We start from the raw sequence: 72,089 nt of genomic DNA on the forward strand, positions 1-72,089 counted from the left end.
AACCCAGGACCTCAATCCACGTTTCCCACATAAGTGGTAGGAACCCATTACTGAGCCATCACTGTTGTCTCCCAGGGTCTGCAGTAACAGGAACCTCCAGTCTGGAGCCTGGAGCCCAGAGTGCAGAGCCCGGAGCCAGAAGCCAGGAGCCCAGAGCACAGAGCTCAGAGCCCGGAGTCAGGAGTCTGGAGCCAGGAGCCTAGAGCCAAGAACCTGCAGCTATGAACCAGAAGCCCAGAGGCTGGAGCTGGGAGTCTAGAACCAGAGCCAGAACTGAAAGCCTAGAGCCCAGAGCCTGGAGCCAAAGTCAGGAGCCTGGAGCTAGGAAGCCATAGCCAGAAGCCAGGAGCCTGGAGCCCAGAGCCAGGAGCCTGGAGCCCAGAGCCAAGAGCCTAGGGCCCAGAGCCAGGAGCCTAGAACCCAGAACCAGGCATTGAACCCAGGTACTCCAATGTCAGATGGGAACCTCTTAACTATTAGATTAAATACCCAGTTCTGGAGCACTTCAACACAGACCCAAGTAATATCATTGCACATAAAAATGCTTTAGTAATTCTAACATAGATAAAGATATATTTAAAAATAATGCCATTACTAAAGCCCCCCAAAATAAATAATAATTCTTCAGTATTACCCAATATCCTGGTGTGCTCAAAGTCCCATAATGACTCAGAAATAGCATTATGATTCAGTTGAATTAGAATTTAATCATAGTCACACTGGCTTTAGTTAACTGAATGATGAGGTGATCATTTGCTCTGTATGAATTTATATTTTTTTATGATTTTTTGGGTAACTTTTGAGGCCAATGTTGTGGCACAGTGGATTAAGCTTCCAGCTGCAGTGCTGGCATCCTGTATGAGCAATGGTGTGAGTCCTGACTTCTCTACTTCTGATCCAGCTCCCTGCTACTGTACCTGAGAAAGCACTGGAGGGTGGCCCAAGTGCTTGGGCCCCTGCACCCAAGTGAGAGACCTTCGAGAAGCTCCTGGCTCTTGGCCTCCTCCTGCCCCAGTCCCAGCCCTTTGGACCATCTGGGGAGTGAACCGAAGATTGAAGACCTCTGTTCCGCTCTCTCCTTCCGCCTCTGTAACTCTGACATTCAAGTGGAAGTCTTCCTTGTCTTGCCCATGTGGGACATCAGCATCGCAGTGGCACAAGCAGCAGCTTTGCCGACCAAGTCAGGACTCCGGCCCCAAGCATTTTACATTCTAAGTAGGCAGACTGTGTCTTCCCAGAGTTCCTTTTTATGTTTCTCTGCCCTCGAGTTTTCTGTAAGCTATAAAATCCAGAAGGTTCATCAAAATTAGGCTGATTTTTTTCTTCAGGAGATTTCATATATGATGCTAATATCACTAATACTGATGTTAAAATCTGTCACTAAGTTTGAATGTTGTCTGCCTGCTCCAGTATTATAAAGTTCACTATTAACATTTCACCTGATGATTTTAACATGTATTAATAATCATTATTGAGAACGATTAGTTTCTTAGGGATTCCTAGTGGTGATGCATTCATTCTTTTTTTTTTTATTCACTATGATTTTTTTTGAAGATTTATTTATTTTTATTGGAAAAACACATTTATAGAGAGCAGGATAGACAGAGAGAAAAATGTTGTATCTGTTGGTTTGCTCCCCAAATGACTGCAAGGGCTGGAGCTGAGCCAATCTGAAGCCAGGAGCTTCTTCTAGGCTTCTCGCACGGGTACAGGGTCCCAAGGCCTTGGGCCGTCCTCCACTGCTTTCCCAGGCCACAGGCAGGGAGCTGGATGGGAACTAGAGCAGCTGAGACACGGACCAGCGCCCATATGGGATCCCAGTGCTTGGAGGTGGAGGATTAGCCAGTTGAACACACATGCCGGCCCTGCTATGACTCTTCTACACAAAAGAATTCCTTCCTCATATTTGGAAAGAAAAAAAATAAATCCTTGGTTCCTCTCCTTTATTTATATCAGATTAATGAGGCAATTCACTCAGTACTTCTAAGAATATCATTTTGAACTTACGGTGTTTTAAGCGCTTACTGAGTCTATTGCAGTGCTACTTTTCAGGGACTGAAATCACCTCTGATTTCATCAGGAAGCTTCCCTCTGACTTGCTGCCCTGTGTGCCCTTGTGACTTGTCCTATCAGTCGTGGAAGACTGTCTACCCCATGGCTGCAGTAACCGGTTTCCTTGCAGAAGGATGGGCGTGGCTTCTAGACCAACACATTATGCTTCAAAGAGGCAGGGTTAGGGTTAGGATCCTACAAAGGTATGCAGTTGTCTCTTGGAATACTCCCCTCATCCCCTCATCCCTAACAAATCCTAAAATGCCAAATCCCTTATATTTACCGATGCCCTACTCACATCCTCCTACATACGTTAAATCATCTCTCTTGATTATTTATAACATCTGGAACAATGTACAGGCTTTGTAAAGAGCTGTTATAATCTACATTGCTTGGGGAATAATTATAAGAAAAAAAGTCTGTACCTCTTCAGTAAAAATGCAGTTTTCTGGGTCCAGCACAGTACCCTAGCAGCTTAAGTCCTCGCCCTGCTTGCACCGGGATCCCATATGGGCGCTGGTTCTAATCCCAGCAACTCCACTTCCCATCCAGCTCCCTGCTTGTGGCCTGGGAAAGCATTCGAGGATGGCCCAAAGCCTTGGGACCCTGCACGCGTGTGGGAGTTCTGGGATCCTGGCTTCGGATCAGCACAGCACTGGCCATTGTGCTCACTTGGAGAGTGAATCATCAGATGGAAGATCTTCCTCTCTGTCCCTCCTCCTCTTTGTATATCTGACTTTGCAACAAATACAAAATAAATCTTTTTTTAAAAGCCATAATTACAAGAGCGGAATAGATATTTTCCTTCTGCTGGTTCACTCCAAATGGCAACAAAGGTAGGTTCTGTGCCAGGTCAAAACTAGGAGCCTGGAATGTCCTTCCGCGTGGGTGCAGGAGCCCACACGGTTAGGCCATCTGCTGCTGCTTTCCCAGTCACTTTAGCAGACAGCTGCATTGGAAGCGTGGCAGCTGAACCTCAGTATCGTGCCCATATGGATGCCAGTGTTATAGACTGTGGTGTAGCTTGCTGTGTCACGGCACTTCCAGGGAGGTGTAGTTTTCTCTGACACAGAACCCGAGTACATGGAGGGACAACCGTTCAGATATCTCGAAAGAACACATGCATAAAACATCTTCTTGACATCTTTGCTTCTGAATAACCTCTGGCAGTTACCTCCTCTTTTTCCCCTGTATCCCGCCTTGTCCCCTCTGTTGGTACGTCAGTGCTGGCCACCATTTGCCACCCTGTCTCCTAGCACAACTCCATCCCTAGACTAAAAACTGAGCAACTAGAATCGTGATCTGTACTGATTTTGAATCTTCACCACTGCTGAACATAGAATAGGTCATACCTAAAATTTCATATCAAATTGTCACCATTCCCTATGTGTGTCACACTGGGTGGTGACAGGCTTTCCCCACATCAGCTTTTACCCAGGGACTTTTCCTTCAACACCAGGAAAGTATCAGCCCACAAGCAACTGACAGGGATATAATGAAATAAAATCTGCAATTGATTCTGCTCCAAAGAAGCCATGCATTAAAGGAAGCCTCAGGAGTTGTGAGCTGCGTTAGGGCCCTGCTGAGAGCCTTGTAGGAGGGGAGCCAAAGACTGCCAGAAACAGTTAATGACCACACCCTTCCCGCTGCCCATTGAAGCCCTGCCCCCAGGGGCCTCTCAGAGAACCTGGGCACTGGGGGCAACCTTTCCTCAGTTCCCAAATGTTTCAACACTTCGTAAACAAGGTACCAGATTTTTTCACTCCATTTCTGTAAGTAAGATTATTTCCGAAAAACCAGTAAGAGGCCCATGTGGTAAAGTGACCCCAATGAAAACCACCTGCACGCTCAGGACGTTGCTGGACACTGAGCTGCCTTAGCGGCAGGGGGCCCTCAGGAGAGAGAATGAAGAGTAGTGCTGTGGGCATGGATGTATTCTGAATCTTTCTCATGTATTTGTCTCACACAGATCAGCATTCTTGTTTATAAGGTACACAAAGTGATAGCAAGAGTTATACTTGGGCCCAGCGTGCTGGCCTAGCAGCTAAAGTCCTCGCCTTGAATGCTCCAGGATCCCATATGGACACTGGTTCTAATCCTGGCAGCTCCACTTCCCATCCAGCTCTCTGCTTGCGGCCTGGGAAAGCAGTCAAGGACGGCCCAAAACCTTGGAACCCTGCACCTGCATGTGGGAGACCTGAAGGAAGCTCCTGGCTCCTGGCTTTGGATCAGCGCAGCACTGGCTGTTGTGCTCACTTGGGGAGTGAATCATCGGATGGAAGATCTTCCTCTCTGTCTCTCCTCCTCTCTGTATGTCTGACTTTCCAACAAAAATAAATAAATATTAAAATATATATGGGATCCCAGAGCATTCAAGGTGAGGACTTTAACTGTTATGCTATCACACCAGGCCCCTGGTCTTTTGCTATTTTTTTTAAAGATTTATCTATTTTTATTGGAAAGGTAGATCAGATTTATGAAGAGAAGGAGAGACAGGGAATAAGATTTTCCATTCACTGCTTTACTCCCCAAATGGCCACAATGGCCAGAGCTGCTTCCAGGTCTTCCACACAGGTGCAGGGCCCAAGTGTTTTGGGCCATCCTCTACTGCTTTACCAGGTACAAGCAGGGAGCTGGATGAGAAGTAGAGCAGCTAGAACATGAACTGCCACTCATATGGGATCCCGGCACTTGCAAGGTGAGGATTTAGCAATTGAGCCATCGTGCTGGGCCCAGCCTGTTCTATGAGGTTTGATGAGTGGCATCTCTTCACACCTAGAGCCACCTGAAATGTCATAATACCTGCATCAATTTATGGTAGAGCTTAGTATCCACATTTTCACGGCCCCTCCCTTTCTACATTCTGGATAAAAAGGTGCTCCCTTGGAAAGGGAATGTTTAGATTGCCAGATGGTAGGACAACATTACATTGCAGGGCCTTCCAGCTCACACAGACCTAACCTAGCCACTTAGTCACATCCTGTCATTTGGACCAGCCTCTCCAGCACAGAGAAGCCTGGTCCTCCAGACCAGAGTTCCAGAATTAACCCCTGTTTCTAGTTTTTTCACTGCATTTCCAGTCACATGCTTTGTGTATTGTACTATTTGGATGATTTTACCCTTGTAATTATGCACATAAAGTCTTTCTGTTCTAGAAATATTGGACTAGCCCAGTGAGGACGTTTGGGTTCTAAGGATCAAGGAATTATTCCAATTAGCCTCATGAGACAGGGAACTCAAGACTCCTGGAAGACTGGGAGTAGCTCTAAGCTGGGGGCAACGGGATCTGAAGACCCAAATAATAACTTTAAAACTTGTTCACTATTTACATTTTACTTTTGCTTATCTTGGATGCCTTAAGGTAATCCTTCTGAAATTAGATTTTTCTTTCTGTAGCCAGAAGCATCAATGGACTTAGGAAATTTCAAATTCCTTTCTCCATCCAAAGATAAGACCCATTCTCCCCTAGTTTCAAAACCAGAAAACATTCCTATTAAAAGGCTTGATTAATGGGTCCAGGGAGTGACTGTTAGGACCTGGGGGTGGGGCACTGAACAACCCAGAATAACAAATGCTCACTATAGATATTAACCCTTTTGTTACATGTGCAGTCTTTTCCAGCCTAGGTTTCTCCATTTCTCCAATGGGGATCATACATGTCAATGGTAATTAGGTAATTCGTGTAAAATGCCTAGTGTGATTTGTGGCATGTAATATAATGTTGGCTGTTGTCATTTACATCATGAACTGGCCATCTTTTCTTCTTTTGTTAAAGATATATTTTATTTTTATTGGAAAGGCAGATCAGATTTACAGAGAGAAGAACAGACAGAAAGATCTTCCATCCACTGGCTCACTCCCTAAGTGGCCACAATGGCTAGAGCTAAGCCAGTCCAAAGCCAGGAGCCAGGAGCTTCTTCCTGGTCTTCCTTGGGGGTACAGGATCCCAAGGCTCTTGGTCATCCTGCTCTGATTTCTCAGGCCAGCAGCAGGGAGCTGCATGGGAACTGGAGCAGCCGGGACACAAACAGTTGCCCATATGGGAGCCAGGTGCTTGCAAGGTGAGGATTTAGCCATTGAGCCATTGCACTGGGCCTGAGTGGTCATCTGTTTTATTTTTTAAGATTTGTTTATTTATCTGAAAACAGTTATACAGAGGGGGTGGGGCACGCACACACACAAATCTTGCACCTGCTGGTTCACTGCTAAAGTGGTTGCTTTGGACATAGCTATGCTAGTCTGAATTCAGGAAAGATAGAAATTTTCTCTGGGTTTCCCATACAGGTGACAGGGACCCAAACATGTGGGCCATCTTCTGCTGCTCTTTCTAGATGCATGAGCAGGGAGCTGGAACTCAAACTAGTACTTATTGGGGATGCTGGCATAGCAGGCAGTGACTTAACAAACTACACCACAACACCACTGCTCCATTTGGGTCAGTTTGGTCTAAATGGTCATCTTTTAATCTAATTTATAGTATCTCCTATTGAACAGAAGCTTACTTTTTTATATGTGATCAAATCAGAAAACCTGTGTGGCATCTGAATGGTAATTTTCACAGGGAAGCCTTCACCACATGATCATCCCATAAACATCCTCTGGAGAGTAAAGCAGCTGATGAAAGTTCTCCAACTCTCTTTGTAACTCTTTCAAATAAATGCATTTTTTAAGTAAAGAAATTTCCTTCTACTCCTAGGCCATGAGGCATTTTTTAAGACCCCTATATCTCTTGAAGTAATTTCATTTTTCTGCTCCTATTTGTTAATATAATGAATTAGATTAGCACCGGATATAACCATTTATGTCTCCCTGCACTATCAGTTGTAGTATTTGACTTACCAGTGTTTTATTTGGCCTTTCTGCATCTGTAATTTCATTTTTTTTTAAAGATTTATTTCATTTTTATTGGAAAGGCTGATATACAGAGAGGAAAGTCAGAGAGGAAGATCTTCCGTCCGATGATTCACTCCCCAAGTGAGCGCAACGGCTGATGCTATGCCGATCCAAAACCAGGAGCCTCTTCCGCGTCTCCCACGCGGTGCAGGGTCCCAAAGCCTTGGGCCATCCTGGACTGCTTTCCCAGGCCACAAGCAGGGAGCTGGATGGGAAGTAGAGCTGCTGGGATCAGAACTGGTGCCCATATAGGATCCCGGGCATGCAAGGCGAGGCCCTTAACCACTGTGCCATCGCGCTGGGCCCTAATTTCATTTTATTATAACTTGGTTCAATCTTGTAATAAAGGTTATATTAGCCTTGTAAAATAATTGCAATTCTTCCCATATTTTCCCATTGTATGAGTCAATGAATAACACACACACACACACACAAAATGTTTTCTAGAACTTTTGGAAAGATCTGACAGTAGGTATTTATAAAAATCAACCATTGGGAAAATGAAAATTAAAACCACAGTGATGTATTGTTAAACACTAACCTAAATTTTAAAATTAAAAAATAATTTCAGTTCCAAACACTGATCAGATATGCAGATCAGTATTCTTTTTTTTCTTATTTGTTTATTCACATTTTCCATAATATCATTTCTAAACAAATATGGAAATTCCTTAATTCATTGATGAAGTTACAATTACTTTTGTTTATGTCCTTGTGATTTTAACTTTTAAAAAATATTTGAGGGCTCAGTGCAATGGCGTAGTGGTTAAAGTCCTCACCTTGAACGCGTTGGGATCCCATATGGGTGCCGGTTCTAATCCCACTGGCCCTGCTTCCTGTCCAGCTCCATGCTTGTGGCCTGGGAAAGCAGTTGAGGACAGCCCAAAGCTTTGGGACCCTGCACCTGCGTAGGACACCCAGAAGAAGCTCCTGGCTCCTGGCTTCATATTGGCTCAGCTCCAGCTATTGTGGTCATTTGCGGACTGAATCAGAGAACAGAAGAACTTCTTCTCTATCTCTCCTCCTCTCTGTATATCTGACTTTCCAATAAATAAATAAATCTTAAAAAAAAAAGATTTTAAAGTAGGCTGCTCAAGTAATGATTGTTACATATGTATTCTTAATGAATGGATTCAATTAATATAAATGTTAATTTTAGTTACATTAATTATTTATTTGAAATACCAACAGAGGGAGAGTGGGAGAGACAGAGAGGGGTATCTTTGCTTATTCACTCCCTAAATGGCCGCAACAGCCAAGGCTAGATTACACCCAGGCCAGGAGCCAGGAACTCCATCCTGGCCTCACGGTGGCGGCAGGAGCCTGAGTGTTGGGCTTTCACTGCCTTCCCATGCACATCAGCAGGAAGCTGAATTGGAAGCAAAGCAGCCTAGACTCTAAAGGGTTCTCTGAGACGAGATGTGAGCAGCCCATCGTGCCGTGCTGCAACACCAACCCCCAAGCCCATTAATGCCTTTTGCCTCGACATGCAAGTCATTTCTTTATTTGTCCTTGTCTTTGTCCAGTCTGTATTTTTAGCACTTGTGTGAAATTTGCATTCGATGAACTTCATGTACTGTAGAATCCTTTACACCTTTACACTCTAATCGAGTTTAATTTATTTAATTTTTAAATTTAGCCTGTTTAAATTTTTAGTGCTCCTAGAATGGCTGGTGTAATTTTTAATATCTTCATTTTCCAGTTTGATGTTGGTCTTTTAAAAAAGCTTACACCTTTTTAGGAGCAATCTAATAAAGTTGTTTTTATTTTAATAGAATTTAGTATATTTAAAACTTTAATGACCCTGGCTATGGCTGGTCTAATTTTGAATATCGTGTTTTCTTTCCATCTTGCTCCTTGTAGTTTTGTTTTCCTCCTCTTCTACTTTTAGCTATTGATGTAATTGTCTTTATAGCTGTAGTCCTTCGGTCAAGTGGTTCCACTTCATCTCGCCATGCTACCGGCTTAAACTGGTTTACCTTGGTTTTGTAGCTATCCGGAAAAGCACTGTATACCAATCAGTGCTTATAACTTCTCTTGCTGCAAATGATACCCATGGTAGCAACATCTACAAAATCATTTAAAGCTGCTTCATTTTTCTGGTGTCACTGAGATGTAGAATTAAAAACTCAACTCATAATTTTAAAGTTCTCCAAACTGACTTTCTCCTCCTTTGAATTCTCTCGATGCCCACTCATTTGAACTGTACTGTCTTGGTGAAGCTCGCTTCCCACACACTGCCCATGATGTTCCATATTTGGATAATGCTGTTTGAAGTTAAATTCTCTCTCTTTTTTTAAAGATTTATTTATTTTTATTACAAAGTCAGATATACAGAGAGGAGGAGAGACAGAGAGGAAGATATTCTGTCCGGTGATTCACTCCCCAAGTGAGCACAACGGCTGGTGCTGGGCTGATCCAAAGCTAGGAGCCAGGAACCTCCTCCAGGTCTCCCATGCGGGCCCAGAATCCCAAAGCATTGGGCCATCCTCGACTGCTTTCCCAGGCCCCAAGCAGGCAGCTGGATGGGAAATGGAGCTGATGGGATTAGAACTGGCGCCCATATGGGATCCCAGCGTGTTGAAGGTGGGGACTTTAGCTGCTAGGCTACGCCACAGGGCCCTGAAATTCTGTTATTGTCCATCTTATCACCTGGACCACCTCCTGATATGGTCTATAGCAACTCAAATTGAAAAGTAGAAGGTAATTGCAGAAATTCAGTGAACTTATACTAAACTTACTGTGTGTAGGATGGCCAGATGCTTGCCTGGTAGTGGTGTAGGGTTCAGCAGTATAGCTGTGGGGGACAGGGGACTTGTTGTTTCAGCTATCTAAACAATGATCTAATATCAGATGCTGGTTAAATGCTGGGAGGAAATGTTAAGAGAGAGGAGAGAAGCAGTGATGGAGCTGCTGCCACAAATGAGGCAGAGAGGGGCCTGACGAATGTCTAAGAAAGGAGGAGAGCCATGGCAAAGGTGGAGCCTTCTGGCCAGTGGCGTCCTGGTGTGTTCCAGAAGCAACCAGGACTCAAGGGGCAGAAGAGAGTGGTGGGAACGCAAATCAGGGAGGGGTCGAAACCTAGACCAGAGATGACCTTGGAGGGCAAGAGAAGGATTGGGGATTTTTAATGTTTGTTTATTTAAACACAGACTGATTGAATGATCTTCCATTATAGTCAGTCTCCTCTGCCTCCAGCTAGGTCAGGTCGCCCGTGTGGGTGGCAGGGGCCCATGTGTGTGAACCCTCATCTGCTGTCTCCCAGCATACACGAGCAGCCAGCTGCATCGGGAGCAGGGTAACGAGAGCTCTACTTGGCACCCGGCAGTGGCACGCAGGCTTCCTAAGTGTGTGCTCACCTACTGAGACACACGCCCACCGCTTGGGTCTTGGTGTTTAACAAATGCTAGCTAAGGAGTGAAACAGTACCTGGGAGCTTTCTCTGTCTCCCTCTCTACTCTTTGTCTCTGCCTTATAAATAAATAACTATTTAAACAAACTAAAATAGAGATTTTTATAGAGAAAATGTTCATTAAGTTATAATAGGAAGAAAATTATTGTAAACACTTTACTACTTAATCATAAATAAGCTGCAACTGGGTCTATAGTCAAATATTATGCAGTTTTTTTAAACCAAAGTTGCCTTTGAGGTGAGCATTACAGCACAGCAGGTGAAGCCACATTTGGGGTGCCCACATCTTATATCTCAAACTGCTGGTTTGAGTCCCAGGTACTCTGCTTCCAACCCAGTTTCATGCTGACATATCCTGGGAGGCAACGTGCTTTGGGGTTCTGTTGTTCATATGGGAGACCAGGATAGAATTTCTGGCTCCTAGATTGAACCTGGGTCAGGTCCTGGCTGTTGCAAGCACTTGGGGATTGAAGCAGTAGATAGAAAATCTCTCTTTGTCTCTCTCTCTCTCTCTCTCTCTCCATATATATTTCTCTCTGTGTGTGTCTTTTAAGTAGATAAGGATGAATAAACATTAAAGCATAATAAATCGTTTGAACCGTTTTGCCTTTGTTTTTCAAATTTCTGCTAATAATTGAATTCTTCTCTAAATGTACCCTACATTCAGTGTTTCTCCTATTGAGGACATTTAGGTTATTCCCAGGGATTTATGTGTTTTGCCTTTTAAATAACACCCTGGCAGTGCTTATGTGGACATGCAGGTGTAAACCAATGACCGAGAAAGATTTCAAGATAGCTTGAGAGTAGATCCTGATCCTGGGGCCTCATGCATAGCCGCTCCCATCCTGCGCAGTCCCACCAGCTCAGCGAGAGCCCAGCGAGAGCCCTAAGCTTCTCGTTCCTTCACAGTCATTCTCATTATTGCTACTCCCATGACTGCAGATTTGTAATGAAATCTTCACATCTGTCTTCCCTGAAGTTTGCACAAACAAATCCTGAAACTGCTCAGGGACAAACTTACTTGCTCATGGGAAGAGAAATCCCTCTGAGGTGTTTGTCTTACCACAGGAGACAAGAAATAAACAGATTTCACCTAAGAGGGAAAGGACGGCCAAGTATAGCTGCAAAGGAAAACAGGAAAATACAGTTACCCAGAGTCACCCTGGGCCTTGTAGCCCTTCCTCTACTTCCTGGTCGATCTGCTTTGGTTGTTGTTTGTTTTGTAAAGCTGTGACATCTAGGCTTTGTTGCCTTGTGTTGCGCTTTGACAACACAACCAGATACTGAAGGAGCAACAACATTGATTAAACTGTGGTTGCAAGTCATAAAAACAGCTTCTATGGAGAAAGCCTGGATCTGAATCAACTCTCCAGCCTAGAGGTGATAAATTAGGGAGGGTTTAGCGTGAGAACTTGTCTCCTTTTGCACGAGTGTCTCTTATGAGTCTGCAGTAGGGTTTTCATGCTCCCTCAGGCAGAGGGGAAGGGACCTGCTGGAGAGGGCCCTCTGTAAATTAGGGCGTTGGATGAGCTCCGAGTTGTCCAGATCTCCCTGCCTGACTCCATTCCACATCACAGGCCCCCCGCTCTTTCCCGATCAGAGTCCTGATGCTCATTGAGTAATAGCGCTTGACCCTTTACAGATCATGAATGCTAGGACAAGCGCCAGGGCTGCAGAAACTTGGCAGCCTTGGTCTGCAGCTGTTGGAGAGTCAGAGATTTTTCTGGAATTTTGAAATCAACAGAAGCCAAAATTTCCAATGTAGAATGTATAATCTCTTCCTCTTTTATCCCTAGTATTTATTTGTTTTTGGTTTGTTTTCTTTTGTTTTTAGTTGAGCGAGGTTTCCCATTTACTTCCTGCTTCAGATGCCTCAAATTCTGGCAACAGCCTGAGCTCGGCTAAACTGAAACCGAGACCTGAGAACTCAGGCTAAGCCTCCTGTGTTTCAGGAGGCAACCCAGTTACTTGAGCTGTCCTCGCCGCATCCCATGGTCTGCACTGGCAGGAAGCTAGAGTCGGGTGCGAGAACCAGGAATCAAATCTAGGTACTCTGATATGAGTCTGAAAATGAATGCTCACTACTATCTCCATGTATTTATAAAGATTTATTTTATTTTTATTGCAAAGTCAGACATACAGAGAGAAAGAGAAAGAGAAAGAGAAAGAGAAAGGAAGATCTTCCATCTGATGACTCATTCCTCAAGTGCTGTGCCAATCCAAAGCCAGGAAACTTCCTCCAGGTCTCCCACATGGGTGGAGGGCCCCAAGGCTTTGTCCCAAGTCTTTGGGCCGTCCTCCACAGGCAGGGAGCTGGATGGAAAACGGAGCTGCCGGGATTAGAACCGGCACCCATATAGAATGCTGGCGCGTTCAAGACGAGGACTTTAGCCACTAGACCAAGCCGCCGGGCCTGAGAGGGAGATCTTTCATCTGATGGTTCACTCCCCAAGTGAGCGCAACAGCCAGTGCTGGGCCGATCCAAAGCCAGGAGCCAGTAACTTCCTCCAGGTCTCCCACATGGGTGCAGGGTCCCAAAGCATTGGGCCACAAGCAGGGAGCTGGATGGGAAGTGGAGCTGCCGGGATTAGAACCGGCGCCCATATAGGATCTTGGCATGTTCAAGGTGAGGACTTCAGCTGCTAGGCCGCCACACCGCCAGGCCCAATGTGAAACTTGTTAATCAAACCAACTGATACATAAAAATTATAATGCATCATGACCAACTGGGTTCTAATCCTATGAAAGCAAAATTAGATTAACATCCACAAGCCGATTGATGGAGTTAATCCTGTTAAACGACTTGTGAGGGTGGCTATCAATGCAGAAAAAAATTAACAAAATACATCATCCATTCCTAATAAACACTCTAGATAAACTAAGTCTGGCAGGGTACTTCCCCTAGCTGGAAAAGAGCATGCAAACATGCAGCTACCTTCATACTTAATCATAAGGAACTAAGTGTTTTTTCCTTAAGACCAGAAACAAGAAAGGATGCCTTCTTTCATCACTTCTGTTCAACAGTATAGCAGATATTCTAGCCAGGGCAATATGGCTTGCAAAATCAATAAAAGGAAAATTATAGTTAGCATGTTTGGATATGTTTTGGGTATATCCCCTACTGTTGCATATGAGGGAGTTTTGTCTCCTAGTGTTGATATGAGAGGTGAAGTCTCGTGAAGGTTGTTAGATTGGCTGAGGCACGTCCTTGGAAGGCATGGTTGTACCCCAGTCTGGCCCCCCAGCTTCCCGACTTGAAACGGGATCTCTCCTTCATGCACATGCTCCCAGCTCTCCCCCTCTCTGTATATCTGACTTTCCAATAAAAATCAAATAAATCTTAAAAAAAAATCTCAGTAGTTTCTTCAATGGATGATAGGTAAACTGGCACATCCATATAGTAAATAGCACAAATAAACTTCTAAATAACTGTAAAATTTTAAAAATAAAGCCAGATATAAGACTGTGTGATTCTAGTTACATAAACTTCTAATGAATACGACTTTCTCTCTAGTAACCAGAATTCTGGTGGCCCTGTGACGTGACTTGGCGTGTATAGGATAAGGAGTAGTTAGGGGGAGGTAGGAGTGAGGGCTGATGCCAAGGACATAAGGAAGCTTTGTGATCCATAAATTCACCATCATGACTATGTTGACAGTGTTTGAGATACATATATCAAACCTTATCAGATGATACCCTTTGTATGTGTGTAGCTTGTATTTCACTAAAGTTTATTGTTTTGTTTGTTTATTTGTTTTGCGTATAAACTTAGCACTGGAATCTTCTGCAGTTGTATCATGTACTTTAGACCATCATTCCAGCTGAGGGCACAATTTGCAAGGATTGCTTTGTAATCCTAATTGGAGGCTCAGTTGTTAGTCCTATCTCAAGGTCATGTTTATTTCATTATCTTTTTCTTAAGATTTATTTTATTTTTGAGAGGCAGAGTGATAGAGAAAGGGAGAGACAGAAAGAGTTAGTCCATCTGCAGGCTCATTCCCCAAATGACGGCAATGGCAGGGCCGGGCCAGGCTGCAGCTCCACCCTGGTCTCCCCCACATGGGTGGCAATGACCCAAGAACTTGGGCTGCCTTCATGATTGAAGACTCAGGATGAGACCCAGATCCCAAGCTTGGAAGACTTTCTACACTTACATGCTTTTGATGGTTGGGCACTGACTAAAGGTAGCAATAAGCAAGGAAGAGAGATGAATTTGGCAGTGTTTTTATTTTTGAGTTTCTTCAATATAAAATAAGCCCATAATGTCTGCACTGTTGCCAACATCAAAAGGTAATATCACCCCTGCTCCTTTCCACACATAATCAGACTCAATTGCTCTGCTTACATTTTTGCCACCTTCCATGTGCATTTTAACCATGTGTCTCCTATGGAAAAGGATGGGAAACAATGGGACAACCACATATTCTATCACCCAAATTATTTTTCCTCTTCTTTGGCTCCCTTGCCCATTGTCTTTTAGCATTCGTTAACAGGGGAAAAAAAAACTCACAAAATGTAAATCCAGGGAAACAAATTGAGGTTTTAAAGAAGTCAGTGAGGATAAATTTGCACATCCAGAATGGAGTGCAAATGGAAAGAGAATGCAATGTGACTTCAGACGGTAAAAATGAATATCTCTGAGAAGACTGAAGTTTGACTATCAAAGCAAACAAATGCATCCCTTGTAACTAGCAAATCCCAAGCTTAAGGTCATTCCAGTAGAGACAGATTCATGGAGAAGCCATTCACACGATTTCTGCAACAGCTCCATCCAGGGAAGGTGAGTTCTGGGAATCTAGTCATGGCAAACAGGCTTCATGACCCACAGATGACAAGTATACCTACATTGCTGGAAACCCCAAAATTCAGAGCTGCCTCCTGGGGCAAAGGCATAACAACCAAGAAAGCAACATTTACTGAGCAGTCACTATGAGCTGAGCGGTATGCTAAATGCTCCAAATACATTATTTTACTTAACAGAGTATAGAGTGGGATCAGTGAAAAGAATACTTCTGGGTCTTTTCCAAAATAAAGATTGAGATGGATCAATATAGTTTTCCAACCTTGATTCCATAAGGAGAACAACCTGAGGGGCAGGGTGTGATAAAGAGTACCCACCCAGGCGCATGGCACGGTGGCCTAGCAGCTAAAGTCCTCACCTTGGACACTCCAAGATCCCATATGGGTGCTGGTTCTAATCCCAGCAGCCCCACTTCCCATTCAGCTCCCTGCATGTGGCCTGGGAAAGCAGTGGAGGACGGACCAAACCCTTGGGACTCTGCACCTGTGTGGGAGACCCAGAAGAAGTTCCTAGCTTTGGATGGGCTTAGTTCTGGCCTTTGTCACTTGGGGAGTGAGTGAATCAGTGGATGGAAGAATTTCCTTTTTGTTTCTCCACCTCTCTGTATATCTGACTTGCAATAAAAATAAACGAATCTTTAGAAAAAAAAAAAAAAGAGTACCCACCCAACTTCCAAGTCAGCTTCCTGATGATGCACACCCCCAGAAGACACTAAATTGGGTCCCTCCCTGCCTCGTGTGAGAGACCCCTACTGAGTTCTGAGCTTTCGTCTGGCCCAGCCTCTGCTATTGTGGGCATTTCTTTCTGTGTGTCTTGCTTATGCTCTTGATCTTTCTGTGCCTTTCAAACACATATAATTTAAGTAAAACCTTAAAGAGAGAGAGAGAGAGAACCTGGGCCTCAGCATATAATAAACGTGTGTGTGTGTGTGTGTGTGTGTGTGTGTGTGTGTAAGTGTGCGCGTCTGTAGTTGAAGTGTTGTAGACACTTGACAGGCAAATAAGCATCTTGTCATCAGAGAGACACAACCAAGCACCAGGCTGGGCTAGTTTCTGGCCCTCCTACCGCTCCACAAGTTTCAGGTTCTCTGCGAGGTGTAGACTGCTGCCTTTTCCAAACCAAAATCCCTCGTAGGCACAGACATGTAATTACACATCTCAAATGAATCAGTCCAATGGCCTTGCTAGGCTTCAAAGTTGCCAACATAAATAAGGATATCCTTCTCAGGTTTGCAATGAGTAGACAGACACAAACATATGCAGGTAGTTGTGACACAATGAGGTAAGAGAGTAGAGACAGGAAGAAATGGGTTAATAAGGTGGAGCAGCGTCTGCGGAGCACAGTTGGTCCTAGAGGACTGTTGCTTGGCAGTGGGGTGGGGGGACCCGGGAAATGCGCAGGGTTTGGTGTCAGCAGCAGGGACATTTGAAGTGGGGAGCAGCCAACAGGAGGCTGAATGGGATGTCCAAAAACCCACCCTGGGGGCTCTCTGTGCCTGCTCAGAAGCTCTTTTTCTTTCAGAATAGGAGAAACTCCTCAGAAGAGCTCTAGCTGTAGCTTTTATTTTAAAGCGATGACTCTATTGACTGTAGAAAATCCAAGTGAGGGACACACACTGTAGGGCTTGCGGTTGTGTGGGGTGATAAGCAGGTCCCCATGCTGTGACTGGGCCTGGCCTGCTGTCTGTGTTCCCCTGTTCTGCTCCCTAGCTCTCTAAGAAACTTCCCACTCTCACTGCTCCAGCCTCCAGCGATGCAAGCAGGCATATGGTAAACACTCAGAAATACTTTTGAGTAGCCCAATGAATGGAATAATTAATTGATTAATCACTGTGCTGAGTAAATTACAGCTAAATATGTGAGCATTTCTCTCCCCTCCCCCACAACACCCCCACACCCCAGGGAGTGGAGCAGGGAGATGCTGCAATTCTGTTTCAGGTTGTGGTTAAAATTAAAACTTGATGGGTTCTCTGAGGTTGCAGAAAAGGGCTTGTCCTAGGCTTCAGGCAGGCGGGGCTGGAGTCAGCTCCCAGTTATCAGTCGTTTGATGTCTGGGTGATAGATTTGCCTGGGGCTGCTAGGCTCTGGAAAGGCCCTAGATTGACAACACTCCTGGGGGGCAAATGGACGTGGGAGTGTCCCAGCGTTGTCCTAGAGTGGAGGGTGGTGCTTCCCTGATTAAGACTTCTTCAACTTGACCTCAGGGGACCAGGAATCATGCAACACTAGGCTACCACACTGGGCCCTGAATCTCTCTTTAGTAAAAGATGCATTTGGACCTGAGATGATGGCTCAGTAGCTAAATAATCCTCACCTTGCACTCTGGGATCGCATACAGGCTTCAGTTCATGTCCTAGCTGCTCCACTTCCCATCCAGCTCCTTGCTTGTGGCCTGGGAAAACAGTCGAGGACAGCCCAAAGCCTTGGACCCTGTACCCACATTAAAAGCCCAGAGAAAGTGCTTAACCATTTGGGGAGTGAACCAGCTAATGGAAGATCTACCTCTTTTTTCTGTAAATCTGCCTTTCCAATAAAAATAAAGAAATCTTTTTTTTTTAAGAGATGCATTTGTTTATTAAAAAGATACAAATGCAGAGAAGGAGAGAATGGGAAAGAGATTTTTCGTTCATTGTTGCATTGCCCAAGTGACCTCAATGGCCAGGGTTAGTCCAGGCGGAAAACAGGCACCTGGAAAGCCATTTGGGTCTCCTCTGTTGGTGGCAGGGAACTAGGCACCTGGGCCTTCTCTTACTGCCCTTCCAGACTCAAAATCAGGGTGTCGAAACTGAAGTTGGAGCAATTGGGACCCAAACTGGCACCCCTATTGGGTTGTTGGCATTGCAGACAGAAGCTTAACTCACTATGCCAAAATTCAGTGAATCAAATACTTTTAGAACTAAAGCTTTATATATGGAATCACACTATAAATAAATAAATCTTTTAAAATTTCAGTATGTATTATTTATTTTATTATTTTTTGAAAATTTATTTTATTTGAAAGGCAAAGTTATGGGGAAGAGGGAAAGAGAACAAGGGAATGCATTCATCTGCTGGTTTACTCCCCAAATGGCCACAGTGTTTGGGATTGGGCCAGGCAGAAGTCAGGAGTCTAGGGTCTCCCTCATGAGTGGCAGGGGTTCAAGTACTTGGGTCATCTTTTGCCACCTTCCCAGGACATCAATTAGCAGGAAGCTGGAAGGAAAGTGGAACAGCTTGGACTCTAGCCAGCATTTATATAGGATGCCAGTGTCTCGGGTGGCAACTTCACCCACTGTGCCACAACACAACACCAGCCCCGAATGAATATTTTTTTTATAAATAGGAAGATACAGGGCCCAGCGTGCTAGACTAGTGGCTAAATATTCCTTGCCTTGCCCATGCTGGGGTCCCATTAGGCCGCCAGTTAATATCATGGCAGCCCTGCTTCCCATCCAGCTCCCTGCTTGGCAAAGCAGTCGTGGACGGCCCAAAGCCTTGGAACCCTGCACTTGTGTGGGAGACCCAGAAGAAGAGGCTCCCGGCTCCTGGCTTTGGATCAGCATAGCACCAGTCATTGTGGTCACATGGGGAGTGAATCATCAGATAGAAGATCTTCCTCCCTGTCTCTTCTCTGTATATCTGCCTTTCCAATAAAAATAAAATAAATCTTTTTTTTTTTTTTAAAGAAGATACAATACCCTTACTAGATTAACAAAGGGAGTACTCCCCCAAAATTTCAAATAACATGACTATTCCCTTTAGCAGTTAGGGAGCAAACAAGGCCAGATTCACTGTTTGTCTTGCCTTGGTGTTAGAAATTGAATAACTGACTTAGAAATTATTTGAGATGTTAAAGATTTCACCCCACCCTTTCTAGAAGATGACCAGGATCTCTTCCCGGGAACTGGCCCTACCCTTGGCCATATTTCACTCCTAGTTGAGGGTGTGACTTCATGTTTTATGGATAGCATTGGAAAGCGTCTGCATCTGGAACAAATGGTGTTTAAATGCATTCTCCAACTCCCAGCTCATTACTTCTTTGTGAAGGCTCAGGTGAGGGTGTCTGCATTGGGTAAGGCAAGGAGACTCTGCATCATGAGAGTTTGATTCATGACCTTTTATTCCTAAAGTAAAAAAAAAAAAAAAAAAAAAAAACCAGTGAGGGCCTCCCAAGGGAGTGTTCTGTTTATTTGGTCAAGCATCTAGACTTGATCTGGAGTCAAGAGAAGGAAAGTCCCGTCGGGCACTGGCAAGCCGGAAGCCCATACTCTCCAGACTTGTGGCTGCCCTCTCCCGCTCTCACAAAGCAGCAGACTATTTGTTCAGTGGGTTCTTGGCCTCAGGCCCAAGGGCAGAGCTGCCAGAGAGGCTTTTTTCCCAGAAGCCCTTGGAAGGAGCACAATCTAAACTTGTTTCTAGAACAGTCAGACAACAAAACCTCCCTGGCTGCCCAGGTCCCAGCTTATGGCTGTAACGACCTCAATGGATTCACAGAGATGATGAATCTCACTCAATGAAAATGCTAATGCTCTGGAAAGACTGAATGCTATCCAAACCATTCATCAATGCATTCATTCACTCTTGCAGCAGGTAAGTGTTTGTTTTGTGTTGGGCCCAATGGTAGACTAGCAGGACAAAGGTCTACAAAACAAGTGGTTGAAACCTTTGGCCCTGAGTGAGGCTACTTTTCCTCTGGAAGCCCCAGTTTTCTTCTGTATAACTAAAACCTCAAAACAGTTCACAATCGATGTTTGTGAGGGCAGTTCAGCAGATGCATGGAAAAGTGCGATCAAAATGATAATAATGCACATTCTCCAAGACATTGTTAGATATGGTAACTTTTGTTCATTTCTTTGCATACATTGGTTTCTTGGCAACCCAGTATCTCTTCCAAGCCATTTCTCTCCCTAGAGAATGTTCTGTGTCTCAGAGAGTTTTTGCAGGTCATGATGAGTCTTAGCTTTAGAAGGTCCAAAAATGGGGCCCAGCATGATAGCCTATCAGCTAAAGCCCTCAGCTTGCACATGCCAGGATCCCTTATGGATGCTGGTTCTAATCCTGATGGCCCTGCTTCCCATCCGGCTCCCTGCCTGTGACCTGAGAGAGCAATTGAGGATGGCCCAAAACCTTGGGACCCTGCACCCATGTGGGAGACCTGGAAGAGGCTTCTGGCTTGTGGCTTCAGATTGGCTCAGCTCTGGCCATCACGGCCGCTTGGATAATAAATCATTGAATGGAAGCTCTTCCTCTCTGTCTCTCCTCCTCTATGTACATCCGACTTTGAAACAAAAATAAAATAAATATTTAAAAACAAAGGTCCAAAAATGCCTTTATTTTACTCCTAATATTGAATGGGAGATTGAAAATTCCAGATCACAGCTGTTTTTCTCTGCACTTTGGTTGCATTATCCATTATCAGCTTACAGGCCATGTGACTGATGACAGTTCAGTTCTTATCTCTATATGCTGCCTCAGATCTGTCTCCCTTGTAAACTGCCTGTTTTTCTCCGAGTATTTTAGGATCTTACCTTTGCTGTTCATTGTTCTCTCTAGGTGTGGCTTTTTGTTTGTTTAATGTTTTTTGTTTTCAAGATTCAGTGAGTTATTTACTATGAGAAGTGTGTTGGGGGGAAATTCTGTGATCTTCATTCATTCTCTCCTCTTATTCCAATGAACAGGCTTCCAGGGTTTTTCTGTCTTTCCTCCATGACTCTCATCTTTCTTGTGGCAGGGTTCATCTGCTCCTATTTTATGCTGCAGAGAGAACACTTCCAGAAAATCCTCTAGGCCCTACATTTATTCTGCACCATGGGCAGCCTTTCATTCAGCCCATCTACCCAATTTCAAAATGTTGTATTCTTTCATTTCCAAGATCCACACCCCCCACCCCCCCACCCCTGTTTAGTTAATTTATTTAAAATACAGAGTGACAAGGGGAGAAGGAAAGACAGAAAGAGAGACATTTTCCACCTGTTGGTTCATTCAAATGCCCATAGCAGCTAGAGCCAGGAATTCTGCCTGAATTTCCCAAGTGGCTGCCACGTGGTTCACATCCCTGGTCCATCAGCTGCTGCGTCCCTGGTGCGTAAGCAGGAAGCTGAAATCAGAAGCGCAGGAATCAGGCTTCAAACCAGGACAAAATATGGAACATCAGCATCCTAAGTGGGGGCTTAATCCACAGGGCCGCAATGCCACCTTTGAGACTCCTGGCACGATGAGGCCACGTGATTCACAGAGTGATCAAAGGACGGAAGATCTTCCTCTCTGTTTCTCCTCCTCTGTGGATATCTGACTTTCCAATAAAAAATAAATAAATCTTAGGGAAAAAAAAAGAAAGAAGCTGTGGGTTCCTCTTCCCAGTCGGAGGTTCCCCTGACCTCAGCTGGTCCTGCGTGGGGATGGCTTGCCTTTAGCTCAGCACTTCCTTCTGGGCTCCCCAAGGATTTCCGCCTTTACCTGAGCCTGTGATTCGGCCTTCTTCCAATTTTTGGAATCAGCACAGCTTCTTGACTTTCTATTTTTTTATATTTTTGTTACAAAACATCTCCTGTCTTTTATAAAGTGACAACATGGTTCATTTTTGTGTATTTTGCATCATTACTATTGTCAAAGGAAAAAAAATGATAACAACTTAGTGATCATAAAAAGGGCTTTGTCTTTAATTGTGGAGTCAGGCAGCACTTCACCACGTGAAACTTTGTTTCAATGGATGTTGCTTCTTTAGAGGAGAAGGACTGAAGAAAGCAGAAGCGAAGAACAAAAGCCAGATTGGTCATTTTGATTATTTTCCTTATAAGGCAGGGACAAGGAGACAAGACAATAGAAAAATAACTGATTAGCCTCAGGTTACTGCAGGTTATCTTTTTTGTGTGAGAATTAAGACAAAGGGAACTTCATTATCATTCCCGTAAACACTGCCTTGTTTGGGAAATTTAGCTTTTCATCACACTTTCTTGATCTTGAAAGGTCACATAACAACTTAGTTTCAGTGCGGTGACCTGGAACTTCAGCAGGGTTGACTCCATTTTGATTGTCTTGTCTGTAGGGGCCCAGCACAGCAATGTAGGAATGAAAAAGGCGACTTATAATTTATTACTTAGCACTGTCTACATGAATCGCAAAGGAGATTTCAATGTGTCCATTCATACAGAATGGCCAGTGTCCGCTCATACAGAAAGGTCATCTTAGAGGTTTTGTTTTGTTGTTGTTTAAATATTTATTTTTATTGGAAAGTCAGATATACAGAGAGGAGGAGAGACAGAGAGGAAGAGCTTCCATCTGATGATTCACTCCCCAAGTGAGCGCAATGGCCAGAACTGAGCTGATCTGAAGTCAGGAGCCAGAAGCCTCTTCCGGGTCTCCCACACGGATGCAGGGTCCCAAGGCTTTGGGCCCCCCTGGACTGCTTTCCCAGGCCACAAGCAGGGAGCTGGATGGGAAGCAGGGCTGCTGGGATTAGAACCAGCACCCATATGGGATCCCGGCACATTCAAGACGATGGCTTTAGCCACTAGGCCGCCACAGTGGGTCCCATCATATAGTTTTAAGCAGTTGTCTAAAGCTGAGAATTTGTGTTCAGGCAAGTACTTAGAAAGGTTATTCATTTGATGTTAACATTGAACATGAGATGGGCATAAAAGCATACATTCGTGATAAGAGTCTGGTTGAAAGTGAGGAGCTGAATGAAGGTGTGTGGTGAGCGAAGGGAAAGGGAGAAAGGAGTGTACTCAAAGCTCACAGAGAAGGAAAGGCTGGGAAAGCGAGAGTGAGGGGAGGGAACGGATATCAGGTTTCCATGTTGGCCAAAAAGGCAAATGAAAATATAAGAGAAAAAGCAATGACGGGGGAGTTCAGTTTTTGACATACTGACTTTGAGTTACCTCTGGGATACCTCTCTCTATAAATGTTCGCACTTGGAGTAGGGGTCACAGATTGTTGGGCACTCGTTAGTACCCAGCTGGTGGTCAAACTTCTCACTGCAGCCCGGCGCTATAGCGTGGTGGTTAAGGTCCTCGCCTTGCACGTGCCAGGATCCCATATGGACACTGGTTCTAATCCTGGCACTTCCACTTCCCATCCAACTCCCTGCTTGTGGCCTGGGAAAGCAGTCAAGGACAGCCCAAAACCTTGGGACCCTGCACCCATGGGAGACCTGGAGGAAGTTCCTGCCTCCTGACTTCAGACTGGCATAGCACCAGCCATTGCGCTCACTTGGGGAGTGAATCATCAGATGGAAGATCTTCCTCTCTGTCTCTCCTCCTCTTTGTATATATGACTTTGCAATAAAAATAAATAAATCTTTTTTTAAAAAAGTCCTTTTCCTATTTAAAAAAAGAAGAAGAAGAAGAAGAAAGAAAGTGAGGGCAATGAACAAAGGAAAGTTACAAATCTCCAAACTTAAAGAGTGGTTTGGAGGGTGCCCAGTTGAAAGTGGCCCTCAACTGGACAATGACACCCATTGCTTGGCAGTGGTGCCCAGTTGCAAGTGGCTCTCAGCTTGATGATGACATCCATGACATTCATTACTTTGCAACTGCTTGGATTACCTTACTTTGATTTTTCCCTTCAGGGCTCCTACAGCAAACAAAGCAGATGGCTTCCATTTCTTCACTTGCAAAGTCTGTGGTCATCCAATTGCATTCAGGAAACTAGGTGTTGTTAAAAAAAAAATTAATGACTAATTGGTCCCTTTAAGTGGGCACACCTTTCAAATGCTTTCACATGACTTCTAAACACAATTAACTTATCTGCTTATTCTCTCTTTGGTTTAGCACAAATACACCTTGTTTTCCCATATAAAGTAAACTCCCCTAGGGCATAATCTGAATTGTTTTCATCACAGTTTCCCCATTCTCACAGAATAATGCCACTCTGATAATTGATACTCCTTGATTATGTCAGACTCCATTGGTAGAAGAAGTGGTGGGGCAGGGCTCCAAGGGCCTTTCTTGGCTATCCAAATGGCAGGTATTCCAGAAGCTTTGGTGCAAGGGAAGCTTAAGTATGCAGATGAAGAGATGGACAGCAACCCGAGCCACGTTTCTGTTTCAAAGTATCAGGACAAATGTCGTATTACACATTTATGCAGAATTTTTTTTACTTTTCAACAGTATTATATTTGTATGTATAACTATGTGTGTGTTTGCAATACATTCTTATATCTCTCATTGATTCTTTTAAGTCACTGTTCATGAAGTATCTTTAATGTATGAGATGCAGATAAAGGCTAAGGAGAAAACAGGTAAATAAGCTAATTTCCAAAAGACAAAAACTAACAGGAGGGAGCCAACATTGTGGAGCAGCAGGTGAAACCTTCAGCTACAAGAGTGACAGCCCATTTGGGGACCAGTTCAAGACCCAGTTGCTCCACTTCTGATCTAGCTCCTCACTGATGTGCCTGGGAAAGCAGCAGGAGAGGACCCATGCACTTGTAGCCCCACGCCTAAGTCAGAGACCCAGAGGAGGAGCAAGGCTGCTGGATGGATCTGGCTGGGGTTGGGCCTTGGTCACTGTGACCACTCGGGGAGTGGACCAGAAGATGGATGGAAGATCGATCTCTCTCTTTTCTTCCCTCTGTTACTGTTCCTTCCAACTAAGCAAAAAAAAAAAAAAAGACTAATGGAAGAAAGAGCGAGCTCCATCAGCAGCCAGGAGGTGCAGCAGCCCAGAAGGTCACCATGGATTCCAGGGAGAGGGTTCAGTTTTCAGAAAGAGAAGGGACAACACAAAGGACTGCTTCATGGAGGAGGGCCTTTTGCCTTGGTCTTTGAGAGGAACAAACACTTCATGCATAAAATTCATTTATTTGGAAGGCAAAGAGAGACAGAAACGGAGACAGAGAAAAGGAAGGAAAGAGAGAGACAGAGATATCTTCCACCCGCTGATTCACTTACAAATGGCTGCCGAAGCCGGTGTTGGGCTGGGAGTCAGGAACACAGTTTGAGATTCTCACGTGGATGACAAGGACCCAAGTACCTGAACCATTATCTGCTACCTTCCCAGGCACATCAGCAGGGAACTGGGTCAGAGATGGAGTAGCAGGGACTCTAAACAGCACTTTAGTGTGGGACAAAGGCATCCCATACATTGCCTTAATCGTTCCACAACACCTGCCTTGAGGCTGAACTTTTTTTGGACAGAGGAGGAAAATATATCTGAAAGGCAGGAATAAAAAAGCGGGCACCATGCTATAGGATCAGCATAGAAGCACTCAGAGGAGGCAGAAGCAGAGGGAGGGAGTCAATTAGAAAAGGCACCTTGAGAGGAAATGTGACAGTCTACAGAGGTAAATCACCAGGGGCAACCGTGCCCAGCGAGAGCCAGCGGAACAAGCTGGCCTCACTTTCTCTCCTCTCTTGCCAAGGCCTCTTCTCCCCCTTTCGCCAAACAGAACACTGGGGGCAGAAGGCCAGTGCCCCTGTTGATTCCACTCTTGCCGTCAGCTTCCCTAGGCAGAGAACAGGGCCGAGCAGGGTGGTGGCTGGGCAGGGAGCTGAACACGTCAACCATGGGCAGTTCAGCCACACAGGCACCAGTGTTGCCATTGTGCCAGAACAGTCAGTCATGAGGTGATCATTGGGTACGTTACAGAGTGTCATGTTCACCATCTAACAGTGGTGAACACATAAGGCAAAACATACGGAGTAGCCCTATGTAGCCATTTCACAATGTATGCTTATTTTTTAAAAAATCATTGTATCCCATAGGTATAATTTTTATTTTTCAAAGAAATAATTAAAATCTGCTTAAAAAGCAATTTTTTTTTTTTAAAAAGAGTTTTAAAACAATTATACAACTCTTTCAAATATATCTGTGGGAGATGGCCCCTGCATCTTTGCCTGCCTAGCCCATGTGGGAGGACGTAGGCACATGGCCCACCTTGTCCTGAGGGCGGACCCTTGACAGGAGTCTGGGCTAACGCAGACCCCAACATGGCTGTTCACCAGGCATGCAGCAAGAGTGATGGGCTGCACCCCAGTCTCTCTTCTCTGTCTCTAACAAACTGTTCCAGGACTTCCTTGGTAAACAACTCTAGGAAGTCAAATATTGCATTTATCCTGCCTTTCAGCAGGTAACAAGTTTATCCTGAGATATAGTTTCCTGTGCTTCCTGACCTTTAACTTCATTGGAGGGTCCAAAGAGATAGACATACCTACTAGCCAATCACAGTTTTGTTGTTGTGTGGAAGTATTATCAGGACCGCCCTTCTGCCTGCCTACTTTGCCTACCCTGTATAAATAAGCTTGTGACTTCTCTCAAATAAATGGACATCCCTCACCACCAGTTTGTCTCCAGTGTTGCTGCTGCAGGACACTGCCGCCTTACCCTTCGGGGGTCTCAGGGCCGGCTAGACAGAAAACCTCCAAGACATCCCCATATTTCCAGAATTTCAAGGACCTAGTATGAGCCTTTCTAGCTGGTAGGAGTCTAGCAGGCTGTTGGGATGAAAGTTCAGAAGGAACAGAGGCTCTATCTGTCTCCATCCCCCACTAGATAACCACTATACCTTATTACATTTCAAACAGAATCCAGGCACCTTTCATTGTCCCTCAGTCCTGTGAGAGCTGCCCTGTGCCTTCTTCTCTTCCTTCCCATGGAACCTCCATGATTCTGCCTCCACTTGCCCACCACATTCTGTGCACACATCTTCCTTCCTTTTCCCAACCTCTAGTTTTTCCCTTTAACATGGAATGTTTTTCCCCACCTTCACCTCCACTATGACCCAACCCAGTTCTTCACACAACTTTCAGTATTGGCTTAAGTGTCACCTCTTTCAAATGATTTTTTTTTCAACAGTTTTTCCTCCCCCCTCGGCACTTCTTTCATACCTGGGAGTATCCAAGATACACAGTGGGTGACAGAGTAAAGTACTAGAAGGTGGTTGAGCAGGTGCAGGAACACAAGAGAGGATAAGGAAGAGAAAAAGAATGGTGGAAAGATAAAGCATTTAGAGGATGGGCAGCTGGCACAGAAGTGAAGTTCCCGCTCTCGGCACTTGCATCCCATTTTGGAGAGCCTGGTTCAAGATCCATTTCCTCTGCTTCTAATCTGGCTTCCTGCCAATGCACACAGTGAGAGATGGCAGATGATGGTTCAAAAGCATGAGTCCCTGACACCCATATGAGAGATAGAGTTCTGGTCCCCCAAATTTAATCCAGCACCAGCTGTTGCAGTCACTTGGCAAGTGAGTCAGCAGATGTAAGACCATACTTTCTTCCTCTCTCTGTAACTCTGCCTTTAAATAAACAAAATGCATCTTAAAATTAAAACAACCCACAACCAGGCATTCTATTGGGTTAGCAGAAATGTGTATGTGTGTTTTCAAAGATTCATTTTTGATTGGAAAGACAGATTTACAGAGAGAAGGAGAAACAGAAAGATCCTCTATCCACTGTTTCATTCCAAGTAGTAGCAATGGCTGGAGCTGAGCCAATCCAAAGCCAGGAGCCAGCAGCTTCTTCTGGGTCTCCCGCATTGTTTCAGGATCCCAAAACTTTGGGCTGTCCTCTGCTGCTTTCCCAGACCACAAGCAAGGAGCTGGATGGGAAATGGAGCAGCCAGGTCATGAATCGGCACCCATATGAGATGCCGACATGTGGAGGTGGAGGATTAACCAGTTGAGTCGTCTCACCAACCCTGCATTGTAGCAGATGTCCTAAGCATCTACTTGAAAATGCTGCACTAATAAAACAAACAGAAACCCTGCATTAAATACTGCCCTTGCACTAAAGGTTCCATCCACCTAAGCCCGAAGGAGGAATAACAAGAACTCAACAAAGAGCCAATAGTTTATGTTTCACCATTCCAGAATTGTTTGCATCAGTGAAGGAGCCCTGCACATGTCAGGACACCCTTCAAGGCTCCCAGGACACTGGGCTTCCTTCTCTGTAGAAGTGAGAGAGTCTGGGAACAGCAGTTACCTGCACAGACCAAGTGCATCTCCAGCCATTCGCTCTCCTAGCTGCAGATCACTGGCCACTGGAATGGGACACACCCTGACCCTAACATGTGCCTAGGAGAGCCACTTGCATCCTTCCCTTAACAGGACCCTGTAACTGTGAGTCAGTATTGTTCACTGAATGATTTTGTCCAGTTTTGGAGACAGCTGAGAAAGAAAATGAAGAAAACATCTCATGACTATGTAGAATTTGCCTGGATAACCTGGGTCTGTCTCCACAAAGGGGATTGGACTGGGGGCCACAGAAAGTTTGACCCCAGCCCGGAAGTGCCTTGACCTCTTTGGAAATGCTGATCCAGACACATCAAAGAGGTCCTCATTCCTCTGGAGAAACTGTACTCTCTGGTATGAAACATGCATGAACAGATTTAAGGAAAATGGAAAACAATTTCTTCTGATGAGTCCCTCACTGGCAACTTTCTCCTTTACAAGAAAATTACCACATGCCAATGGGATTTCTGTTTTAATGGCGAGACACAGGGAGTCCCCAGTGGACACTAACAGGTGCCCGGGGAGGGAGGCTGTTTTTCCTATCTCAGCGTAGGGTCCCACTAGGCTCTTCATTGGGAAAAGTTCTGCTCATTCGTGGATTCCTATTCTTAATGATAAGTAACTTTTATTTTCCTGTTTCTAACTGTGTGTTGCATTTAGGGGAAAAAATGAAATGTAATATATCCAACAAAGAATATTAAAATCACCATTACTCCATTAAGAAGAGAAAATCGTTAGTTACAATTTGGCATATATCTTTATGATCATTTCTCAGGATACATATTAACAATTGTTTTATTTACAAAAAGGAAAACAGTGGGTTTGCTCCTACATTGGAAAATATTTTTTCCACTTATTTTGCAAACACAATGCCATGCGATGAAAATTATTTCACATATTTTTATATTGACTGTCTGGAGTCCTGGGCTACGAATATGTCCTGCTCCATTTAACCAACCTCCTACTTACACCTTTTACTGACTTTTCCACATCACATCAACTCTAGCACAACGAGTTCCCGAGTAATTCAACCTGTATGTGCACTCTTCCTTGTTTCTTTGGGATAAGGTGTTATGAGCGGCACTTCTGAGTAGGAAGACCCACACACTTTTGGTGCCCAGTGCTTGCTGCTCATCCATCCTTCGGGAGGTCACCACCACAAGCTCCTCAGAGGAGCACCTGTTCTCTGTGACTCCACAGACATGGATTTTTTTTTTTTCTGCTTGAGGGTTCAGAGTAGATGGTCTCATTGAGACATTCAGCATGCCCCAGCTGCTGTTGTGATTTCTCCATTCTGACTTTGCTTCTGCTGTGTCATGACCCTTGCGAGACTGGAGCCTGAGGTGGGTAGGTGCATACAGGCCAACTGAGCTTCCCACATCAGCTGTTTGAACTGGTAACTGCACTTCACTTTCCTTTCTGTAACGTGAGGACAACAGAATCACTGTTAGAATTGAACAAGTTTATGCAAGCAAAGTACCTGGGACCGTGCCTGGCTCAGAGCAAGCACTGCATGAAGTGTGCGTGAAATGGCTCACTCGCAGGGCAGATGCAGATGAGGGGGAAGATGACGCAAGATTGGGGGCGAGGGAGTATACTTTTGTGCCTTCCTCTCAGTTTCGCTGAGACTCTAAAACTGCACTGGAAAAACAAGTTCAATTTTTAAGAAAGATTTATTTATTTGAAAGGCAGAGTTACACACAGAGAAGCAGAGACACCTGCCATCCACTTATGCACTCCCCAAATGACCGCAAGTGCTAGAGCTGGCCCAGGACAAAGCCAGGAACAAGACGCTTCTTCCAAGTCTCCCACATGGGTGCAGGGACCCAATGACTTGGACCTTCCTCTGATGCCTTCCAAGACCATTAACAGTGGGGAGCTGGATCGGAAGTGGAGCCATTGGCACTTGAACCAGCATCCATATGGACACCAGTTCATGTCCAGGCTGCTCCATTTCTAATCTAGCTCTCTGCTTGTGGCCTAGGAAAGCAGTGGAGGACAGCCCAAGGCCTTGGGACCCTGCACCCATGGGAGAGAAACTTGAAAGAAACTCCTGACTTTGGATTGGCTCAGCTCTGGCATTGAAGCCATTTAGGGAGCGAACCAGTGAATGGAAGATCTTTCTCTCTGTCTCCATAAATCTGGTTTGCCTTTCCAATAAAAAATATTTTTTTCTTAAAGAACTTTTAGCAATAAAAATCTTTGCTTGAGAGGTTTGACAAGAATAGAGAAGAACAGGCCCAGCGCGATAGCCTAGTGGTTAAAGTCCTTGCCTTGCACATGCCGGGCTCCCATATGGGCGCCAGTTCTAATCCCAGCGGCCCTGCTTCCCATCCAGCTCCCTGCTTGTGACCTGGGAAAAGCAGTGGAGGACAGCCCAAAGCCTTGGGACCCTGCACTTGCATGGGAGACCCGGAAGAAGCTCCTGGCTTGTGACTTCGGATTGGCTCAGCTCCAGCCATTGCAGTCACTTGGGGAGTGAACCATCAGATGGAAAATCTTCCTCTCTGTCTCTCCTCCTCTATATATTCGCCTTTCCAATAAAAAATCTTAAAAAAAAAAAAAAGAATAGAGAAGAAAATCTTTTATGACACTGGTCCCAGCATTGTCACCATTAGTTTAATATTTGCTCCCTGCAAAGACTTGGATCAGGAGTATTACCTCAAGACAGGAGCTGGGGGAGGGTGTGTCCTGCCCCGATCTTATTATTTTTTTCCTTAGGACTGGCAAAGAGCATGCTTACAGGCGACGGTGACTTTCTTCCGCTACTGGAAGGCAGCAATGTCGGGAAAAAGTAACACAGCTGCTCTTACTTTTCCAAAGGATGAAAGTTACAAGGAAATGAATTTGGGTTCAACCTGAAAAAGGACTTTTGCTGTAAATGGCTTCAAGCAGGGGCTGCCGTTAGGGACTGGGATTGGCCACAACAGTAGAAGCCTGTATTCGACGAGTGTAATGTCTCCTCATTATTTAAGACTTACTTGCTTCTCAGTGCTGCCTATGCTGGCATTTCTGGTTCTTCAATTGCAGCTCACATATATGTCTCTCTTCTTTCCAGCAGACTGACTCCCCACCACGCCTGAGGCAGTGGGTTTCCCAAGACGGAAGAGAGCAGCCTTGGTTTTTCTTCTGGTCACTTGGATTTGGTCACATTGTCCCTAAGCTTTTGTCCCCACAAGGTAAGTTTTTCTTTCTGCTGTTCTAAAGAGCCGTGTTTCTACCACTGTTGAAACTGATGATTTTCATGTTTGCCTTTAATTAGCCAACTCACTCATTTACAAAAATATTCAGGAAGTTTAGCTGGAGTGATTATACCTGCATGGCATTCTATGCCGGTGTGGATGAATCCGAGGTCTCAGATGGCATTCTGTACCTATGTGGAATTAGGATCAGCTGAAGGTAGACAGTCATTGCCAAGTCTTCATCATGAATGCTAGGTGGAGCCTGGTTATACCACATCTGACCCTGTTGTTCAGGGTCTACGCAGTGATAGCCAGAGCTTGCGATTTCATATTATTGTCTTAGGGAATAAATGATCTGACATCGAATCCTGGGAGAAGGTCCTGACAGAGCTTTCACTAGGATAAACAAGATGGGGCCCACAGTTAGAGCATGTGAGGCAGTGGAGGGCAGGCCTGCCATGGAGTCACAGGGGAAGAAGTGATGCCATCGGCCCGACTGTTCTCCCTGCCCCACCCTCACCAAGAAGTCCTCCTGCTCAGAGTGCGTGAGTTCCTGGTCCCTTCATTCTCCTCCGATGCTCTAACATCAGACAAGGAGGTGGCAACGCGCTCCTCCCCTGCTCCGCGTCCTCTGGGAGTGCTACACACATGTACATTGTCAGACTCTCAACCGCAATCATTGCCGCGGCCCAGAGCCCCAGCCCCCCAGGGTAAGCCTCCATCTGGTAAACAAGAGGATACAAACCAGAGCATTTCTTCACTAATCAGAAACACTCCCTGAAAGCCAGCTCTTGGAAAAGTCCACACTCCCTCCTCGGCCTCCAGGCTCGATGTCCTCCTCTGCGGGTCTGTCTGCTTGTCACTCAGACCCCCCACCCAGATGGTCATCATGCCAGTTGAACACACTTAGCGTTGGATTCAAATTGGCTTTATTTTCATCGGTCCTATTTCCAAATTCCTGTAATTTCCACTTCACCCAATTAGTGCATTTTGGTCCAGTTGTTCCCAGCACATGGGACAGAGACATCACCCACTCAGAAATAATAGCCTCACTGCTAATAAATTAGATGGTCCCACTGGTAAGGATCAGCTCCAGCCCATTCTTCCAAGGCCTTAATAATTAACATTGGTTAATCTAATATTCAAATTCTATTCTGAAATGAATGCCATCCCAAGGATGAGACGCCTTAAATCTAGTGTCTGGGAAGAGTATTTTGATGGAGCAGTAATAGTCTAGTTCTAATTAAGAGACTGAACAATGCGTGAGTGAATGGCTTTCCCTATTATTTCTCACTCCCCAACTCCAGAAGTGCTTGGACTCCAAGAGGGACTTTGAATACCTTAAGTGATAATAGATATTGTATGACCCTGGCCCTACAAGCACCCCTTCCAAAATATAGACTCCAGGGTGAGAAGTACTGAAGGCCGTGAGTCATGCGACATAAGGAATGGAAGAAGTCCCAGCTCTGTTTGTTTCACTACTTCTCAAACTTACCTGACCATGGATTATTTGATATGAGGTCATGACTGTGGGGTCAGTATGTGGCCAAGATCCAGAAGACCCTCAGTGAACTTCCATTGAATGAATAAATGAATTTTCCAAAACTGTGTGCCAGGAGATGCCGTTATAAAGCAAAGAATGCCAAAGGATGGTAGCAGTAAATGCAAACCTCAGGAGATGTACTTGCTATCAAATGCTGTCCTACCACTTCTTCAAATCATTTCCAAAGTTAATGTGCCCGGAAAGCAGACCCATCTGGATCCAGGTTTAGTCCCACAGACATTTAAACTTCTGGAAAGGAGGGATTATTTAATGCTCAGTGCATACATATTTTTTGAAAGTTAATATTAATTAACATTTATTGAATACCACTTAGTGTCAAGGACTTTTTTTAAGCAGAGAATCAGAGAGAAGGAAACAGAGAGAGACACTCAGATAGAGACTGTGCTCTCACCAGCTGCTTCACTCCCCAGATGCTGAAAATAGCCAGTGGGGGACAAATGCAATCCGGGAGCCAGGAACTCCAGGCTGTCCTCACAGTCATGGGGTCCCAGTGTGTGAGGGACCCCAGGTGATGACCTGCTGCCTGCCAGGGAGCTTGATTGGACATAGGATGGCACTCTGATATAGAATGCAAGTGGTAACTCTAAACTGCTACACTCAACTCTTGCCCCAGATACATCATTTAACAAACAAATGATAGTAGGAGAGAAAACTTCTTCTGCCCAAGAAGTTCTTCAGAGTCATCTGTTCCAGCCCGCATGCTACAGCTGAGTGAGACATACAGAAAGCTGATGTTGGTCGCGAACAAGACTTATAATTACTCTTCTAATTGGATACCTAATGCTGTGGCACTAATCCATCAGATTACATTATTGTCCGCTGCATAGCTGTACCACAGTATTTGTAAAGTAGTTTCTTTAAGCCAACAAACAGTGCATGTATGCATTACCATCACCCTGGAATCTAAATATAAGCAATTATATTAAAAATATGTTTACTAGTATTAACTCCAAGAATGGAAATACTCAAATGTCTAAGGAATTTTTAACTTGAATGCAACCACTTTAGCAATCAGATTATCTGGGGAATTTTTCCCCTTCATTTAATGAAATTGGGTTGTTGATTTATTTATTGGGCTCCCTTTAAATTCTCTGAAAGCTCAGAAGTGCTTGTATCTTTTCCCTTCTGAAATGGACTTGTTCTCTGGGGAGTGGTGGGACATTTGTTTTGCTAGCAGGGTGGCTGATCCCTGACAAACTTCTGGCCTTGTCCTGGTAAGAAAAAGTGGAGAGAAATCATTGGTCCGCTCACTGGTGTGTTGGCTTGGTCTGCGGAAGGCCTGAGGCACTCTCCCCAGTTTTCTTACATTTGCAATGATCAAATCTAAATAAATAAGAGATCAGGTAATATAATTTTAGGAGTAACATTTTGATCTTTATGTCCAGAAATATGTTCCCCAGTTACTACCATCTACAGTTAGATCTTAACAATTCAGATTCAAATTTGACCCTGTCCTTCGTTTCAGAAAACATCAAACTGAAAAGTTGCAAGTTTTGAGTTAGTATTCCAGAGTACAAGCTTAAAGCAGAGAAAATAAGGGCTTCCGTTTTGCCTTCTGTTGGATGTAGAACTATTGGCATATCATGCTGGCCTTTATTTCCTAACGTGAAAAAATGTACTCAATATAATATCTATCTCATAGAAATGTTATAAAAATCCCAATCACAACATTACCTGTATTACCAATTTGTGATGCAACACTTAGGAACTATTTTAACTGTAGTAGGCATTTCTGTCTGTCTTTTTCTTTTGCCACACTAAAAAAAAAAAAAAAAAAAAAAGAAGCTTCTAAACTTCCACTTCCCATCCAGGAGACATTACTGACCAAAGTCTTTAGTGCTTTTCAAGCAGTCGTGCTTTCCAACCTTAAAGGCAAGCCAGAAATAAGGACTTTTGAAAACCAACTAGAATGCCAAAGGGTGCCTGGGTTCGTGAGGGGGAACAAAAAGCAGAAGCAGCAAGCTCTTACTCTGCATTGAAAAAATTAAAAAAAAAAACTTAGGTCACCAACTTTGCAATTTTATGAAGAATCTGTTCAGACTACCTCTATCTATAGCTATTTTCTAATCATTTGGGTAACAGAGAGAAAGAAAAAGCTCTTCTATGCCCTGGTTCTCTCCCAATGACCACAACAGCCAGAGTGGGGCCAGGTTAAAGCCAGGAGCTTTTTGCGGATCTCTCCCTCTTTTTTTTTTTTTTTTTTTAATGGTTTACTTATTTATATTGCAAAGTCAGGTATACGGAGAGGAGAAGAGACAGAGATGAAGATCTTCCATCTGATGATTCTCTCCCCAAGTGACCACAATGGCTGATCCAGGAGCTCTTCCGGGTCTCCTGTGTGGGTGCAGGGTCCCAATGCGCTGGGCTGTCCTCGAATGCTTTCCCAGGCCACAGGAAGGGAGCTAGATGGAAAGTGGGGCTGCCGGGATTAGAACTGGCACCCATGTGGGATCCTGCCATGTCCAAGGCGAGGATTTTAGCTGCTAGGCCATGCCGCTGGGCCCACAGATCTTGTATATGGTTGCAGGGGCTCAAGTACTTGGGCAATCCTCTGAGGCTTTCCCAGGTGCATCATCAGGGAACTGGATCAGAAGAGGAGCAGCCAGGACTTGAACCAGTGCCCATATGGGATTCTGGCATCACAAGTAACAGCTTTACCTGCTACATCACATCATTGGCCCAGAGGACTTTTACTTCTTCATTTTCACTTTTATTAAGTTCACCATGTGGGGGTGGCGGCACTGAGCTATCTTCTGGGAATACTAAATGAATGTGGCATAAACCCTACTGTCCCAGAACTTAAATATACAGAGGCAAATAATTGCAAAAATAGGACCTGACACTGTGGCCTAGCGGCTAAAGTCCTCACCTTAAACGCTCCGGGATCCCATATGGTCATAGGTTCTAATCCCAGCGGCCCCACTTCCCATCCAGCTCTCTGCTTGTGGCCTGGGAAAGCAGTTGAGGACCACCCAAAGTCTTGGGACCTGCACCCACGTGGGAGACCCAGAAGAGCTCCTGGCTCCCGGCTGTGGATTGGCACAGTGCCGGCTCTTGCGGTCACTTAGGGAGTGAATCATCAGATGGAAGATCTTCCTCTCTGTTTCTCCTCCTCTCTGTATATCTGACTTTGCAACAAAAATAACATGCATCTTTTAAAAAAAATTGCAAAAATAATAGCAACAGTACAACTAGGGAGATCGGAGCAAAGGAGGAATCCCAATAGTGCCTAGGCTCTTCCAAGAGATAAACTCAACCAGAGTTAGTCTCCATGAGTTAGACTTTTCAGTTAAGACAGAGAACAGGTGGTAGTCAGGGTTAAAACCCAGGCTCCTGAGCCAGATGATCCAGCTGGGGCACTAACTGTGTGACTTCAGGCGAAACACTTAATGGGATCTGCCTCAGTGTCCTTTGCAAAACTGGAGAAGTAAGGTATCTATTTCCTAGGTTGTTGTGTGACATAAAATGCTTAGAGTAGTGCTTAGCCAAAGAAGACATTATGGAAATGTAAGTAATTATTATTAGCAAGTAAATATAAAAATTAGTCTGGGTCCAAGGCAGTTCAGTTTGACAAAGAAGTCATAAGATAAATAAATCAAATAACTTGCCTACTCATCCAAGTGGTTTGCATGTTTCGCTTTACCTCTGCCGGAACCCAATAACATTAATCAAAAGTGCTTAAGCTACAATCAAGTATCTTATTCTCAGTCTGACCCATAAGCCCATTCATTCATCTAACAGGGCTGAAGCAAATGGTGGTAGGCAAGTTAATTTGACTTCTCTAAGGTCTCAGTCATTTCTATTAGAAAAGGAGAAATTTCTACTGCTTTATCCTGTATGTTTCTCCAGCGCCAACCTTCTCTGTGGCTCTATGACGGTAACCCCATGACTGTGGACGTAAGGCAGTCCTTAAGGTGATGAACTAGAGCGCTTTCAATTCCAAGATGAAGAAAAGAATCAACATTCAGAATTCTAAGCTTTTCTTTGATTGCTATGATTTTATAAGATTAATCTGTGACTCGTTTCTTAGCAATTGAACATAGTATTTATTTATTTATTTATTTTGTGTGTGCATCTTCCAGAGTTGATTTTATTGAGCATTTCTGTAGAGGCTTAGAGGGACAGGAAAGGGTCCCTGAATTCCAATGTTCCCACAAGGCCCAGGCCAAGACTTGTCTGCCGATTTCAGCTCCAGGCAGGAAGTCAGACCTTTATTATGGGTAGAGAGAACTCCAGCGGAACAGAATGCAGTCAGGCGAATTCAGATGATGGTGAAGCAGAAGCCCAAGAGAGTTGGCCATGTTCATGCTGCCCAGGCCCGAATCAATGAATTGGGGCTCCCCTCTCTGCAGATCACGTCCATTAGCCACTGCCGGCATGAAGGGGTCCAGCGGCGTTGACCCAAGCCTGTCCCTGGACTGTGAACCTAGGGTGTGGCTGTGGTGAAGGGAGGCTTTCCTGGGGCCAAATATTTGTTCCTCTTGCTCTTCTTCACTGTAAAGCACAGATGGTTGCTCAAAGTGCTCGGGCACCATCCACATAGCCTCTGGTTATCAGTGCTCCTTTTCAGGTCCTGCATGGCTCCCACCTTACTTATCACAGGGAATAATCGAAGGAATTGCCTCCCAAAAGCCTCGTACAAGTTCGTGTTTTTTTTTTTTTTTTACAGACTTTTTATTTGTGTTTAATATTTACTTACTTTGGGCCTGGCATGATAACTGAATGGCTAAATCCTTGCCTTGCATGCACTAGGATCCCATATGGGCACCAGTTTCTGTCCCAGCTGTTCCATTCCCATTCAGCTGGGAAAACAGTCCAGGACAGCTCAAAGCCTTGGGGCCCTGCACCCGCGTAGGAGACCCAGAAGAAGCTGCTGGCTCCTGGCTTCGGATCAGCTCTGGCTGTTGTGGCCACTCAGGGAGTGAACCAGTGGATGGAAGATCTTTCTGTCTCTCCTTCTCTCTGTAAATCTGCCTTTCTTTCTTTTTTTAAAAAGATTTATTTTATTTTTATTACAAAGTCAGATACACATAGAGGAGGAGAGACAGAGAGAAAGATCTTCCGTCCAATGATTCATTCCCTAAGTGAGCGCAACGAACGGCCAGCTCTGTGCCGATCCGAAACCGGGAACCAGGAACCTCTTCGGGGCTCCCACGCGGGTGCAGGGTCCCAAAGCATTGGGCCGTCCTTGACTGCTTTCCCAGGCCACAAGCAGGGAGCTGGATGGGAAGTGGAGCTGCTGGGATTAGAACTGGCGCCCATATGGGATCCCGGGGCGTTCAAGGTGAGGATTTTAGCTGCTAGGCCACGCCACTGGGCCCAAATCTGCGTTTCCAATAAAAATAAATAAATGTTGTTTTTAAAGATTTCTTTATTTGTACTGGAAAGACAGGCTTTTAAAAAAGATTTTACTTATTTTTGCTTGAGTTACGTTGAGAGAGAAGGAGGGAGGGAGGGACAAGGCAAAAATTTCCATTTGCTGTTCACTCTCCAAATGGCCACAATGGCTGGAGCTGAGCTGGTCTGAAGCCAGGAGCCAGCAGCTTCTTCTGGATCTCCACATAGGGCGGGTTCCAAGGCTTTGGGCCGTCCTCCACTGCTTTCCCAGGCCACAAGCAGGGAGCTGGATGGGAAGTGGAGCAGCTAGGGCTTGAATTAGTGTCCATGTGGGATGCCAGCCATATAGACAGAGATTAGCATACTGAGCCACTTCACCACCCTCTGAAAAGCAGAGTTTTTAGAGAGGGAATAGACAGAAATGACTTCCCCCCACTGGTTCATTCCTCAAATGGCCAAAATGGCTGGAATTGAGCTTCCTCTGGCTCTCCCACATGGGAGCAGTGACCTGAGAACTTGAACCATCTTCTGCTGCCTTCCCAGACAGTAAGCAGAGAGCTGTATTGGAAGTAAAGCAGCTGGAACATGAATCCATATGGGATGCCAGTAGCTCAGGTGAATTAGCCTGTTGGCTACCTTGCCAGAACCTCCTTTTTTTTTTTTTTTTTAATTATATGTAATGCGTAGTCAGAGAGAGAGGGAGAGATGAAAGTTCTCTCTTTAAATGAACACAGGAGCCAGGGCTGGCCAGTCAAAGGGAGAAGGCAAGAGCTTCCTTCATGTCGCCCACATGGCTGCAGCGGCCCAAGGATGCGGGGCCATCCTCCGCTGCTCTTGCAAGCACTCTAGCAGGGAGCTGGATTGAAAGTAGAACACCTAAGTCTTGAACCCATCCCAAACCTAGTATTAAAATTACACTGTGGCTTAACAAGTTGAAAATAGTGCCAGTAAATGGACTTATTTAGGGTGCTGAGTACTGTCTCCTAGGACTGCTGTAGGTCACAAGGATGGGCAGCCCCGCTTCCAATTCAGCTCCCTGCCTGTGGCCCGGGAAGGCAGTCGAGGACGGCCCAGAGCTTTGGGACCCTGCACCCGCGTGGGAGACCCAGAAGAGGCTCCTGGCTTCGGATCGGCATAGCATCGGCTGTTGCGCTCACTTGGGGAGTGAATCATTGGACGGAAGATCTTCCTCTCTGTCTCTCCTCTCTGTATATCCGCCTTTCCAATGAAGAAATAATAAAAATAAATCTTAAAAAAAAAAAAAGGAAAATAGGATCAGAGTATGAGTGGGAGTTTGATAACTAACATGGCTTTCAGTAAGAATTCCCATGGCAAAGAATTCCCTGAAACCCAAGTGAGACAGGAAACAGAACAAACCCAGGGAATCCGATGAACAACAGTCAAGAACCATGAATGGTTTAGAAGCTCTAAAACTAAAAGTTAAAGTCAAAAAACTAAAACTCAGGAGCATTCCATTGTATACTCATCTCATAACACTTTTTATATATAGGCATGATGAGTTCAATGGCAAAGCATATATTGCTTATGTTTTCACAGGTCTTTGAACATTGGAGAATTCCCTTTAACAATGGAAGATAATTTTGATGACAAAATGTGGTAAGTGCTTTGATTTAGCAAAAGCTGAGACTGAGGGTGGGCAATGCCAGGCTAGGTTGAAACACCTTCCAGCACACTCAAGATTCAGGCTGGAAACGGACCTCATAGGAGAACTTTGGGCACTTCCCTTCTACTGCAGCTCCCACTGATGAGTTCCATGCCAGGGCAATGGGCAGAGAGGGCTGGGCAAGGCTGCAGTACTCCTCCGCATGCATGTGGGCTGAGTCTGGGGGCAGGCCAGACCAGGCTAGGCTCCAGCACCCTCTGGTGCTCCCAAGAGCCAGGCTGGGCCACAGTGCATGCAGTGAATGCCAGCACTGGGAGCCAGTCATGTCAGTCAGGGGGTGGGAGATCCAGAGCTGGGAGCAGGCCTAGTAGAGGAACTTGGAGAACTCCTCTTCTAGTCCACAGCTCCCACTGGTGAGTGTAAGGGCTGGGATTGGAGGCAGCCCAGGCCAGGCTGGGCTGCAGCACCCATTGGTGTATGTGTGATCTGGGTCTGGGGTAATGCTGGGCTAGGCCAGTTCACAGCACACAGTGGCAAGAGCCAGAATGGGGCGCAGATCAAGCTAGATTGAACCACAACACTTACCAGCTCACATGAAGGCTGGGAGTGGGCCAAGCTGGGCTAAGCTGCTGCATCTGCTGGTAAATGCTAAGACTGGGTATGGGGCATCTCAGGCTAGGTCACAGCACCTACCAGTACATGCAAGCCCCAGTGATAGGGAACAGGCCTGGTAGGGGAACTTCAGGGACTCCCTTGCTGGATTACTGCATCTACTGGGAGCATGAGAGCTGGAACTGGAGACAGACCACACTGGGCTGGTATATGAAAGCTAGAGGATACAGGACGACGAAGCTAGCGCACAACACCCACTGCCAAGTGCCAGGCTGAACTCTAGTACCCCCTGGCAGGTACAAGATCTGCATCTGAGAGTAGGTCTGGTAGGGGAACTGTGGGCACTCCCCTGCTGGGCTGCAGCTCCTGCTGGTAAACATGAGAGCTAGGGCTAGGGGCAGGTCGGACTGGTCAAGACAGCAGCACCCAGGGGCATACATGTGGGCCAGATCTTGGGAGGGGAGGGTGGGCTGCGCTAAGCTGCAACACTCAAGGGTTTGCGTGAGAGCCAGATGGGATGTGCGACAGATGGGGCTAGGCTGCAGTACATGCTGGTACACACAAAAATCAGGGCTGGAGATGGGTATGGTAGGCGATGGTGTGACCTGTGGTGGGCTGAGATCACCCTAGGCTAGATTTCCTGGAGGATTCTCATGCTAGATTGCTGGACTCAATGCTGGACACAGGGAAAATTATAATATATGTGGTCTGACCTTGGAGTGCATGTGTTGAGACTGGGCCTCCTTAGTTGCTGCTATTTGTTTTTTTAATATTTATTGTATTATGTGACACAATTCAATATAGGCACTGGGATTCCCTCCATCCCTCTCCTAACCCTCCCCCCATGGTGGGCTTCTCCCCCCCCCCCCCCACCACTGCGCAACCACAGTTCAGGTTCAGTTGAGATTCCTTCATTGCAAGCATACACCAAGCACAGAGTCCAGCATCTCATTGTCCAGTCAAGTCCAGCGGCTTTTTGGGGAGACCCTCCCCGGTCCGAAGGCAGAGCCAACAGAGTAGAATCCCAGTCAATTAAAAGCCCCAACATAACATCAACAACAATATGTAACATTAAGGGATAAATTGACAAAGTATTGAACAACCAATTTGTCAGAATTGGATGCATGGTCTTAACAACTTCCTATGACTATTTCAATGACATTTCAACAATTGAGGTGCGAGACAGTGTTAGGAAGGGTGCGCAGAGAAAACTTCCATACCTTGGTGAGGAGTACTTAATCCCCGTGTTCTACCTAGTAAGGTGTGTGTGAGTCCATGCTGACCAAGCCTTCCTTGTTGTCCTCTGCCTATCCATTCCAATTTGTGAGAGAGTGTGTGTATGTGTGTGTGTGTGTTGGGGGGTGCTCTGGAGCGTCCCTCATGGTCGTTGCAGAGAGGGTGGGGACCCGAAGTTGGAGCCAAGTAAGAACCAGAGATAGCTCCTCTCCCTAGTCCCAAAGGGAGTCCACTGTTCTTCTGTTTCTGAAGACCGCTCAGGTTTCCTGGTTGTTGTTCCGATGGCCTTGGATCCTATGATGAAGGATTCAGTTTCTTCCATCCCGTGTGGTAGGTCCAATGGCGGCGGGCAGGGGGGGATGTCCTCTAAGTTCTCGGCCTCCAAAGGCATTCCAGTCCCCCGTGGTCTCTTTGGCAGTTGGGATGTGGTCCTTCGCGCCCGTACTGATAGCCCTTGCTGGGGATCCGGGAGACTCCAGGTTTGGGATACAAGCCTCCTCCTGTCCCCCTGCTCCACTCTGTGGTCCCCCACTGCTCTGTGCACATGACCTCCTGTTAATAGGTTGTCAGGGTCGCTCTTGATTCCCCCTATATATCTTTGGAGTTTTACTGTTGTCTAATGTTGTCTTGAATCTATTGTCTACAAGTTACCTGTTATGTGTCTGAGAGGTTACGCTACATGGCTTCCTCAAACGTTCACAGGAGATGGAAGGTTTCTTTGCTCTCCCGCTCAATTTCTGAGTAGTAAAAGGTTTTGAAAATATATTTGGTTATACAATTTTAAAAGCACATGGGTTGAGACCAAATTAGTTGGTAGAGGTCCATCGGGGGAGGTTTACATCATTGGGAATCTTTAGGGTTGATTCATGTACCCAAAGCCCTGAGGGTTCATCATGGAGCTTCCTAAGCAGCAATCATAGAAACCAAATCCCAGAGCTTCCCGGCCGGGCGGCCAGCAGGCAGATCCTACCGCCAAATGGCACACTGACTGCCCGATACCGACTCCGGACGCACGCATGGTTGAGGCCACCTGCGATCCAGGCATGGGACGCTACTTGTCCCGAGGCCTTCCAGTCCCCGTGCGGAGGCTGGAAGACTACTTCCCCAGGTTCAAGCTCCACCCCCTCCCGGTCCTGCCCCCAGCTCAAGCCCGCAGGCAAGCAGTGAAGCAGTTGGACCCGCTTCACAGAGCTCCTTGGGTAGTCCACGGTGCTCCTGCAGGCCACGTGAGATCCAGGCATGAGACGCTACTTGTCCCAGGGCCTTCCAGCCCCCATGCAGAGGCTGGAGGACTCTTTGGTTTTCTTTTTGCTCCTGCTTGTCGTTTCCTGTTTTGCGCCTGTCGGGGCCTTGGTCTCACCTTTCCACACAGGCAGTGGGAGATGAGCTGAGGCTCCTGGTGGCTCTAGGCGCTGAATCTCATCCATGGCTATGGCCAAAGCCAGGGCGATTTTCATCCAGCGCCAGAGTTGCTGCCATTTGTGCAGTGGACAGCATGCCCAGGTGCACATGGGGGACATGACAGCCTGCTTATCTAGGTCAACAGAGGACATGGAGTGCCTCTTCACAAGCTGGAAAGCTTTGCAGCAGGTGTCTGGGTGTATGGATGCACACAGAGGTGGACTTGGTCAGCCCAAAGACCCTGGAAAGTTGTTCTCAACCCTGGTGCAATGGAGCCGACGACATTGCAGAATTAGCAAAATCGTTCGAGTATCATTCGGATCATTCTTCCTCACAGCGGGGTCTGTAAAGCATCGACAAACGACTGTCTCCAAGCCTCAGGGACTGTTGTTTGACAGCAAGGAATAGCCCCCCCAGGACACAGGAGACAAAAAAATGGGAGCGTTTGTCCCATCCACCTTCCTATAACCTCAACCCTCCCCAACCTAATCGGGGAGCCCCAGGGGTGTGCATCCCTCTCAGCTAAATAACCAATATTAAAAATAAAAATAAAATAATTTCTAGAAAAGGGAAACATTTTCTTAAATAGTGAGATTACTAATTTTACATTAAATATTAAAATTTTTTTTAAGCTTGGTTTATTTTTACTGGAAAGTCAGATATACAAAGAGGAGGAAAGATAGAAAGGAAGATCTTCCATCTGCTGATTCACACCAGTCGGAGCTGAGCCAATTCGAAGCCAGGAATCTGGAACTTCTTCCAGGCCTCCCACGTGGAGGCTCAACGCGGTGGCCCAGCAGCCTGGGTGCTTGCCTTGCTTGAGCCAGGATACCATATGGGCACTGGTTCGTGCTCAGGAGGCCCCATTTCCCATTCAGCTCCCAGCTTGTGGCCTGGAAAAGCAGTCCAGGCCGGCCCAAAGCCTTGGGACCCTGCACCCACGTGGGAGACCCAGAAGAAGCTCCTGATTCCTGGCTTCAGATTGGCTCAGCTCCGGCTGATGAAGCTACTTGGGGAGTAAACCAGCGAATGAAAGACCTTCCTCTCTGTCTCTCCTTCTCTCTGTGGATCTGTCCTTCCAAAAAAATTAAAAATAAATTGTCGCGCCCACGTTTTTTATCGTCCGGCGATAAGACGCAGACGCGAGTGAAGTCTTCTGCGGTAATCTTTATTGCACGCACCAAGATGAGGAGGGAAAGGCTCAGATCCCGGCAGGCTGTCTGCTCTTATGTGCTGACTGGCCCCGCCTCCGCCGATGATAGGTCGGCGTCATGATTACGCAGGGTCCTGGGCGACTGGATTCATCAGTCCCAGTGTTCATGCGCCGGCCACGCCTCAGCTCACTGGGCATGTGCTAGGCGCCTGCGCAGTACCACGAAAGCTACGTCACCAGGAACCAAGGTGTGGCTTTTCCGGCCGGCGCCATTTTGGGTACGGCATGTAGCCAGTACATGCAGATGCGGCTGGCAACAATAAATAAATAAATAGAAGAAATAGAATGCCCAAATAGTCTGCTGTTGTGTTTTTGTTTATATAGTCTTACAACAATGATGAAGTTGAATCCAAGCTTTCCCTCCAAGGGTACCCCACACCTCGAGGACTCGTCCTGAGAATTCTAACTAGTGTGGAAGGAATAAAATCATCAGTGTCGCACCAATTCTGCCAGAGAAGTGGAAAAGAGTACTTTCCTCTGCTTACTGCATGAGGTTATCATGACTTTGTACCAAAACTTGCCAAGCATATCATGTGGAAAAAAATTAAAAGTTTTAAGCCAATATCATTCGTAAACATACATGCAAAAAATGCCAAATAAAATATTGCCAAACTAATTCTAAAAATGTGTAAAACATCTGATGCATAACAAGCAATGTGAGTGTATGCTATGAAAGTTTAGCAAGTTTACTTCAAAACCAGTGCAGTTCAGCCCTTGACAAAATAAAGGAGAAAATTATCATTTTAATAAATACATTCAAGTGTTTGATTAAGTTGACTATGCAAGGGGACTTGTATAGCACAGAAGTTTAAACTACCACTTGCAATGCCAGCATTTCGAATTAGAGCACCCTATCCATGCTGTGTTTTCCATATCTGCGAAGCCCGCAGAAGATGGCCCAACGGCTCAGGGCCCTGGCACCCACACGGGAAATCAGGATGCAGTCCTTGGCTCCGGCCATCATCCTGGCCCAGACCTGGCTATTGTAGGCATTAGGAAAATGAGTCAACAGAAGGAAGACCTCTCTCTCTCTTTCTCTCTACTTGCTGCTTTGCCATTTAGATAAGTAAATAAAACTAAAAACAAAAAAATAGGGACCGGTGCTTTGGCATAGTGGGTAAAGCTGCTGCTGCAGCCCCAGCATATCCATATGGGCACTGGTTTTGTTCCTGATGCTCCACTTCTGATCATATGTGCCTGGGAAATCAATGGAAGATGGCCCAAATACATGGGACCCTGCCCGCATGTGGGAGACCTGGAAGAACCTTCTGGCTCCCAGCTTCAGACCAGCCCAGTTCTAGCCATTATGGCCTTTTGGGGAGTGATTACAGCTTTCAAATAAATAAAGACACCTTTTTAAAAAAATAAGTTAAACAAATACACATATACTTAATGGAGAAATATTGAAAAAATTCCCTTAGAAGTTGGAACTGAGGGAAGCTGCTTCCTTCCTTCCTCTTTCCTTCCTTCCTCCTTTGTTTCCTCCTTTTCTTCTTCTTTCTCTTTCTTTTTAAATTATTTTTTAAAATTCCACTTATTATCATCGTCATCATCATCATCATCATTTTATGATGCAGTTCCATACGCCCTGGGATTCCTTTATCCCCTCCCCAAGTCCCTCCCCTATCACTGAGTTCCCCTTTATTATTACTGTAGTGTAGTTTTTCATACACAGTCATACGTCCATCCACTGCTTTCCCAGGCCACAGGCAGGGAGTTGAATGGGAAGTGGAGCAGCCAGGACACGAACCCCTATTGGATGCTAGCGCTTGCAGGCAGAGGACCAGCCAGTTGAGCCATCACACCAGTCCCATACAGAAAAAAAAAAAAAATTAATCTCTGCCACATATAGGTTGTAGACAGAGCACGCCTTCTAGGTCCCTGCCACAACAGGGGCTAAGCCTCTGTTCTTATATTGAGGGATATCTGTGGTTCTAAAGAGAGCCAGGACAGCAGAAGACTTACACATTTTAACAGTGGGCTTACTCATGCAGATCAGCTGAGCATTTATGCCTCGCCCATCTTGCAATCATCCCCCTTTGGCCAATTTCCAAAAGGTGTGCCTTTGGACTTGCCCTGTGGCAGCCAGCCTGCTGGGTCTTGTGGATATGTGGTACACACCGGACTTACCCTTCCTGCCCTCCAGGACTGACTGTCCTATTCATGCTCAACTCCCCACCGCATCTCGGCATCGCAGGCTCTAACCCCATGATTGTTCCTTTGAACCGAGGAGGGGAAATTGTTCTACTCCCAAATGTCAACAAACTAGAAAGTTCCTAAGGAGAAGGGGCAAGATTATTTTTAATTAATGCCTGCCCACTAAATGTTACTTCATTTTGTTCCTGCAATAAACCTTAAAGGTCAGTATCCTTACCCCCATTTTACAAATGAGCAAATCCAGACATGGACTAATCAGGTCACAGTCAGCTGGCGGTGGCAGAGACGAAGCCACCATCCAGGTTGCTTCACTCCAAACTCATTTCAGCCTTTAAAAGCTGTGTGGCTCCTCTAAGGAGTGATTATTTTATTTACTCAATGGTTCAAACCAGAGATTATATAAAATTCACATGATGAATCTAACTGCTGTTTTCAAAATGTGCTCATGCTGTGTGTGTGTGTGTGTGTGTGTGTGTGTGTGTGTGTTGTCTTGAAGGTGCATGGCTGAGAACAATTCCCGTTTTGTCTGGTAACCTACTTGAGCATTCACAATGGATTTAGTGGAGCGATATCTTTTATTTGGTTCTTTCGATTCTTTTTACCCCTCTTTTGTTTTCCACCAAATCGGTTACATTTGAGAGAGGCTTCTTTTGAAAGAGATCTCTTTCTGAGTTTTTTTTTTTGCAAAAGGAACAATTTCAGTGCAGCCAAAAAAGTATAAAGGGAAACTATTTTAATTTTTTAATCCATGCCATTATTAGCTCTCCTTGCAGCAGCTTCTTCTAATTATGCAGAAGTGCACACATCTGACACAGCTCCTGGCCCTGACTCATGACTTACTAATGAGATCATATTTTTCATTACAATTCCAAAATCCCATCAATCTTTTCTTAATTATTTTTAAGTGAATTTGCTGCTTTAGAAAGGAAAGGGCGTATGTGGCACTAGCAGGAACTAAGAAAGTTTCATGCGATTTCAATTTCAGAAACTTTGTTGGCAGGATGGCCTATGACTGTTGCCAGTGTTAATAAATCACATTTCGATGTCGAGGAACGGGTTTAATGCCACAGCCTCCCCCCAGCCCTCCCCCCCGCCCTCCCGCCATGCAGCAGAGCTCACTCTCAGATTCAAGAATCAGAACTTAAGCACTGCTACAGCGAGGCGCCTTCCAGAAACCCCTGCCAACACTTATCATAGGCATTGGTGGGACCAGGGAAAACATTCAAAGGTTTAACAGCAGATCCTAGCTGTCACACTGAAGCCAGCTCTGCCAGACTGAGGCCTCCGACAGGATCTTCAGAGGCCCCAGGAGACACCTGGAGAGGACACAGAGCAAGCGGATTTGGGGGGCTGGGGACAGATGAACCAGCATCTATTTAATGACTCATACAGAGATGTATTTAAATCTTTTTATATGCAGCTTAATACAGGCATCTACCAGTACCCACCCTACTTACATCAGCCCAGGGATCCCAAAAAGTGCTGCCTCCTAAACCTGTATTCAAGTCTCCTTTTTATTTCTCTTTAAACAATTTAAAATACAGTTTTAAAAAAATGTATTGGGGCCAGTGCAATGACTCAGTTGGCTGATCCTCCACCAGCCAGTGTTGGGATCCCATGTCCTGACTGCTCCACTTCCCATTCAGTTGCCTGCCTGTGGCCTGGGAAAGCAATAAAAGAAGGCCCAAAGCCTTGGGACCCTGTACCCAAATGGGAGACCCAAAAGAAGCTCCTGCTCCTGGCTTCAGATTGACTCAGCTCTGGCCATGGCAGCCACTTGGGAAGTGAACCAACAGATTGAAGATATCTCTCTTTCTCTCATTCTCTCTCTCTGCCCTTCTCTGTAAATCTGCCTTTCCAGTAAATCCAAATAAAAAACATTTGTTTGGGTTTATTGGAAAGGCAAAGTGACAGTGAGAGACCAATATAGAGATTTTTTTCCTTCACTGATTGACTTCATAAATATCTACAAGAGCCATGATTGGGCCAGGTAGGAGCTGGGAGCACAAACTCCATCCGGGTCACTCACATGAGTGACAGGAGCCCAAGCACTCAGCACATCGCTTGCTGCCTCATGGAACTGGGCCTCGGATCCTGACTCCCCAGGAGGGGCTACAGGCATCCCAGGCACTCTCCCGACAGCCGACCCCCATCCCCATTCCTGAAGTCTCCATTTGAGTTGTAAAGAGCGTGAAGGTTGAGGGTGATATTTTTTCAGTTTTATCCAACATTCTGTATGAACTTTCATAATAAGCGCTCCCAGTTGCTTTCCACCCCATTTTCAAGTCTTGGCTGCAATAGAAAATGATGCCTCAGTGCTCAGGGAATAAAAAGCGGGCATCTACCCCAGTGCTCAGGGAACAGGAAGAAGGCATCTGCCCCTGGTGCTCGGATAATAGGAAGTGGGCATCTGCACCAATGCTCAGGCAGTAGACCCTGCAGACTCTGCCTGGCCTCACCGAGGTGTGTAATGAGGCAAAACCAAAGCTGTGGCAGTGAATTTGGTCATCTTTGCACTCGTTGGTCGTTCTTCTCCATAGTAACTTTTGCATTATTCCCGTGAAATCGAGGACTTCAAAAATGAAATTCTAGTTATCTGATTACAAATTTAAATGGTTTAATTTAATTTTTAAAATTTAAAGCAGATGTTTCGTGACAACATCAGTTTTGTAGTTCTTGAAGGTTCTAGTAACCCCTTATAAACAGTAGGGTGGGAAGTATCATTTTGTTCTTAGATCTGTTTAAATGAAATCCATGAAATTTCTTCACCATTGGAAAGGCAGATATACAGAGAGGAGAGACAGAGAGGAAGATCTTCCGTCCAATGATTCACTCCCCAAGTGAGCACAATGGGCTGATGCTGTACCGATCCGAAGCCAGGAGCCTCTTCCGGGTCTCCCATGCGGGTGCAGGGTCCCAAGGCTTTGGGCTGTCCTCGACTGCTTTCCCGGGCCACAGGTAGGGAGCTGGATGGGAAGTGGGGCTGCCGGAATTAGAACCGGTGCCCATATGGGATCCCGGGCATGCAAGGGAGGACCTTAACCACTGCGCCACCGCGCCGGCCCGCATAGATATTTCTTTAAATGTGCAGGTAAAGGGGGGCCTTCAAGGAAACGGGCCTAACCAGGGAAGACGCTAGGCCTGGCTGCAGGGGGCTCTCATTCACAAAATCCACCTGATTCCCTGATCTTGGCAACTTTATTATGATTGTTTTGATGATGCTGATGATGATGATGATGATAAACAGAGACAGATTCTCCATCTGTTGGATCACTCCCCAAATGCCCACAACAGCTGGGGTTGGGCCAGGCTGAAGCCAAGGCTCTTCCTTCAACCCAGGTATCTTCTGTGGGTGGCAGAGGCTCAACTACTTCAACTGCTTCAGCGCTCACCTGCTTTGACAGCTGTGATCTGAGCTGCTCCAACATCAGCCTCTTGTCTTTGTGTTCCTTCTGGTGGATTTAGTTAACTGAAAGTCAGGAAGAAGGGAGACAGAGAGAGAAGACAAGAAAGGTGGCTTTTTAAAAATTGCTTCATAATAGTTTTGTGTTTGATGATGCATACATAATCAGAACGGACAGGTGTTCCGTCCACTGGTTCCTTGCCCTCCAAATGCCTGCATGCGACCACCAGGGCTGGATAGCCCAAACTCAGGAACCTAGAATTCCATCTCACTTTCCTTACGTGCTTGGCAGGGGCTCAAGTTTTTGTTCATTTGTATGTTTTTGTTTTGTTTTATTGGAAAGTCAAATATGCAAAGAGGAGAGACAGAGAGGAAGATCTTCCATCCACTGGTTCACTCCCCAAGTGGCCACAACAGCCAGAGCTATGCCGATTCGAAGCCAGGAGGCAAGAACCGGGTTTCCCACTTCCGGGTCTCCCACACAGGTGCAGGGTCCCAAGGCTTTGGGCCGTCCTTGACTGCTTTCCCAGGCGACAAGCAAGGAGCTGGATGGGAAGCAGGGCTGCTGGAACACGAACCGGCTCCCATATGGGATCCTGACGCATGCAAGGCGAGGACTTTAGCCACTAGGCTACTGAGCTGGTCCCTAAGTATTTTTTGAGTCCCAGAACCATCAGCAGGAAGCTGGGACAGCAAACTAGTTCGGACTCAGACCAGCCACTCTGAGGTGATGTGGAGGTGTCCCAAGTGGTGGCTTCACCTGCTATGCAACAATGTCCACCCTACCCCGTGTTTCCTTTTTAAGGTGTGTCAGTGTTATTCATTATGCTTTGTACCTGTTTCTTCCCATATCAGTGCTCAGTTCTGTTTGCAGAAGTGTTCTAGGCTGACACTGTTCAGGGCCTTGAGAGGAAAGCCAGGTGTAACAACACAGGTCATTTCCCTCCCATGAAAGCAAAGCGTGAGCCCACAAAAGCAGCCCAGCGCCTGTCAGTAGGAATGTGACCCATCACCTAGTGACATCATGGCAGGGTGCAGGAGCCATTCAGATTTCATGGGCCAGACCCAGCCTCTAAGACCCTTGCTCCCCATTCCATGTATTAGAATGGAATAATTCAGCTGAAAAAAAAATACTGAAGAAAAAAAGTAAGGAAAATCAGAGCATGGGGGCAGCTGGGGCCAGCACAGAGCCCAGAGCCAGGCATAAAGGGCCATTGTGCCCGCGCTCCTCAGCTTGCCACCGAGGCCTTGGCACCCCCAAAGCGGAGGAGCCAGCAGTGATCTGCTTTCTCTGGGGGAGATCCTTGGATCAAGCCTGAATAAAGAACAACTTGGAATGAGGTGGGGGAGAGGGAAGAAAGGCAGAGCTAACGGGCAGTGGAGTGTGCGAGAAGAGCTGGGGCAGAAGGAAGGATGCAGGGAAACACAGCCGCCCTTACTAAGCTCTGGAGGGCTCCCCTTCCGCCCCTACAAGGACCAGTCCAAAGCTCATTTGGGCAGCTGTCAAACAGAAAGAACAATGCTTCAAATAACTAATCACCGATTATGTTCTTGCAGGAAAGAGAAAAATGGAAGAGAAACTTAAAATTCCTTGCCTTGGTAATGGTCCCCAATTATGAAGCCACAACTTCAAGGCTCTGTCACTCATTGTATAAGATTGTGCAAGGCATGAAACAGAGGAAATGGAAGCTCTCTGCAAGGGAGCTCTGGTGCACCATTGTTATTTACTTACTTACATCTTGAGTAACAAAAGCAATTCCTTCGCAGCATCCAGGTTTGGTTGTCATCCCATGCCTTCTCTCTGACCGTTGCTAGGGAAGTTGGAGCGGAGGTAGGAACGAGATTTGTTCAGCTGAAATGTACTGGGTGACGCTCAGCATCCACAGTCTGGGGAATGTTTTTGACCTTGAGCTCCCCTCCCTTATATCACCCGCCCTCAACTCAACCCCTGCCCTCCGGCAGCAGTCCCTGGAGCCACTCTTAATTTTCCCAGGGAAAATCCAGTTCATCCTAGGCCTTTGGTTTGCCCTTAGAAAAAGTTGGGGATCTGAAAGACTAGCACTATCAAAAAAAAAAAAAAAGTGTTGGGAAGAAGGAGCTGGCACTGCTAAATGGAGAAAGTTTCCAGCAGCTTAATCCATCTTGCACAGAATCATTAATCAGGTGCAAAACTCCTAAAAGGAGCAAAACTAGGACCAGCTCTCTTTCCAGAGGCTGGATTTTTGTTTCCAATTCCTTAGTGTCTTTGTATCAAGGCCGATCCAAGCCAGCCAGTTAAGAGCCACCTGTTCTTGTCCCCTCCCATCTCGCTGACCTCGGAAGTGAGAGGAGAAACGATGGGAAACCCGGACAGCTGCTTCGACCCCCTCCCCCACAAAACAAGCAGCCCCGTTCTAGGAATCAGGCCAGACCCTGGCAGCCGCTTTACTCCCTGTGAGAAGTGCTTCTGTAAGCACATTAACTCTTTCATTCATTGAACAGTTCTCTCACTGAACTGAAGATGAAGTCAGGGACAAAGAAGGACCTCACAGAGCAAGCCCGGGTCTCAGTGTTCCAGGCGGCTGAAGGTCATGACAAAGATTGCTCAAGGTCATGACAGAGACATGGTGGCCAGCCTCTAAGATGGACCCTGATGATTCCTGCCCTCCAGTGTCCGTGTCCCTGGAGTTCCCTACCACTGTGAGGAGAGAGAACCTAAGGAGATGCTGTGGAAGTGGAGACTGCCAGGGGTAGGTCATCTCAGACCTTGAGGCTCCAGATAGCTTGCTCTCTCCTTGCTCTGCTGGGGGAGCCAGCTGTCACATCGCAGGGCTACCTAGGCAGCCCCGATCTGAGGCCTCCGATCAACAACGAGCCGTGTGAGTGGCCTGTGGATGACTCAGGTGACAATCCCTGGCTCCTGCCTTTGGCATGACCTTGTCTTGGCTTTTATAGCTGTATGGGGAGTGAACCAGTGTATGGAAGATCCCCCTCTCCCTCCCTCTATCTTTCTCTAATATTACCTTCCAAATAAACAAGCAAACACATTAAAAAAAAAAAAAAAAAAAAGGAAAGATGAGGTTGGAGTTGTAGCATAGCAAGTTAAACCACCACCTGTAATACTAAAATCCCTTTTGGTTACTGGTTCTTGTCCCAGCTGCTCCACTTCATATCCAGCTCCCTATTAATGTCCCTAGGAAGCAGCAGAGAATGGCCAAAGTACTCCAAATTCTGCACCCACATGGGAGATCTGGAAGAATCTCCTGACTCTTGGCTGTGGCCTGGAGCAGCCCCTGCCACTGTGGGCACTTGCGGAAGGAACCAGCAGATGGAAACTTCTCTCTTTCTCCTTCTCTTTATAGCATGAGCTTTAAAATAAATAAGCCTTTTTAAAAATGGACATTTGGTAAAGGTTTTATTCAGTTGACTGCAGAAGGGGAGCACAACTCCAGAATCAACTGAGTTCCACTCTGAGCCGTGGAGACGTGACTGGGTTTCTTGTTTTCTATGATTTTTGTAAGACAGAGACAGAGAATTTCAGCCAGGAGCTGGTCTCCCGTCACCATGGCCACTCAGGGTCCACATTAACAAGAAGCTGAAATCAGGAAGCAGAGACCAGCATCAAATTCAGGTGCTCCAGTATGGCCTGCTTGGGAGACCCTGAAAAAGCCCCAAGCTCCTGGCTTTGAATCAACGCAGCTCCAGACATTGTGGACAACTGAATGAGAGGGGAACTTAACACAGACAGTGTGTCTGGGCAGGAGGAGGCAGCTTTTTAGGCCAGCATCAAGCAGCCCATGTTTAAATATCAGGCTAGAGCATTCCTGACAGAGGGAGCAGCCCTGGCAAAGGGCCCACATGGGAAGAAGCCCTTGACTGGGTCTAAATAGGAACCTGGTCAGGACCCGCACTGTGGCTCAACGCTCACCTTCTAGTGCTGACATCCCACATGGACACCAGTTTATGTCCTGGCTGCTCCACTTCCCATTCACTTCTGTGCTTATGGCCTTGAAAAGCAGTGGAAGATGGTCCAAAGCCTTAGGACCCACATGGGAAACCTAGAAGAAACTCCTGGCTTTGGATCAACCTCAGCTCCAGCCATTACGGCTTCTGGAAGTGAACCAGAAGATAAAAGATCTTTTTGTCTCCCTGTCTCTGCTTCTTTGTTAAATCTGTCTTACAAATACCATACTAATAATAGTGATAATGATAATAATAATCTAGTCACGCAGCACCCCCCCCCCTTTTTTTTATTGGAAATTCAGGTTTACAAAGAGGAAACACAGAGATAAAGATCTTCTATCCACTGGTTCACTCTCCAAATGACTGCAATGGCCGGAGCTGAGCCAGTCCAAAGCCAGAAGCCTGAAACTTTTTCAGTTCTTCCCATAGGTGCAGGATCCCAAGGCTTTGGGTCACGTTCTACTGCTTTTCCAAGCCACAAGCAAGGAGCTGGATGGGAAGTGGAGCATTCAGGGCACAAACTGGCACCCATATGCGATCCTGGCAGATGCAAGATAAGAACTTTAGCCACTAGGCTACTGTGCTGGGCCCTACGCAGCACCCTTGAAAGTCTCTCCTGTGGGCAAGCAAGTGCCAGGATGGGTCTCAGCTTACCTAGCCTATGTGAGGGGCAGCAGGAGTGTGGTTTCAGTGCATGTCTGGAGACTCAAGACCTCCCTTGGGTTCAGCCGATGCCTGAGACCCTTCTGTCTCTACCGCACCTTGGGACCCCCGCGGACCCATGCAGTTGGCAGCAGGCCAGAGCCCTCTGGGTATTCCCCCACCCCAACCCCCAGCCTCTTCTGGTAATTTGGGTACTTTCCAGTAACTTGGTCACGTCCTCCTCCTGCCCACCCCAGCCCATACCCATCTTGTGGTAAATTTGTGAGGATAGTCTTATAATAAACACTCAGGGTGCGGGTGAGTTGCGTAAGTTGTGGTAGGTTACAGTGCCACCTGGCAAAGTATATGCCAGTTGTACTGGTGGCTAGGCTTACAATATGAAACAGATGTTTATATCCAAAAGAAATATTGTTACTACCCTGAGGCTTGTTGCCCTGGACCCAGCCTACATAAGCTTGTACTTGGTTGTTAATCAATGGACAAGTTCACCGTAACTGTCTCTGGTGCTTCTCTATTGAGAATGCTGTACCGTGTTACCTGGGTGAGTGGTCTACAGCCGTGATCCCCTGCATCCTCCTGTTGTCTCATCCCAAATCCAGATCCTATTCAGGGAGCCCATAAGTTTGCCCAGGTCACACTGACTGACGCATTTCACTGGTTTCCTATTATTCTTCAGATAAAGAACAAAATCCTATATGTAGCTGTGTAGGCCTGTGGATTTGATTACTGCCCGCCCTGGATCTAACCTCACACTTACTCTTCCACATTCCCTCTGCTTGCTTTGGCTTACAGAAGCCAAGCGTTCTCGCACCCAGGCCTTTGCATGTGCTGTTCCCAGAAGGTTTCTTCATCTCTTCTCCACAGATTAGTTATCCTTCGGAGAAATGCAGGTGCTATGACGCCTTGTGCGGCACACACCACAGCATTACTCTGTCTTTGAGTATCACATACGTTGGAACATATTCCTTAGCATGTTTTCTAATTACATATTAGAGATTCTTTTGCTGCTGCACTTCTAACCCAGCTTCCTGCTAATGCACCTGGGAAGGCAACAGAAGACAGCCCCAGTTCTTAGGCCCCTACCACCCATGTAGGAGAAGATGTTGGCCATTTGAGAAGTGAGCAGTTCATTGTAAGACCTTTCCTCTCTCTCTCCTTCTCTCTGTCACTCTTACCTGTCAGATAAGTAAAATAGATCTTTAAATGGGAAGGGGGGGGGGAACCTCACTCTTAAAAGTATTTAGGGCCCGGCGCAGTGGCGCAAGTGGTTAAGGTCCTTGCCTTGCACGCCCGGGATCCCATATGGGCATTGGTTCTAATCCCGGCAGCCCCACTTCCCTTCCAGCTCCCTGCCTGTGGCCTGGGAAAGCAGTCGAGGACGGCCCAAAGCTTTGGGACCCTGCACCCGCGTGGGAGACCCGGAAGAGGCTCCTGGCTTCGGATCGGCATAGTATCGGCCCGTTGCGCTCACTTGGGGAGTGAATCATCGGACGGAAGATCTTCCTCTCTGTCTCTCCTCTCTGTATATCCGCCTTTCCAATGAAAAAATAATAAAAATAAATCTTTAAAAAGAAAAGCTGCCTGCATCAAAGCGGGAAAACTGCCAAAGGAGGCATGGACTTGCCCAAGTGATGGCACTGCCAATCCGGAGCAGGGAGTCAGGACCATGCTCCTAGACACCCCAGTCAGGCGCCCATCTCAGGGTGCACGTGTGCATTCTGCCTGGCACGTGTGAGCTGTGATCACATGTGTGAATGCTGGACTCACAACCCCAGCTGCATCACCTGGGAGCTGGGCAGGCTTCGCTTCAGTTTCTCATTTATAAAATGGGAATGACCACAGAATACTCCTCGTTGGGATTTCTTAAGATTAAATTTGTTGATAAATGTAATCCCAGACATTGCCTGCCATACGACAATAGCAGTTAATGATGGAATGATGAAAATGTCCTCTCTAAAAGTAAGAGAATTTTACATACACAAGTATGCGAGCACGTTGCCTCTCTACAGCAGCCTACCTGAATACATCCTCTGTCTGCCTGCTAGGGTACACACTCATTATCATCTTCACTTCTAATGGATTTTTTTTATATATGTGTTTTCTCATTTCTATCCCTTTTAAAGAAGAAAAAAATGTTTTGTCTTTTTATTTGAAAGGCGAATTGTCTGAGAGATTTTCCACGTGCTGATTCATTCTCCAAGTGCCTGTGAGGGAGTTAGGGCCGGTCCAGGCCAGGGGTCCCAAGGGTGACAGGACCCAGTGCCTACATTGTCAGGTGGCACCTCCCAAGGTGCATGCTACCAGGAAGCTGGACCAGCAGAGGGGCAAGGCTCAACTCTGGAGGCTCAGATTTGGGACCACAGCCCCACACACCCTCCTTCTTTCCTTAAATATGTATGTGAGACAACTCCAAAGAGGAACAGAAATGGTTTCACAATTTTCCGATGAGCCTTACATGGTGTTATTTGCCAGAACAACATGAATGCACACATTCTTTTGGAGAAAGGGTTCCAGTGCACCGGAAACCTACAGAAAGTCACATGTCGCTGTCCCGCCCTCGCCTCTCTCGCCATCCCTTTCGAGAGGCGATCCAGTTCCTCACTTCCTGCCTTCCTTGCAGTCCGCTCTCTGTGCCCTTATACAACTTCTCCCAAGCTTTTATTTTTATATAAATAAAACTGTTTACTCTTTTCTAGTTGTCCCACTTAATACAGCCTTCCTTATCAGTAGACATACATACATATTCCATTACTTATTATTCCTAACAATTGTCAGTAGTGTTGCAATCACTGCTTTCTCCACTCACAATCTGAAGGCACGTGTTTTTATTTTTTTTGCTGTGGCCAACAAAGCTGTAACAAACATTCTTGTGCATCTATAACGCCATCATTATGTTTCAAAATTTATTTATACCCTGCTTACTACCAAAAAGGATTTAAAATAGCTAAAAATTATTTTTCAAGCTGAATCCAAATCAAAGAAGTGCCAGTTGTGAATTTAGATGACAAAGAGGGAGGGGGAATCAAGCTAATGTCAGAAAATTTAAAAGTGAATTAAGCTAAAATGCTAATTGTGAGAGGGTAAAACAGATGGGGTTTTGTAATATGTGATCCAAGGGTTTCTGGAGACACTTATGTTTGAATTAGAGGATGCAGCATGCGCCTTCCTGGCAGCAAAAATTGAAAGCAAAATGATGTTAAATTGATTTTTCCCCCAAACAATTACTCCCACCAAATCTTCTTTCATCATTCTATTTTTATGTGCCAACCAGAATGCTGAATGTATTTGAAATAAGTGGATTTTTTTAACGAAGTTGTTATTTATATATATTTTCCTTTTTTTATGTTTTTGTATCTTTTCCTATCTTTGCATTTCTAGTGTCAACACTCCCCTGGGTATTAGAAGCCTCATGAGAACTTGTCTTGTCCTCCATGGAAACCAACATGGAAGAACCAGCCCCCACCTTGTGGCTGCTCTGCTCAGAGAGGTACGTGGCCATGACAGCCTTCCAGAGGCCTCTGGAGTAGGTGCCATCAAACATGTTTCTCCCACACACTTCCAAATGACACCAAGAGATACTTGGCAGAAATGTTGCCCTAATGAACCTCCTTCCAAACACTCAGGAGCCAGGTCTGCCTACAGTCAACTCTGTACTCTAGGGAGATAGGCAGAGACACCAGTAATAATGTGGACAGTGGACTGGTGTTGAGGTGATGGGAAATGGGAGAAAATCAGAACAATGTTAACATCGGTGGGATGTGTGCAAATAAGATTTTAATACAAAGGGGCAAATAGTTTGTTTCAGTCCATGTTCATACTTCTTCTTCAAAAAAGGATTTGTTTATTTTTATTGGAAAGGCAGACTTACAGAGAAAAGGAGAGATAGAAAGATCTTCCATCCACTGGTTCATTCCCCAAGTAGCCACAATGGCTTGAGCTGAGCTGATCCGAAGGCAGGAGTCAAGAGGTTCCTTCAAGTCTCCCATATGGGTGCAGGGCCCCAAGGCTTTGGACTATCCTTGACTGTTTCCCAGGCCACAAGCAGGGAGCTGGATGGGAAGTGGAGCAGCCAGGATGTGAGCCAGCATCCACATGTAATCCCAGCAGATGCAAGGCAAGGATTTAGCCACTAGGCTGACATCGTGGGCCCAAGACTCAGGTGCTTAAGAGCACCACTTGCTGCCTCCCAAGGTAGACATGAACAGGAAGCTGCTTTAGACACAGAAGAATAGGACTTCAGCATGAGATACAGGGCATTCTGAGCAGCCGCCTAACCCCCCAGGCCAAATGGCCACTCCCACCTCGGGTTCCTCCTGCTGTCCTCTCCACATCACGCTCTTTGAGTGCACTCAGAAGGTCCTACAGGCTCTTTCCCTGCTCTGGGAACTTCTCACCCATCTTGAAATCACAACCCTTAGGAACCAACTGCTGCTTGTTCTCAAGGCCTTCCCTTCCTAAAAAACTATGGCCTCTAAGGTGGCAAGTCTCAATCATCCCCGAGCCAAACTCACACAGTTGGACATTTTGCTAGAAACCTGAAAAAGCAACCTGGGTTGAAATCTTAGTTAGCTTAGCTTTTTAACAGATACCAATGTACTGTAGTTTCCTTTCTTAGTTTCAACATGACAACTGAGATATTCAAGGGGCAGGCATCTGATGCAATGGTTATGACATTGCCTGGGATAGCTGCATCCCTTATCAGTGACTGGGTTCCAGTCCCAGCTTCCTGCTGACATGCCCCTTGGGTGGCACCAGGCAGTGGCTGGCTGATTCCTACCACCTGCACAGAAGACCAAGGTGGCAGCTGCGGCACACACTTGGGACGTGAAGTAATGGGCAAGGGCACTCTGTTGAGCAACCTGCCTCCTTTTCAAACAAATGAAATGAATATAAGTAAGATTTTTTAAAAATTCATTTTTGTATATTTGAAAAGCAGAGTTAGAGAGAGAAGGAGAGACAAAGAGAGGGCTTTCTCTGGTTCACTCCCCACATGGCTACAATGACAAGGGCCGGGCCAGGAGCTTCTTCTGGGTCTCCCACATGCACGGGTTCAAACACAGTTGGGTCAGCTTTCACTGCTTTCTTGGGTGCATTAGCAGGGGGTGGAGCTGGAAGTGGAGCAGCCGGGACTCAGACAGTCACCCATATGGGATTCTATGTTGCAAACTGTGCTATAACATGCTATGCCACAAAGCTGGCCCCAATTTTAAAACAAGAAGAATATATGCACACGAAGTATCTTAGAATACTTGACAGGAAGATGGTATCTAGAGATGCTTGAAACTATAGGCTACTGGGTGTTACCAGACAGCAAGAGCAAACTCAAAATCTCAAAGCAAGAGGATATCACACTGATAGTCGGAAACCAGTAATGGTAGCCTATTAGCACCTGGAAATCAACTACCACAAACGAAGGCCTTCGGAAAAAAAAATGTACTCCAGGGAGCTATGTACCAAATAATTCCCAGGATGTTACTGATTATGTCTAAATTGTTGAGGCTACCTGCTAGTTATTTCTCAACGATAGCTGTGGTGACAAGGGAAAGCTGGCATGGATAAGGAGAATGAGTGATTCTTTTTGAAAAAAGAATCTTTAAAAAAAATTAATTAAAAAAAATATTTATTTCCCCCCCCACCCCCGCTGTAGGCAACTGCCTAGGTTGCCTTGTACCTAGGCAGGTGTCACACTGCTGGGGGAAAAGCAAATAATAGCTGGCAGGCATCCTGGGCCTGGTTAATGCCAATTTGTGTTAATTATACCAGTGTACCAGTGTGCCAGCATAGTTCCTATTCTTTTTTTTTTTTTTTTATGGTAACGATATGTGAGGGGTAGATGCCAGCACACCAGCAGAAGGGGTCTAGGGACCCATGCCCAAGCAGGACCTGGGAAGATGGGCAAGGCTCCCAGGTAGCATGACACGCCGCTGGAGGGCCAGGCCTGAGGATCCACCCGCTCACAGTCATGGGGGACTGTGGATGCTCAGGAAGGGGGTCTGGAGTTGTGTGAGAGAGGGAATGCTGAGGGAGAATGTGACAGGAGGAGTGACTTCTGAGGGACCTCCACCAGTCAGACTACTACACTTGCAGGTAAATGAGGGGATGAAATCAGGTGATTCAGAGGACAGAAGCTGGAGGAACTTTCAGGGCCAGACCAATACACCCACCCACGTGGGAGACCTGAGGTGGGCTTGGTGGTATCAAGCATCATCTACCAGCACACTTGAAAGCAAGGGATGCATGCCAAGGCTCGAGCAAAGTACCCACCAGTGAGTATCAGGGCAGGGGGTGGATCATGTCATCCTGGATCATGGCACCAACTAGCATGCATAAGAGCTGGGTCTGGGAGCAGATTCCGTAGGGGATTTGTGAGTGCATCCTTGTGGGACTGCCACAAGAGCTGGTTTGCTTGAGGGCTGGGAGTGGTGATGAGTTGAGCCAGGGATTACCATGGAACTCACCATGGTCTTTGCCAGGACTAGGGGCTAGCTGGTCTGGGCTAGGCTGCAGCACTTACCAGCATGAGTATTGAGGTTGGGAAGAGGCCAGGCAGGTCTAGGCTGCAGCACCCACAGGTACACCCCGAAATTGGATGTGGGCAGACGAGACCGCAATATCCACCAGCACACACAAAGGCTGACCCTGGAGGGCAGATTGTGTCAGATAAGGGCCTAATATCTGCTGGCATGCATAGGATCTAAGTCTGGGTGTGGACTTGATGGGGGAACTTGGGGAACTCCCCTGGTGGGCCACAGCTCCCATTGGTGAACATGTGAGTCAGCTGGGTGTTGGTCAGGCTGGGCAGGGTGGCTTCACTTGTCAGCAGGTATGTAGGTTGGCTCTGGGGGGATGGAGTAGCAGGTGGACCAGGCAGGACTGAATCGAACTGTAGCAAAGTGGCATGCAGAGAATCCAGGATGGGGTACAGGCCATGCTGGCCTAGGCTAGACTATCACATTTACTGGTCTGCATGAAGGCCAGGGATGAGGAAGGCTTGGGCAAGGCTAGGCTGTAGAATCCACCAGTGAAAGTTGGGCTTGCCTTTGGCCAGGCCAGGTCAGGCTGCAGCATTGATGGTGAAAGCCAAGATGGGTGATGGGTTATGCCAGCCTGATTCACAGCAGCCTCCAGCACATGCAAGATCTGTGGCTGGGGGCAGGCCTGCTTGGTGAGCTAGAGACACCCAGCTCGGCTTGGTTCCCGCTAGGGAGCATGACAGCTGCGATGGGGATGGCAAACTGGGCTGGACCTGGCTGTAGTATCCCTCGCCATGGCTGTGGACTGGGTCTGGGGTATGCCAGGCTAGGCTAGGCTCCAGCACATATTGGTGCTTGCAAGAGCCAGAGTGGATATAGGATAGGCTGGGCTATGTCTCGGCACCTGATGAACAATGTAAGAGGGAAATCTAGGGGGGGTAGACCTGGCAGGGGTGGGCTGTAGTACCCAACAGTAAGTTTCAGAATAGGTGTGGGCCAAGTTAGGCTAGTCTAAGAACTCACCAGTGTGCACGAAATCTGCCACTGGGTAGTAACCTGATGGAGGAGCTTGAACTTCTCTATCAGGACACAGTCCCTGCAGATAAGCACAAGAGCCAAGGCTGGGAGCCAGCCCAGGCCAGGTTACACTATCCATTGGCATACACGTGCAACAGAGATATGGAGGCGGGCCAGGCTGGGCCAGGTAGTAACACCCACCGGCAGATCTGAGAACCAAGACAAGATGCATAACATGCCAGGTTGAGCCATAGCACTAGCTCGTTCACATTCTGGCTGGGGCTGGGGGCTGGGTGGGCTGGGTTAGGCTGTAGCACTCACCAGTATGAGCTGGAACTAGGGGCAGCCCAGGCCAAGCCAAATTGTAGCACCCACTGGTGAAGGCCAAGGTAAGGTGAGCCATGCCAGACTGGGCCACAGTATCTACCAGCAAAAATAAGACGTAGGAGGAATGGTGAACCAGGTCAAGCTGCAAGGGCTCCCCTGTTGGGTCTTCACTCCTGCTGGTGAGCATGACATCTGGGACTGGGGACTGACCATGCTGAGCAGGGCTACAGCCCATTGGCCTGCATGTGAGCTGAGTTAGGGGGAGAGCCAGGCTGTGCTAAGTGACCATATCACTGGTACGTGCATGAGCCAGAGTAAGTGCAGGCTGATCAGGCCTTGCCACAACAGCAGCTGGCAAGAGCTGGGAATGGGGGCAAGTCCTGTGAAGCTAGTAGACTACAAAACCACCTGGAAAGTGCAAGATCCAGGGCTGGGAATGGGCCTAGTAGGAAACTGTGGGCACATGTCTGATGTGCTGTAGCTCCCACTGGTGAGCATGAGAACCAGGGCTAGGGGCAGACCTAGCTAGACAGGTGGTGGCACCCACCAACATGAGGGTGGCTTGATAGTAGGGTCCTTGGGGCTGAGCTAGGCTCCAACACCCATTGGTGTGTACAAAAGCCAAATGGGATGCAGGATGGATTGGACCATTCTGCTACAAATATCATTATGCACAAGATTTGGGATGAGGAGCAGGCCCGGTAGGGGTTATAGGGAGTAACTCCGACTAGGCTGTAGTTCTTGCTGGGGTGCATGAGGCCCAAGTGTGTGGTGGGCAGGGATAAGCTGGACTGCAGCATCCTTTAGTATGGGGCTGGCGATAGAACTGACTCAACAACTGCAACCACCAGTGTGTGTGTGTAAGCCGATGTGGGTGATGGACTGAGTCAGACCTTATATTGGCTGGCACACACAGGAGTCAGGTCTGGGGTCACCTCTGGTGAGGTTTCCTTGGGGACCCCCCCCAACTGGATCACTGGGCTCAGAACTCCAACCATGGGGAAAATCACAGGATCTGTGATCTCACTGTGGAGTGCATGAATCAAAACTGGGCCTGCTCAGTTGCTGAAGACAGTGCAGTGGACGGCATGCCCAGATGCACATGGGAGATATGACAACCAGTTCATTCAGACCTTCAGAGAACGTCTAGTACCATGCAGGGCAGAACAAACTGGACAACTCTCTCAGCCAAGTGTTGACCACGCATCTGGGGGAGTGGAGACTATGTCAGCCAATGGCCCTTGGAAGGGTGCCCTCCCCACCCCCAAGGTGGTAGTGGAGCTTGTCTGGCAGAGTCTGGCTCTGCTCGCCTCTCTGCAGTGCTCCTGGAGCGGTCCAGGTCATTCGCCTTTCAGGCGCCTGAAACCAAGCAGTGGTGTCACTCCTTTCCTCCGCAGTGCTCCAAGAGCAGTGAAATCAGCGGCTTTGCAGAACCATCAAGATCATTGAGCAGTGCCCTTGGAACATGCTCCACATTAGGGACCCTGGGATGACATCGGGTGGCCATCTTCCATCCCGGTTACTTATGCGGTGAGGATGTTGGCTGCAGCTTCTCCCCCGCTTCTTCCCACTTTCCCCACATACCAGAAGAGAAAAAAGAGATTGGAAACAATTGTCTCATCCACTGTCCCCCATTCCTTGACCCTCCCCACCCTAATCGGTGATCCACATGAGCCCACATCCTTCTTAACTATGCTAACATCATCAAAAATAAAATAAATCTATTATTTAAAAAAATTTTTTTTAGTTGAAACTCAGAGTCCAGAAAGAGGACAGACAGAGAGGGAGAGATCTTTCACCCACTAGTTAACTCCCCAAGTGGCCACAACAGTCATGGTTGTACCACGCTGAAGCCAGAATCAAAGTTTTTCATCCACGGCTCCACACAGATGGCAGGGGCCCAAGCCCCAGGAACCCGGGTCAGGAGTGGAGCAGCTAGGATGAGAACCAGCTGCCACACAGGAGTGAAAACAAAAATTGAAACGTTGGTACCGCTCACTTTCCTCCATATCTGACCCTCCCTGCCCAAATCTGAGGCCCATATGGGTGTGCATCCCTCTCAGTTTTGTAAATAATCTTAAAGAGAAAATTTAAAAGAAAAGCACCATAAGGTGTCAGAGGTGCCAGTTTTACCAGCCATGTCACAGCACTGCCTGTTACATCTGTAGGTTCTCAGATCTTGCCTACTTGCAGTGAGCTAAACTAGAAGAAAGCTGGGAAATGTGGGCACTGAACAGAACTGGTTAATACTTCTCCACTGTAGCATCCTGGTTCTAGAAGATTACTCCAAGGCCTGGCTGGCACCTGCTCCTGAGGTCCTTGCTAAGCACTGATCCAGATCTGCATTGGGTGCCAGGTCATAAAACCCCCAGGAGGGACTGAGCGTACTCCAAGAGCTAATTAGAGACGGCGGCTCCAAACCGGCGCTCCAAACCGGCTCTACCAGTTCTGGTTGGCTCCATGGGCTGTCTCCTGTGGACAGCTCCTAAAGCAATTCAATGCACTGTTCTAATGCTCCTGTGTCTGCTATTTTCACAAAATCATGCAGGAAACAAGCAAAAAGCAAAACTACAATGAAGACAGAGCCTCAGTGCCGGCCCCTGTCACATGTGCCGTCATTATTGAGTCAGAGCCGTGTGAGGATTGTGGGCTCTGGCTCAAGCGGCCAGGGTTAGATTCCCCTCCAGCCATTCAATCAATTGGGCAGTCTTGAGCAGATCACGGATTCCCCCCTCTACCTCAATTCCCTTATCTGTAAAACTCACTCTATAGCAAGACCTACCCTTACAGGTCCATTGTGAAGTCTAAATAAGAAAATTCTACCAAGGTAGCAGAAGCAAGCTGACTTCCGAGGCATGCAGTCAGGGCAGTGACGTAGGGTCAGATGATCCCTACTGGGACTGAAACTCCTAATAATCTTATCATTCAATTTCTGTTTTCCAAGTGAAGTCTTATGGAACAATGGAGCATGTGGCAGGACTTGCAGCGAGGTGGGGCCTGCCTCCCTGCCTCTGAAGGGCAGGTTCCTGGCCACCTGTTCCCCTCCCTGCTCCCTGGCTTCACCCCTGCCCAGCAACCTCAACAGCTCTCTCTGGGCAGGGCCTAAGAGAGGACTGCAAGAGATTCCTGGCCTGGCGAAGGGCGGGGTCGCAGCCTGTGCTGTATCCGGTGGGAAGTTTTCAATCCCCAGGCATGCCGTGGTCTTGGCAGCTGGCCTGCTGCCAAGTGTGCACCTGTAAACACTGAATGGCAGAAAACCTGGACACCTGAGAAAAAAAATCTGTGGTGACCATAATGGCTGAGGATACATTAAATTTGTAATGGTAAAGTAAATAGAAATTATGTTATTGTAAAAGTTAAAGGGGAGGGCCTGGCACAGTAACCTAGCAGCTAAAGTCCTCACCTTGCACATGCCAGGATCCCATAAAGTGCCAGTTTGTATCTTGGCTGCCCCACTTCCCATCCAGCTCCTTGCTTGTGGCCTGGAAAAGGAATCAAGGTCAGCTCAAGGCCTTGGGACCCTGCACCCACGTGGGAGACCCAGAAGAGGCTCCTGGCTCCTGGCTTCGGATTGACACAGCTCTGGCCATTGTGGCCACTTGAGGAGTGAAAAAACAGATGAAGAATCTTCCTCTCTGTAAATCTGACTTTCCAATAAAAATCTTTTAAAATTCAAGGGGAGAAAAATTAAGGAAGGAAGCAGAATTGAAGGAGGGAAGGGTAGTATGGTTATCTTAGAATTATATCTGTGAAATACATGAAATCTGTTGTCTTTGTAGTAATAACAGGGGGAAAAGAGAAATGTCTACAGCCCTGCCCCCTCCTGTGTACCCCCAGCCCAGGAATGTTGTTGGTGAGAGAGAATCTCCCATCCGCTGCTTTACTCTCCCAATGCCTGTCACAGCTGAGGCTGGACCAGGTAGAAGACAGGGGCCCGGGACTCGATCCAGGTCCTTCTTGAGGGTGGTAGGGACTCCAGTACTTGAGCACCCACGTGGGAGACCCAGGAGATGTTCCTGGCTCCTGGCCCCTGGCTTTAGATGGGCTCAGTTCTGGCCGTTGTGGCCACTTGGGGAGTGAACCAGCAGATGGAAGATCTTTCTCTGTCTGTCCTTCTTTCTGTAAATCTGTCTTTCCAATGAAAATGAGTAAGTCTTCAGAATCCTCCTTAACCCAGCAGACCTGACAGCCAAGATCTGTCTACCAATCTGAGCAAGCACACGAGATGAAGCCTGCTCTGTCCTGGACTGGCATTCCACCACAGCGTGCATGTCAGAAGTGGCAAAGGAAGCAGCGTAGGGTGCACTCTCACTGGCCCCCCAGGATGCGATGCGAGCATCCCAAGTGGCAGCTCAGCCCACTGCCCCATAACACTCACCTGCTGTCCATATGGTGCTGTTGCAGGCTGCAGCTTGACGCACGGCACCACAACACCAACCTCAGACAAGAGCTTGTATTCTACACCTCTGTAGGGATCTAATCTTCATTGATACAAGTGGGTGTCATTATTTCTGTTTCCCAGAGATCCTGAGTATTGATCCTTGGATTTGAACCATGTTTATTTTCTCTAAAACAAACAAAAAAAAAAAACAAAAACAAAAAACTCTTGATGTTTTAAGGGAGTTCCCCTTCTAAGCATTAGTGTTTAGAAAAATGGCAGCTGTACACTATTAAAGGATTTGCAAAGGATACTAAATCAAAATATCAATAGGCACTAAGAGCTTTAACTGAAGCTCTCAGATAAATAAATATTTAAGAACAGTTAAAGATGTAGGGCTTTTAAGGGGAATATTTACTTTGGATTCCTGGTATAAGCAGATTTTTTTTTACAAAAGCAAACAAACAGAAAATGCAGAAGAGGGCACCCCAAGGGAGCTACATTTTATTTCACCAGTGTTCCTGTCGAATGTGGCCTTCTATCTTTTCTTTTTAAGATTTATTTTATTTTGGGCCTGGCGCGATAGCATAGTGGCTCCTGGCTTCGGATCGGCTCAGATCCAGCCATTGTGGCCTTTTGGGGAGTGAACCATCGGAAGGAAGATCTTCTTCTTTGCCTCTCCTTCTCTCTATATATCCACCTTTCCAATAAAGATAAAATAAATAAGACACAGGAAGATATTCTGTCCTCTGATTCACTCCTCAAGCGGCCACAATTGCTGCAACTATGCCAATCCAAAGCCAGGAGCCAGGAGCTTCTTCCGGGTCTCCCATGTGGGTGCAGGGTCCCAAGGTTTTGGGCCATCCTCGACTGCTTTCCCAAGCTACAAGCAGGGAGCTGGATGGGAAGTGGAGCTGCCGGGATTAGAACCGGCACCCATGTGGGATCCTGGCACCTGCAAGCTGAGGACTTTAGCTGCTAGGCTACCATGCCAGGCCCGTGACCTTCTATCTTATATTCACATGTCCACACATTAAACATAACGTGGGTGCACACACCCGTTTTGTTGACAGGATAATGGAGACTCTCGGGTCTGCTGATGGGGTCGTCTGTAGCCCTGGTGAGGCCTCGATCTGTCTACTTGGCTCTTTATGCTCTACTTCTCTGCCTCTTGGGGAGGACAACATGGTCCCGTCTCTTCTTGCCCAGCAGCCTCTGCTTACCCAGTCCTGGAGCCTAACTGCCTAGAGCCCTCATGACAGACACCAGGCGCTTGCAGCTTCAGCCTGCCACAGAAGCATGTGTCCCCACCATGCATAGCTGTGCTCCTGGCCACCAGCTGTGCCTTCCTGGGACCCCACACACCCACCCAAGACCCTCTGCTTAGCTGCTCACTGAGCAGGGGAGACCCAGGCTATTCAAGAACTCCGACAGAGCTCCTGCGGAGCCGGCATCTTCAGTGTACCATCCAGTGTTGCTGACTCTCTTGTTATAATGTAGGAATCCTTAAAACAAGTATTGTCTGCTTGTCACTGTTTGCTTTCGGTCTCACAGCTGGACCCAAGTTGATATTTTCATAAGCTGGTCTTGGATCTAACCTCATTGCTGATTCTCTCATTGGTCCTGATAACTTGCTCCTTTTGCTGGATTTTGAAGAGATGACTGTACCAAGTATTGTACATTTTGATATTCTAGTTCTTATTCTTACAGGTCTTCTATTTAGCTCCTCTCTTGATATACTGGCCAGAGGTCTCTAGTCATATGCCAGCTGTGGGGGGTTACCAGCACCAAAGGGTCTCACAATGTTCCCTAGTTTGAATGAATGCACCTAAGGGTGTGACCCAGCAAGCAAAGTCACCACTGGGGATCCGGTGCCACAACACCTAGGCTCGCATCCTAGCAGCACTCGCAGTTCCAGCTCTCTGCTAATACACACTCTCACGGTTGACAGAAGACAGCTGAGGTAACGGAGTCGTAATCACCCACATTGAGATCCAAACTACCACAACCCTGGCCAGGCCCTGGCTGTGTAGGCATTTAACCAACAGAGAGGAACTCTGTCCTTCTCTCTGTCTCTTAATTCCCTTTTTAAAATTAGGAGTGGGTATTTAGTGCACCAGTTAGATACTGCTTAGGGGGCCAGTGCTGTGGCATGCTGGGCCTCTGCCTGCTGCACTGGCATCCCATGGGGGCACCAGTTTGAGTCCTGGCCATTCTACTCCGTATCCAGCTCCCGGGGAAGGCAGCAGCGGCTGGCCCAAGTCTTGGGGCCTGCACCTGCAGGGGAAACCTAGAGAAAGCTCCTGGCTTTTGCCTCACGTTGGCTCAGCTCCGGTTGTGGTGACCATTTGGGGAGTGAACCAGATTCTCTCTCTCTCTCTCTCTCTTTCATTCTTTCTCTCTCTGTAACTCTGCCTTTCTACTAAAAAAAAAAATAAATCTTAAAAAAAAAAAAGAAAGAGAAAGAAAGGCCACTGCCTAGGGTGCGCACATCCTAGGTTAAAGTCCCTGGGTTGAGAACAGGCACAGCCGAGGAGAAAGCAAGTGATGGTTCCAGTACTTGGGTCCCTGTCCCCCCGACGTGGAGGACCAAGAGAGTGTTCGTGGCTCCTGGCTATTCCAGGAACTCAGGCAGTGAGACAGGATAGAAGCTTTCTTTGTCTCTTTCTGTGTATCTTTAAAGTGAAATTTCAAAAATGCTTTTAAATCTTTTAATTTGTTTAAACAAAATGCTATCTATTTCATAATCATAGAGTCCAGAAAGTTTGAACCTATTTTGCTTTAAAAAAAAGAAGAAGCAGCAGCTGATGCTTCATTTAGGATCTCTACTGATTTTTTTGTGGAGGCTCTGTAGCATTTTAAGATTTGATTATTGCTGGTAAAATATCTGCTGGAAGCAATTTTTACTTCAGAAAGTGTCTACCGGGGGCCAGCATCATCGTGCAGCTGGGGAAGCCGCCACCTGAGAGGCCAGTATCCCACGTGGACACCTGTTTGGGTCCCCACTGCTCCATTTCCCATCTCACTCTGCTAACGAGCCAGGGAAAAGAGCTGAAGATGCACTTGGGCCCTGTGCCCCCATGGGAGACACAGAGGGAGTTCCAGGCTCCTGGCTGCAGCCTCCCCAAAGCCAGGCTATTGTGGCCTTTAGGGGATAAACCAGAAGATGGATGATCTCTCTATATATATATTTCTCTATATATAGCTCTCTCTTTCTCACTGTAACTCTTTCAAATAAATAATCTTTTTTTTAAAAAAACAAACAAAGCCTCTACTATAGGGCCCAGCATGGTAGCCTAGTGGTTAAAGCCTTTGCCTTGCATGCACCAGGATCCCACATGGGCTCCAGTTTTAATTCCGGTGGCACCACTTCCCGTGCAGCTCCTTACTTGTGGCCTGGGAAAGCAGTAGAGGACTACCCAAAGCCTTAGGACCCTGCACCCACATAGGAGACCGGAAGAAGCTCCTGGCTCCTGGCTTTGGATTGACTCAGCTCCAGCAGTTGTGGCCACTTGAGGAGTGAACCAGTAAATGGAAGACCTTTCTCTCTATGTCTTCTTCTCTCTGTATGTCTAACTTTCCAATACAAATAAATAAATCTTAAAAAAAAATCTCAGTGCCCACAGCTTCAGAAGGACCAGATTTTTGTGCCCTTATAAAGAACTCTTTAGAAGCCTATGGTAAATAACTGTGGGATTAGCTGAGACCGTGGGTCGTCCAGGCTCTCACCAGCACTGCAGTCAGCCAGGTTTTGTCAGGGAATGTTCTCGAGAGGGCCAACCCCATTAGAAACACTCACACGCACGTTAAACAACAGCAGCAGCAACAAGTGACAACCAGGGACCTCTGCCCCATAGCCTTTCATTAACAATGGAAGGACAGCGACTTTAAGTGGAGGCAAGGCAAAAGGGTTAGAAAACACGGTGCTTTTTGCCATTCAGCTCTGTTATCCAGTTCCCTTCCTGCCGTGTTCAAAAGAAGATGGGGGGGGGAAAGTACTTTACTAAAGAGACTTTTAAAGAGACTTCAGGCTTGAAGTTGAGGATCCACAAGATACATTTTGAAACTAAGCAACTGGTGAGGACCTCTGCTCCTCACCTCCTTCTCCCTGAAAAGCGGCGAGTTTCTGAGATCACGGAGTCCTTAGAAGACTCAAAAGGAGATGGTGTCTGAATATAATTCTGTTTTATAGCATATAAAATGCTGTACACTGGAGGGGTTATTATTCCTACCATTCCTTTCTATTAGGACAGAGGTGTCCAGACAGCTCAGCCTTGACACACACTTAGAGATGCTGAGACAGTTTGTAAGCAGGAGCATAGCCAGGGTCTGGGAGGGAAGGAAGGAAGGGAGTGACAGGAGGAGGGGAGCACCCGAGGCTTTTGCTCCTGATTGGCCCGCCCAGCAGGGCAGAGCGGCAAAGGGGTCCCACCTGAGTGGGACAGTTACACAGTGAACTGAAGTAGTTCTCAGTCATGCAGCTGAGCTTCTGGCGGGGAGGGGGCTAGAGACAGCGCAGCCTGCTGCTGAGTGCTTTTGGGGCCTTTTGGTCTGGGACTCCCCAGCCTGAGCTGGCAGCTACACTTGAGAAGAGGCTTGGCGACAGTGTGGGAAAGCGGCACAGGTGCTCCAGCCATCAACCAGGTGATGTTGGACAAATGACATGACACCTTTGAGCCTTAAGTTCCTTATCTGCCTAATGGATATAATAATTATGCATACTTGTGCTTCGCCAGATGTTGTGCACATTAATTAAGTCAAATCACAATTTGTTCCAGTTAAATAAGTGCTCAAAACAATAGTTGAGGGGTTGGCATCAGGGCACAGTGGCTTAAGCTGCCACTTGCAACACTAGCATCTCATATCAAAGTGACGGCTTATGTCCTGGCTGTGCAGTTTTGAGTCCAGCATTCCTGCTGATAACTGTGGGAAAACAACAGAAGAGAACCCAGCACTTGAGCCCGGCCATCCATGTGGGAGACCAATGTGGAGTACCTGGTATCTGGTTGAGGTTGGTTCAGACCTAGCTGCTACAGACAGGCACTTTGGGTAGTGAACTAGCAAATAGAAATGCTATCAATATCAATATATATATCTTTTGTTAATTGTTTTATTTGAAAGGCAGAATTTCAGAGAGAATAGAGACAGAGAGAGAGGATCTTCCATCTGTTGGCTCACTCCCCAAATGACCATATGGCTGGAGTTGAGCTGAGCTGAAGCCAGAAATCAGGAGCTTTTTCTAGGCCTGCCACGTGGGAGTAAGAGCCCAAGGACTTTCTCATTCTGCTTTCCCAGAACAGAAGCAGAGAGCTGGATCAGAGATGGAGAGCCAGGACACGAACCAGTGACCAGGTGGGTTATTGGAGGATTAGCCGACTATGCCATGGCACTGGCCTCTCAAATAATTTAAAAAAAAAAAAAAAAAAACAGTGCTTTATAAAACAAAGCACTAAATAAATGTTAACTATTAATACT

General features: G+C 46.6%; 1 long non-coding RNA gene and 1 other non-coding gene across 2 annotated transcripts; one reads left to right on the forward strand and one right to left on the reverse strand.

Moving 5' to 3' along the window:
• The first annotated feature begins 31,213 nt into the window (after positions 1-31,213).
• Positions 31,214-57,874, forward strand: LOC121170975. Its single transcript, XR_005886073.1, has 3 exons — positions 31,214-31,264; positions 39,726-39,785; positions 57,798-57,874. It is a non-coding gene; the product is annotated as an uncharacterized LOC121170975 (long non-coding RNA).
• LOC121171052 lies at positions 42,978-43,102 on the reverse strand. Its single transcript, XR_005886093.1, has one exon. It is a non-coding gene; the product is annotated as a small nucleolar RNA ACA64 (small nucleolar RNA).
• Positions 57,875-72,089: the final 14,215 nt, after the last annotated feature.

Source organism: Ochotona curzoniae, unplaced genomic scaffold (assembly GCF_017591425.1).
Source record: "Ochotona curzoniae isolate NIBS_2020 unplaced genomic scaffold, NIBS_Ocur_1.0 scaffold_2476, whole genome shotgun sequence".
In the NCBI taxonomy this organism is placed as follows: Eukaryota; Metazoa; Chordata; class Mammalia; order Lagomorpha; family Ochotonidae; genus Ochotona; species Ochotona curzoniae.